The 72089-nt window shown below is 37.9% G+C and overlaps 3 protein-coding genes across 7 annotated transcripts; 2 read left to right on the top strand and 1 right to left on the bottom strand.

Moving 5' to 3' along the window:
* Positions 1-11154: 11154 nt before the first annotated feature.
* On the bottom strand, positions 11155-12597 carry LOC110733162. The gene is made up of 4 exons (XM_021913176.1): positions 12373-12597; positions 12144-12287; positions 11708-12004; positions 11155-11535 (listed from the first exon to the last, which is right to left on the bottom strand). Exons 1-4 carry the CDS (start codon positions 12595-12597, stop codon positions 11155-11157), a joined length of 1047 nt encoding a protein of 348 aa, XP_021768868.1.
* Positions 12598-34552: 21955 nt separating this feature from the next.
* Positions 34553-58825, top strand: LOC110733213 (NADH dehydrogenase [ubiquinone] 1 alpha subcomplex assembly factor 3-like). 2 transcript variants are annotated; one of them, XM_021913226.1, is made up of 7 exons: positions 34553-34700; positions 34990-35165; positions 35914-36137; positions 36512-36628; positions 55814-55848; positions 57749-57849; positions 58471-58825. In XM_021913226.1, the coding sequence occupies exons 3-7, from the start codon at positions 35953-35955 to the stop codon at positions 58561-58563; spliced, it is 531 nt and encodes a 176-aa protein (XP_021768918.1). In that variant the 5' UTR covers positions 34553-34700; positions 34990-35165; positions 35914-35952; the 3' UTR covers positions 58564-58825. The 2 variants fall into 2 exon arrangements, with proteins under 2 accessions (XP_021768918.1, XP_021768917.1); XM_021913225.1 differs by having other exon boundaries at positions 35869-36137.
* LOC110733212 lies at positions 42256-46126 on the top strand. Of its 4 annotated transcripts, XR_002513612.1 has the most exons (6): positions 42256-43464; positions 43568-43685; positions 43772-44081; positions 44224-44326; positions 44445-44499; positions 44641-46126. XR_002513612.1 is itself a non-coding variant. In XM_021913224.1 (3 exons), the coding sequence occupies exons 1-3, from the start codon at positions 43772-43774 to the stop codon at positions 44665-44667; spliced, it is 636 nt and encodes a 211-aa protein (XP_021768916.1). In that variant the 5' UTR covers positions 43694-43771; the 3' UTR covers positions 44668-46126. The 4 variants fall into 4 exon arrangements, 1 of the variants encoding a protein (XP_021768916.1); XR_002513611.1 differs by having other exon boundaries at positions 44224-44499; XR_002513610.1 differs by having other exon boundaries at positions 44224-46126.
* Positions 58826-72089: the final 13264 nt, after the last annotated feature.

Below are 72089 nucleotides of genomic sequence, written 5' to 3'. Positions count from 1 at the left end.
TATTCAGAGTTTCAATGTTCAAGCTTGATGTTTTGAGGTCTTAGATACAAAATCAATGAAGTGTTGCAATGATATCAAGCCAACAAGTCTCATCACCAAGCAAGCAGCCATTGATAGCCACGGACGCGGGTCTTCAAGCCGCGAGCGCGAGCTCGATTGTACCAAAACAGCAAAATTGATCAGGAAGTCACTGCGGTCCGGCCGCGGGCTCACCAGGGGTGCGGCCCCAAACCCACGGGCGCGGGCTCCAGCACCGCGGGCGCTGCTTTCGTGCCCTGTTCTGGCCAGCAGCTCCCCTGTTCCAGCTGCTCCTCCTCATGCACCTCCTTTTGCACCACCTTCCAGCCACTACCAGCCGCAATAACCTCCCTCCAATCACCACCAATATCCCGTAACAATCAGCCACAAGAACCAGCCGCAATAACCACCAGTTAATGCACCACCTTTTCACCTCCTCTTCACCACCAATTTCTGTAATCAACTAAAGCAACCAGCACCACCGATTTCATCAAACAACCACCACGCAACACTAACAGCAGCAGCTCCAATCACTCCTCACGCAGCCCTGCCTTCATTCGAACCTCAACAGACGCGGTCGCGCTCACATTCATCGCGGTCGCGCACTTATGGGTTTAATTTATGTGCGTGCAAAGCATGGTATTAATTCCCAATTCAAAGAGCAGCAAACCAAAATTTGTAGCCCCTGATTTCAATTTGGGGATTTTTCATTTATTTTATTTTCCTTTTAATTTTCTATTTTTGTATTTACTTTCTTTTTCTTTTGTTATTTATTTTATTTTCTTTTCTTTTCTTTTCCTTTTCTTTTATATTCTTTTCTCTTTTATTTTCTTTTACTCTTTTTATTTATAAATACCCATTTTTAGGTAGAGAGAGAAAGAATTAGAAAAACAAGTAGAATTAGAATTAGAATTAGACCTCATACTTCTTAGCTTAGTTGAGAGCTTCTCTCTCTAGATCTAGGGTTAGTTTTAGGAGTATATTTTAGAGAGAGAAAGTGAGGAATTTCAATGGTTATTTGAGAGGTTGAAGATTCAAGATGACAATTGTATTGAAGATCTCCATTATCAATCAATGAGTTTTCTCACTCTCTCTCCTCTTTATTTGCTTTGTTTAATTTCATATTGTTTGGTTGATTTTGTTGATTGATGTTAATATTGGTTTTGATTGATTTTGATGATTCTAATTGTTTGATTGTTCATTTGATCATGTTTCTTGAGTAGTTTACTTGCTAGGGTTTGGGTAAACATGTGTGATTGATGGATTGAGATTGATTTGGGAATTTGAGTAGTTCTTGTGTTGTGATTAAATTGATTCATAGAGGTTTGCATGTTGCATAAGTTTGATTGGAGTAGCTAACCATGATTGCTAGCATTGATTTCATGATTGAATTGATTGACATGACCACTTGATATTAATTTGATCATAATTGGTTGAGTATTTGATTGTGTTTCTTCATATTGTTTAGCAATAGAGAAATCTATGTTAGAGAGTATGAGGATGATTAGGTGAATGCTCCTAATTGCTCCTACTATTTGTCTTTGCATTGCTTGGATTGCTTGACTCCCTAATTAGCTTGGTTATCATGAATGCATTTTGATCCCCATTCCCTAATGTTTCATTTGTTTGTTTGGTTCTTGGTTTAGGAAGTAGAATAGTGTTACCTTTCACCTTAGACTTTGACCTAACTTAGGAGTTAATTAGAAATACTTGAACATAAGTGTTCCTAGTGGTTTGACCCTTGACTTACCTCTATACTTGTATTTAGGTTAGTTGAGTGATTATAAATTTGTTTGATCGTAGGGAGAATTAGTTCAACGACCTAGTTTTCCCCTCGTCAAAATGGCGCCGTTGCCGGTTCTTATTGCACGTTCTTATCCCGTCATTTTCCTACCTTCTATCGTATGAAATGTGTAGTAGTGCATTTGACAAGCTCTTGCGTGCGTTGAATTATTATTTTCTAGAGCGGTCAAGCTTGGACCTTAAGAAAGCCTTTCTCGGGAAGTAACCCGTTTTTTATTGCTTTCATTTTCTTTTCTTTTTAGAATAAATTTTCTCTCATGAAATGTTTATGTGCCTTTTGCTAGGTACATGACTTGATATACTTTGATGCTTATATTTGGATCAAGAATCAAGGAAGATTGGCACCACATTTGCTAGCATATAGAAGGCAAGATTCAATATTAGAGGTTGTTAGCTTTGAAAGGTTAAAATTGGGTCATTTGCGGGTATTTACACCCACCTAATATCCGGTAATATCCTTCCTTGCTCTTTCTCTAGTGGATGATGACTTGTTGGACATATGTTGGTTTGTTGGATTGATCTTCTTGTTTCCCCCTCCCATGGTTTCTATGCCTTATGATTGAGCATGTTGTCTCATTCAAGCTTGGGGGAAGGTATTCTATCATGTTTGGTGGGACGTTGATTCATATATGTCATGCACCTTTGTATATGCTTTTCCATGTTCTCATATTTGAAAAATCCCAAAAAGATTTTTGTTTCTATCAAGGAAAAATTGCATTGTGTTTTGTTTTGTTCTTGCTTTGGACATAATACTTTTGGACTTGTATAGTTGAATACTTTTCTTCTTAAATGGTAACGGTGTGCACGGTTTGAGAGTACGCTTAGTTGATTCTAGGATAAAGCATGCTAAGGTAGTTGGTTAGAACTAATGGGATCATGAAACCGGATTCTACTTGTTTATGGCATGTTGGTAGTTGCTTCCTAAAGTCGAATTGACACCAATAGTGAGTTTTTGCTACATCCATGTGAGGTTCATTATTTTTCAAGCCTTCAACATATAATTGCATGAGCGGCATGGACCCTTGACTATTGCGGACCTAATCTAGAATCTTGACTCATAATTCTCAAACTCGAGACCGAGCCATCTAGGGAGGACAAAGGCATCTTTTCGGGGTGGTAATTTATCTTTTCTAGGTTAATTTTCTTTCTTTTTAGTTCAATGGGTTTACATTTGCCTTCTTGCTGACATTTAAGCCTTTTTCCCTTCTTTTCAAGCCACATCTCTAGAATTTTGAGCCTTTTGTTTCATTTTCGTTTCCATTCTTGGTTTTGTGAAGCAATTGAACATAATTATTGGAGTTTGTGGTGGAGGAGTTTGGATACTTGGTTCTCTTGAAAGCAAGTTTTTGTTGTGATATTTGTGTGAATAATGGCAAATGAATAAATGTAAAAGTCGTCCAAAGTTAAAAAAGGCAAGGACTATGAAATGCAAAAATTGTAAAAGCCGTCCTAAGTTAAAGAGGCATGGACAATTGCTTTGAAAGAAATGAAAAAAAAAGTGAAAATGAGAAAATGAGAAAATGAGAAAATATTTCGGTGTAATTTCTTTTCTCTTTTCAAGCATTGAGGACAATGCTTCCTTTAAGCTTAGGGGAGAAGCGTTTACGCTTTTTGTATATATGATTGTGGTTTTAGCTTTGAATAAGCTTGGGGGAGTTAGCTTGTTTTTGTTTGGCGATTGCTTGGTTATGAGGATAAGGTTTGATCACCCTTTGCTTCACTAATTAGGATTACCGCCAAATTTTAAATTTTAGCCTACCTTAACCCTTTTTGCCTTACGTTACAACCTTTGGGAAGACCTTTTGACATAGGGGTTGAGTCATTCATCGGTGGAGGGAATTATGGGTTATAGCCTAAGGAAGAAGTCAAGATGTCGAGTAGCCCAAAAATTTAATCTTTTTTCGGTTCCTTCGCGGAATCTATGAGATGCTCACTAAGGGGAGATATGAGATTAGTAGGGGGAACGAGGTAAGACCGTTTGGGATGAAAGTGGAGTGTAATAACTAGTTCCTATGCTTAGCATACTTATGTTTCAATCAACCTTAGGTATCTTGGAGCGTGCGCTCCCTTGCTTGTTTTGAAAGATTTGCATTCATTTGTGCTTGTACATTTGCAAAAGTCCTTTCATGAACATTTGTTTTCTTTTCTTGTATTTTGGTTTCTTTTTCATGCTTTGCGTTGTTTGTATTATTATGAGAATCTCTTAGGAAACCTTTATGAGAGCATCACTCGTCCTCTAGGGAGATTTAGGGGTTTTAATGGCTTGTCTTTAGTTGCTAAAATTGACCGTGATTTCTACAAAAGTGAGTTAGTGTATATTCCCATCTTCTCTAGTTTTCTTGTTTCTTTCTTTACGTGAATAATGTCATCATTTTTCCCTAGGGTTGGATTTTGTTTTGCTCGAGGACGAGCCAAAGTTTAGCTTAGGGGAATTTGATGAGAGTCATTTATGGCCCTTAAAAGAATAAGATTTAGGTCCTTTTTCTATATTTTCTTTCTATATTTTCATATAATTTTCTTAGTTTTCCTTGGTTTTCCATTTTAATAACTCATTTTGGGTTTTGATTAGTTTTTCATGATTTTAGACCTTAATTCATAGTTTTAGTTTTATTTCTTTTATTTTTACTTTATTTATTTCCATTTTATTTATTTTATTTTATTTGTCTCCTTTTTTGGTTTTTCGTGTTGGTGATTTCTCGGGACAAGACACGATTCAAATTGTCATATTTGGAGTTTCAATGATTAAGCTTGGTGTTTCGAGGTCTTAGATTCAAAATCAATGAAGTGTTGAAAAGATATCAAGCCAACAAGTCTCATCACTAATCAAGCAGCCATTGACAGCCGCGGACGCGGGTCTTCAAGCCGCGGGCACGAGCTCAATTGCACTAAAATAGCAAAATTGACCAGGAAGTCACCGCAGTCAGGCCACGGGCTCACTTACGTGCAATAGTCCCTCTTCTTCTTTCTTTTGACATCTCCCTTATCACTTACGTGCAATAGTCTTGTTGCACGTTCTTATCCCGTCATTTGCCTACCATTTATCTTACGAAATGTGTAGTAGTGCATTTGACAAGCTCTTGCGTACGTTGAATTATTATTTTCTAGAGCGGTCAAGTTTAGACCTTAAGCAAGCCTTTCTCGAAGCAACCCGTGCTTTATTGCTTTCATTTCTTTTCTTTTTAGAATAGATTTTCTCTCATGGAAATTTTTGTGTGCCTTTTGCTAGGTACATGACTTGGTATACTTTGGTGCATTGTTTGAATCAAGAATCAAGGAAGTTTGACTCCTATTTTTGCTAACGTATGGAAGGCAAGGTTGAATTCTTGAGGTAATTAGCTTTGAAAGGTTTAATTGGGTTATTAGCGGGTATTTACACCCACCTCAAATCCGGTAATATCTTTCTTTGCTCTTTCTCCATTTGTTGATCACCTGCTGGACATATGTTGGTTTTATTAGATTGATTTCCTTGTTTTCCCCTCCCATGGATTATTTGATTTATGTTTGAGTGTAATGTCTCATTCAATCTTGGGGGACGGTATTCTATCATGTTTGATGGGATGATGATTCATATATGCTATGCACCTTTGTATATGCATTTCCATGTTCTTTATTTTGAAAAATCCCAAATAGATTTTTGTTTCTATCAAAGAGAATTTGCAATGTGTTTTGTTTTGTTCTTACTTTGGACATAATACTTTTGGACTTGTATAGTTGATTGCTTTTCTTCTTAAATGGTAACTGTGTGCACGGTTTGAGAGTACGCTTGGTTGATTCTAGGATAAAGCATGCTAAGGTAGTTGGTTAGAACTAGTGGGATCATGAAACCGGATTCTACTTGTTTGTGGCATGATGGTAGTTGCTTCCTATAGTCAATTTGACACCAATAGTGAGTTTTTTCTACATCCATGTGAGGTTCATTATTTTTCAAGCCTTCAACATATATTTGCATGAGCGGCATGGATCCTTGACTATTGTGGACCTAATCTAGTATATTGACTCATAATTCTCAAACACGAGACCAAGCCATCTAGAGAGGACAAAGGCATCTTTTCGGGGTGGTAATTTATCTTTTCTAGGTTAATTTTCATTCTTTTTAGTTCATTGGGTTTACATTTGCCTTCTTGCTAACCATTTGAGTCTTTTCCCTTCTTTTCAGGCCACATCTTTAGAATTTTGAGCCTTTTGTTTCTTTTTGTTCCATTTTTGGTTTTTGTGAAGCAAATGGTCATGTTATTGGAGTTTGTGGTATATAAGGGTGGATATTGGTTCTATTTGTAAGCAAGCTTGTCTTTTGTATTTATTATGAATAATGGCAAATGAATGATGGAAAAAGTCGTCCAAAGTCAAAAGAGGTAAGGACATAATAAATGCAAAATAGAAAAAAGTCGTCCAAAGTTATAAGAGGCGAGGACATTTGCTTTGAATACATGAAAAAAAAAGGTGAGAATGAGAAAATCACTCGTTCTCTTGGGCGATCAAGGGGTTTAAATTCCTTGTCTTTAGTTGCTAAAATTGATCGTGATTCCTACGAAAGTGATTTAGTGTATATTCCCATCCTCTCTAGTTTTCTTGTTTCTTTCTTTGCTTGAATAATGTCATCATTTTTCCCTTGGGTTAGATTTTATTTTGCTTAAGGACGAGCAAAAGTTTAGCTTAGGGGAATTTGATGCATGCCATTTATAGCACTCTTAGGCTAGGTTTTCTTCATATTTTTATGCTCGTTTTTAGTCGTTTATCGTCTTTTTAGGGAATAATGTTTGATTTGCGTGTTGGTGTGTAAGTTTAGAGAAATGCGTGCATTTAAGGTTTCCTTATTATTTTATTCATTTCTCGGCTATCTCTCTCGCTTCTCTGTTTATTTGACTTGTTTTTTAGGTATGTCGAGTTCCCCGAGATTTAATAATCAAGGAGGGAGCTCAAGTACATTCAAGGAATTTAACGGAGTCAAGTTAGGGAAGCTAAGCATGCAAGTCAAGCCAACCAAGGAAGCTCAGCAAACATTAGTGCCTTGACGCCGCCCCGAGCAACCGCACCAAAGCAGCGAAGCAGCAGCCGTCAAGCCCCGAGCAACAGCCACGCACCAAGGCCGCATCACCCAGCAGTCGCAGGCTGGCCGCGAACGCAAGTCCGCTGGTCGCGGTCGAGGGGGACTGTGCATCAAAAGCAGCCAAATCCGACCAGGAACTTTCCGAGGGCTGGCTGAGGGCCCCCAGCAGGCGCGGTCCCTAGCCCCGCGGGTGCAGCTTCCCTCGTGCTCTGTTCTCCTCCGCGGGTGCGGCCGATTTCTCTACAGGCGCGGGTTTCGTGGTTTTACTTGCGATTTAACTTCTTTTATTCATTTTGTTTATATATTGTACGACCTTCTTTATTCTTCGTACATGAAATTATTTAGATTAGAATAGTTTTCTCTCTCCTCTAAGGAGGATTAGGGTATATTAGTAGTTCCTCTCTCTAGATTAGGAGTAGTTTTAGAGAGAGAAAGTGAAGGATTTCAGTGGTGATTGAGAGATTGAAGATACAAGGGTGACAATTGTGTTGAATATCTTCTCTATTATCATTGAGCATTCTTAACTCTATCTCACCTTATTTCTTTGTTTAATTTCATGCTTGTTTGATTTGATTTTTATGTTTAATGGTTCATTAGTGCAATTGTTATCCATATTTTGTTGATTCTTAATTCCTTTAGTTGATTGTTGATTAATGATGATGTTTGAGTAGTTGTTTGGCTAGGAATTGGGTGAAATTTTTATGATTAATTTATTGTGATTAATTTGGGAATTGTGTTGATTGATTGTTGAGATTAAAGTGATTAATGAAGATTTGCATGTGTGTAATTCGATTCGGCCTTGAGAATTATGCTAGATTGCATTGTAATTGCTAATGACACGAACAATTGATTTAGGAATTGACATTATCGATTGGTTTTGATTGTGATTCTCTTAGTTTGTTATTCATAGTGAACCCTAGCTTAACAATTAGGAGGTAGCTCTTTGATTGCAATTGATTGCTCTTATCATTAGTCTTCACAACCTTTGATTGGCATGATCTTCCCAAGTTGTTGCTATTGACATGATTACTTGTTGATCCCCATTCCTAGTGTTTTTTTTTGTTTGGTTGCTTGTTTTGTTAGTTGTTATTGTTCATCTTACCTTCGATTTCGACCTAGCTTAGGCGCATAATTGAAAGCATTTTACTGTTCCTTTGGGTTCGACCCATGACTTGCCTCCATACTAGTATTTAGTTTTGTTAAGTGTTTATAAATTTAGTTTGACCGAGGGAAGATTAGATAACGACCTAGTTTTCCCCTCGTCAACATGAGCCATAATGATTGAGCAACAAAATGTCCTCGATCATGCATGTTGGCTCATGTATACATAGGTATTCTTTACGTTAAGGGCAATTACCAACACAGAAATTGGAAGAATCTGTATTTCACTTAAGAAATACAGATCTTACCTTTATTTACCTTAAATTGTGTATATATTATACATGACTCCCTTTTTTATTTTTTTATTTTTTTAATATATAGATGACTATGTTCTTAATTAATTGGATTCATCCAATAATTACAGTTATGGTCACTCGTTGTTATAAGAAATCCAAGGAGCAACTTCAATGACTTCATGCAAGGGTTTCAAAGTGAGTACCAAAATTCATTTGATACGTACACCGAAATCACTCAAGACCTCGGATTACATACAAAATAGTCAAGTCAATTTCTGGCATTTTGTATTAAGATGTAGCATTTTTTGGAACAGTAATGGGCTTGTTGCCATTTTTTATATCGGCAAATACTAGATTATCTGCTAGATAAACAGTTTTTTTTTTGTTAATCTGGGAGCATTTCAGTAAATATATTGAGAAAGCAGAATATTTAAAACTATAAATTGACATATTAAAAGAAAATTAAAAATTAAAATACAATGTTGGTAATAGTGAATTTAGTAACATATTTTCCTCAACAAAATAATTAACAGTTTAATAGAGTAAATTCAACTTAAATTACCAGCGTACGTAAATTTCCTCCACAATGTGATACTAGCTCATGATGTAGGCTTTTTTTACTTTACATGGTGGTGTATGTACAACAAGATTAGTTTACATTACCAACTATTACGGGTATCAAATATTTATATTCCATAAGTTAAGGGAAATTACCAAGTAAGAAATTGGTAGTATCCATGGTTAATATATGTAAAATACAAATCTTACATTATTTACCTTAAGTGATGGTTACATTACTGTAGGGAATATTTCAAACATTACCCCAAACTTGAACCCCACCTTGATCATACACTTAAGCATGATGGCGTCCAAATGGAAGAAAGCTAGAGCAAAAGAGTTGCCAAAAAGTTTTAAGAACTTGTAAACCATTCATAGGATGAAGGTTACACCCCTTAACTATCCAAAAGATCGTTAACTCCAATAGGTCTAGAACCAAGACTGGAAGTTCGGGGATGAAGGTACAAATCCAATCTAAAAGAGAAAGAACTCGCCCTAATAATAGGCCTCTACTTTATTCTTCTCGTATTCTTGTGCGCTTTCTGACTAACATGCAATTAATAGGTTAACCCTAAACCTGTTTAATCTACGTTAGTTGAATATTAATGCACAAATAAATCTATTATTGGCGATCACTTGAATTATAATCAAATTAACCTAAACAAGATTATTATTTATCTTATTAAGCGTGATTACAAGTACCAATTCCCTTTAAACGTGCATAAAAGGTGTGATCAAGCAATAACAATAAATATCAAGAAACATAATAGTAATATGAAAAATAATAATATTCATAACTAAAACAAGGAAATTTTGTCTAAAACCACCCGTCAAAAACTTGTTTTTGTCAAAAACCACCCGAAAAAAAATGTTGCCCAATGCCACCCCAATTCGAATTTATGTTGAAGAAGACCACCTGATCTCATACTCCGGCCTTGACTTGAATCTCCGGTGTTGACTCAGGTCACGTGACTGAACACGTGACTTTTAATGAGACCCCCCCTTTATTTTTTTTTACTCTTCGAATTTTTTGGCTTCCCTCTCTCTCCTCTCTTTATTCTCTCTCCTCTTGTTCCTCTCTCTTCTCTATGTTCTCTCTGTTATCATCAAACACCATTGTTGCTCTTTGAGTGCTCCAATTATCACCAGCCATTGTTGAATTCTGAATAACAACCTTCCAGAAACTTTAATTTTGAATTCATTATTGAGGTGGTTTCTGATTTTGTCATATTTTGCGAAAATTAGGGTTTACCTTTGCTAAATAATTGAAATGTTGAAAATTCAGGTGAAATGTCGCAATCTCCAGCAAACACTAAGTGCGGATGCGGTGTTCCAATTGCAAGGTTGAAGTCTTGGACTCATGAAAACCCTAGGAGAAGATTCGAAACCTGCAAGTTCTACAATCTAAGTACAAACCAGAGGGGTTGCAAATTTTTTCGTTGGGTTGATGAAGATATGACCAATTGGCAACGAGATGCACTAAACCTAATTTTATCTAACAAGCAGCTGCTAAAAGGGGAAGTCAGTGTTCTACAAACAAGGTTGTGTTGTGCATAGAATGAGAAAAGGATATTGAAGGAAGAACTTGACAAATTAAAGTTGAAGTTGAAGAAAAGAAGGAATGAATCTGGTGACAACATAAGAATGACTATGTCAGTTTGTGTTGTAATGTCTATGCTTCTTAGTTTTATTATGGTCAAATTAGTGGCCTAATCTAGTTGATGTGGGCAGTAGGTTGTATTAAGTTAGTTTGAGTACTGAAATTTATATCCCTAATCTAGTAGAACTTGTAGTAGTTTGTGTTTGTAGGATGTATTAAGAAAGTAATGAAATACCTTATGATTTGTCATAATATTTTGCAATTCTTACTTGCACTACATATAAGCAAATAATTACTTGTTACTTAGCATATAACTTGATTGTAATTGTTGTCATACATAACAAAAGTACCATGAAATTTGTTCAAAAGCTTATCCTAGCTCAAAAAACTTAGTACAATTAACAATTCAAACACATATTAGATCAAGAGTTAGAGGCTTGTGATGGTTGAATTGTGCAGCTTGCTTGAGAGCATTGAACTGAGGTTGATGTTTACCCATTGGTTTTCTGTCTTTTTTAGTAGCTTCTTTTAGGAACAGGTGCTGGAGTTACAGATTGCTGCTTTGTAGTGTTTGCAATCTTGGAAGAATTTGCAGGTGCTCTTTTCTTTGAACCTGTTGATGGGGCTGCTGTTGCTTGAGTTCTTGCTGCTGAAGATGGTTGCAGGGAAGTTGGAGTTAGTGTTGTTATTGTTGATACAGTTGTTGTTGCTGCTCTTGTGGTGCTTTTTGTTTAAGGGGCTCCCTTCTTTGGTCTACCACCCTTGTTGACAGGAGGTGGTGGTGGTGGTGGTGGTGGGACATGTGGATTTTTACATGTCTTTTGGTAATGCCCAAACTGACCACAGTTCTTACACATGATTTGCTTCTTCTGACTTTGAACATAGTTAGCTTCTTCTCCCTCCCCTGGCTCCTTTATTCTCTTCTTGCCCTTAGGTCTTCTTGGAAGCTTCTTAAAAGCAGGTGGGAGTGGCTCTGGGAAGGTGGTTTGTGGCCATTGATTTTTTTCCAGGCATGTGGTGAAAGGAGGGGGCATATGACTTAGCATATGTGGCAACATGATATGCTGGGTGCACATAGTCCTCCAAGTTGTATCTTCGCTTAGCAATGCAAGCTAGAGCATGATAGCATGGTATACCCATTAACTCCCACCTAAAGCACCCACATGTTCTGTTTTGCAAGTTTACCACATAGGTTTCCCCAGTGGACACATGGTCCACCTCAAATTCATGAACATCAACTTGTGTAACATCTCACTTGATGACTTGTTCACTAGCCCTTCCAACCATTTTGACCACTGAGGGCATGATCAAACTATCAAACTGCTTTAGCCCATCTCTCTTTGCACAACACCTTCTCATAAGCCACCTTCTTATCCACTCTAGCATTCCTAATATAGGCATGGACCTAGCTTCCCTTATGACATTGTTGAAGCTCTCACAGCAATTATTGGGCAACATTCCAGATTTGCATCTACTACTAAATGCATGTCTTGACCAATGGCAAGCTGGAATGTTGTTTAAATAATTAAAAGCATCTACTGACAACACTTTGATAGCTTCCATTTGTTGGTTGAAATGAAACTAAAATTAAAAAAAAGACACTAATCATTACCAAGTTCAAATTCAAACACATGATTCAAGTTAAAATAAGACACTAATCATTCCTAAGTTCAGATTCAGACACATGATTCAAGTTACTGAATAATAATCAACTTTGTACCTTTGTTGTGGATCTTGCAGCCATGTAAAAATATTGCTTATATAGCTGACTAGGGAACTTCAATTTGAACTTGGCCCAAATATGTCTGCAGGAAAACCTTATTTCATCCCTGGGAATGACCTTGTTGAATGCTTCTAATAGCCCCTGCAATCACATCACAACTTAATCACACAGTATACTAAAAAACAGACAGTTGAACTTGAAATAGGAAAGGGTTATGTACACTAACCTTTTGTCTGTCAGACATAAATGTCACAGGCTCCACTCCTTGTCTTTTCCATGTCACATCTTGACCCACATTTCCCAGGTAAGTGACAAGTAGCTCTATAAACCACTCCCAAGTCTCTGCATTTTCAGTTTCCACAATAGCCCAAGCTACAGGAAACAAGTTGTTGTTACCATCTTTTGCCACTGCTGTCAAGCAAATCCAGGGACAAGTTCCCTCAAATGGCATCCATCCACACCCAAAATTGGCCTACACCCAGCCATGAATCCTTCCTTACATGGCTAAAAACATATATACATTCTCTGAAATATGGGAGGTGGATTCTCTATTCCAACACACTTCACTACAGCTGTACTACATGGATTAAACTATTTAATGGCTTCAGCATAATCCCAAACCCTCCAATACTGATGTGCAGCATCACCATGGATCATATTCATTGCAATTTGCCTTGCATTATAGCATATGTAGTATCCTAGACTTACACCAGTCACTCTCCTAGCTCTGACTATGAAGTCTCTAAGCTTCCAACTGGGTGTATTTCTCCACTCCTCTAAGAATCTCTCTACCAAATACAGAGCACTCACCTTGTTGTTTTCAGGCTGCCTCCCACACTCATGATTCAAGTTCAGAGTCCTTATTTGAATTGTAGCCTCACCTTTTATCTTCTTACAGTGCACCTTAAATCTGCACTTTCTCTTGCTATCACATTTGCATCTCACAATCCTTGAATGCTTCCAATTACACTCACATTTATGCACACAAAACACATTTACCTTGTTATTGTCATTATGTAGGAAATAGTAGTTGTACCCATTCTCCACTGCATGATACCTCAGAGCCTTCCTACATATATCTACTTATGGGAATTTTAACCCCAAGCTCAACTTTATTTTGTCCTTAAAGTCAACTTCTGGGTTAAAAGCATGATAGTGAATCCCCTTCTCATCATCTGAGTCAGCCAAACTCTCAACATTATCATTAGATTCACCTAAATCTACCTCATCTTCTACCCCCAAGTCTATTAAACCATTTTCATCCTCTACTACCTGCTCCTTATTTTGAGGTTGGTAGATTTGTAGTGACTGACTACCACCCAAAATCGTTGTTATTCTCTCAGTTATGGTTTCATCTATATTAGCTGCAAACAAATCATCATCTTCTTGATCCTCCCAGTCTTCTTCACTGAAATCCACATCACTCCCCTCATCTAAACCAGATTCATAGCCATTCTAGTTACTACCAGCCTCCTTCTCAACCAATGATTCTGCATTACAAAAGTCCTCACTAGCCTTCCATTTCTTAGATCTCACATTTGGTTTCCCTTTTCTAGTTGAGGAAGGGTTTTTAATTGGCTGTTTTTGGTTAATGGATGAGGTACAAGGGTGGTTAGGAGCTGAAGATATGAGTGAATCTGTGTTACCAGATCTAAGGTTATCAAGTGCACAAAGTGGGCCCCTCTCACTTGATGACTCACTAAGTTTACCCTTTCTCTTTTTATCCAAACCCACCAGCTGTTGTAAATCAAACCAGTCCTCAACATTGTCAAGATTCTCATATTCCTGAAAGTCATCATCATAGTCATCTTCACATGGCCCCTCCTCTTGGCTTTTCCCTTCCCCACCCTCAATTCCTCTCTCATGATGTACAACATACAAGTTGTACCACCCATCACTCTCAGGAGATTCCAGCAGGTTAGGAATATCTTTATCATTCTTTATCTGCTCCCTCCCAGTAAATAAGGTACAATTCTTCCTCCTAAACCAAATCTCACCAACATCCTCATACTTCAACTCATGCCTAATCCAGTAAGCAAACTCAAAGTAACAAACCTCCTCTACATTTGGGTGTAAACTAAGGCCATGATAACCAGTGGGTCCAGTTCATAAGTGGTTTGCTTTTTCTTCTTATTTGTCACAAAAACTCCACCATAATACAACCTAAAATTCATTTGTCCTATTTTAAATCTATACCTAGGCACACCTACGAATTTTATGCCATTGAACCTGATACACAACAACACACAAGAGCAACAACTAATTAAATTATCACACTTCTAATTAAATAATCAACATGCATTAAGTACTAACACATTTAGGAATCCAAACTAAAGCTTAAAAAATCAACAAAACAAATGATAAAACACACAATTTTCACAATATACAATTACCTTAAACAATGAACCAATTACCACATTTTACTTTGCATAATTGTTACTTATTCAACTAATTAATGGCACATGGGTATAATTAGTGGAGCAGGACTGTAATTAACTATTTAATTCAACAAAAAAAATGATAAAACACACCATTAACAGATTATTATACTAAAAAAAAGTACCTTGCTTTCTGCACTATCTCCCATTTGGTCCCCTCCCTCTCAAATTCCTTCTTGCCTTTGCCATTTGTATCTTTACCCATTTATTATGACTCAACTTGATCAGAAAATTGCCCACAAACGTACAAACCCAAAACAGGAAAGAAAAGGGGTGTAAAATTAGGTCAAAAGTAGAAAAAAATTTACCTTTTAAGTGTTAATTACACTATTACAACTCCCAGCAATTAATCGATTCACCTTCCGCAATTAAGAAGCATGCCCAATCGTCATTGTAATTTGCAGAAGATTCAATTAAGAGAACAGAGAGAATAGAGAGGAACGAGAGGAGAGAAAATAAAAAGAGGAGAGAGAGGGAAGCCAAAAAAATTCGAAGAGTAACAAAAAAGAAGGGGGGTCTCATTAAAAGTCACGTGTTCATTCACGTGACCTGAGTCGACGCTGGAGATTCAATTCAAGGCCAGAATATCAGATCAGGTGCTCTTCTGCAACATAAATTCGAATTTGGGTGGTTTTTGACAAAAATAAGTTTTAGACGGGTGGTTTTAGACAAAATTTCCTTAAAATAATAATGTTCATGTTTAAATAAAACATAATAATAGCAAGATCCTAGACATGATACTAACAAGATTAATAACAAACCCTAGCATGTCACTAAACAATAAAGATCAAAGCTTTACCCCTAACATGATACTAACATGATATTAGGAAAGAAAATAGGAAGCATCATCATAATCATACATGATATTAGAATTTTAGTTATTACCCTAAACATGATACTAAGAAAAGAATCCTAACATGATACTAGGAAAAGCATCCTAATATGATACTAGGAATCAAAATAACAACCTAAACATGATTTCTATATCATAATATCAATTAAACAATTAAATTACTTACTAGGATGCCTCGTACCTCTTTCTAATAACAAAATACACACATTAGTAACTTCAAGGAAAATATAAAATCAAACAATTAAATTAAATAATTGAAATAGAGATTTGAGACCAAACCCTCAGAAATATCAAACCTTTCACGTCTAGGGCGAAGGCAACTTCGAACTTGGCTAGGTGTGTCTAGTGCTAATGAGTGAGGAATTGTGTTTGTAAAAAGCTAGGCTAGAAAGAGGGAGAGAGAGAATAAGCTTTAGCTTAGAGAGAGAGAAGAGAATTAGAGAATTCTGGTTAAGATTTGATGATTGAAAACGGAGGTCCAGGGTCCATATTTATAAGAAAATAGTCTGGAATCGATAGAAACGAATCAGAGTTCGAAAAGGAATCAAACACGCCTCTGTCGCCAACGATAGCACTTGTTTCCAGGCGACAATTTTGTCGCCAGGTGACAGGCTTTGTCGCTAGGCGACAAACCTGTTGTTTGGCGATGTAGGACAGTTTTTGCGGATTTTGTTTTTATCATAGCTTTTGATCCAGAAGTCCAAATAAGTCATATAATATTTCATTGGAAATTTTTGGCGTCTACTTTCTAATCCAATTTGAATCAGATTAGAATATTTTGTAGATTAAAAGATATGGCTGAAATAGTGTCAGGGTGTCAGTTTTGGATAGAGTTTCGTATCTCATTCATATCTTTTTCGTTATAGCTCGAAATTAATATTATAATATATAATTAGAAAGATAATTTTAAGATCTATCCAAACATTTAAGATTTAGATAAAGATTATGAGGCACAAAAATAATATCTGAATATATTCCATTTCATACAAAACAAGGATTCTCAAAAGGAGTAGTTTTATTACATTTCAAACTCTTTGAAACGTAATTATCAATCTTAATTCCATTAGGATTTAAGAGAACCTTCTAGATTATTTTAGAAGACTATAATCAATCCTAATAGATTTAGGAATGATAATTTATAATAGGCCCTCCTCTAGATCATTGGGCCGCATATAAGAACCAAATCGAGCCCAGTTTATTATTTTGGTCATAAATTCCTCATTATTCATCGAAATTGGGCTTATAATATATCGTTGAAAATATCTTTTCGAGCCCTATCCAATTACACTATTATTGGACCCTTTTTATGGACCAAAATAAACTAGAATTCACGTTTTTCATATATAGGGTAAGAAAAGAAATATTTTCAAAAACAGAAAGAAGAGATATTTTAATAAAAACATCCTCATCACTAGACTTTTAACACTTTCACCTTGTTCAATAATCAAATGACATGAAAGGTATTCATCACTGGGTTTTGTTTTGGAGAGACACATTTGGGTCTCTACAGAAGCCCCCACTTTGATTGAGTTTGGAGAAACGCAAGTTTCGAAAACAAAAGTCAAAGTAACGATAGGGATGGAGAATGATTCATAATGTTTTGCGATCCCAAATCATTCTTGTAACGTCGATACTCTGGTTTCAGTGTAAGCAGGATTCCCACGAAAAAGGGCTGCGGTTCCATCCCGCCTTGAGAGGAATGAATTAAAGGTTCAATCCACCACCAACGCCTAACGATTCTGCTATTTTGGTGGCCGCTGATTCGCACGAAGCTGGTCCCTCTGGAATGGCCATGACCGGCTAAAGATCACTGCCATCTCACGAATTGGATTCGAACCAATCAATCTCCGATACCTTTAGTAGATCGTGAGTGGGTCTATCGTCCTCTTCATTATAGTCCTTCTAGAATCAATAGCATTTCGTCGGAATACATCCTGTCTTTTCACCTTAGTAGTCCTATGCATAGTCAGTACTATAGCCCCAATCATGGCTACTAATAAAATAAGACTAGAAACCAAAAACCAGACAAAATAGTAAGTATAAAGTAAATTTCCCAATGTTTCCAAATTAGTCCAGCCCAGTCGACCCCTTACTGGAGGGAAACCAAGGAGCTTTTGCCGCAAGCGGTTCGCCTTGATCCTTGTGATTGCCAGAGAAAGCTTTCGACTACATCAATGCTCCTTGATAAATGTGATCTCTCTTTTGTCCCTCCTGACCAAACCCGAAAAATAGAATTCAGACTTATAATAAAGAAGGAGAACTTGGAAATCGCGAACCTGCTGCTCGCTCGTGGCTTGTGCTAATGCGACTCGGGAATGAGGGAAGACCACGACCTAACCAAAGCTCCATTGACTAGCGTTAGTTAAAATAGATAAGAGAGTTATGAAACGTGTATCTTGCACCGTCGAGCACACGTCTCTAGGGTAACTGATTTTTTGCAGCATTTTGTGGTGACGGCCTTCCACAAGCTAGGGAACGCCATCTCGCTGTTGTTGATGTTCACTCGTCTCTGAACAAAATAGCTTCTTTTTTAGGATTGTTCACTCATCTCTGAACAACAGAGCTTGTTCACGAGCTATCCAGGCGTCTCTGAAAAAGAAGAGCTTTAATAGGATGCCCACATGTCACTAAGCAGGAGAGCTTGAAAGACATGTCCACGCATCTCTGAACAAGGAGCTTTGAATAATATGCCCACGCGTCTCTTTCCAAAAGAGCTTTTTAATATGTCCACGCATCTCTGAACAAAGAGCTTTGAATGATATGCCCACGCGTCTTTGAGCAAAAGATCTTTTTGATATATTCACCCATCTCTGAACAAAGAGCTTTGAATGATTTGCCCACGCGTCTCTGAGCAAAAGATCTTTTTTATATGTCCACGCGTTTCTGAACAAAAGAGCTTTTTGATATGTCCACGCGTCTCTGAACAAAAGAGCTTTGATGTATGTCCACGCGTCTCTGAACAAAAGAGCATTGATACTTGAATGTTTGTTGTGATTGTTCGGTTGCCTGCAAATAGGAGCTTTGCTAAATAGTCGTATCCTGTAAAAATCAAAAGATTGCCAAAAGACTTTGCTGGTTCTTTTCTTAGGGTTAACCTAAGTCTTGATGCCTTTTCTTAAGGTTGACCTAAGACTTATTGACTGACTTGAGGTTGACTCTATGTGAATTGATAAGTGTGATTGTATTGTGATGTGCTTAACTCAAAATGCGAAAATTCAAAAATTCAAAAATTTTCCGTCATTTTTGTGGAGGGTACCGACTTTCTCCCAAAAGAGAAGGACGCGAAAAAAGTGTGCTGAGGTTGCCCAGAGGAAAAGCAAGGGTAAGGAACCTAAACTTGGAAGGAACTTTGATACTCCTATTGAAGTTGATAGTGACACTGATGAAGAACCAGTGAGAATGAGAAGAATTGTAGGCTTTAAAGGTGAGTCACCTAAAATCAGGGGTCAATATAGTGGTGCTCATGAGGTTTTTGGTGTTGGTGTTGAAGGAGGGGAGGCTGATATGGAGATCAGCGATGATAAAGGTCAAGTGAACATGTCATTGATTCAATAGTAGTTGTTCCGGCTGAAGGAGTGCAGAAGCAACCTGCAGTTGAGGTAGATGATGCTGGTTTGGTGCAGCAGGGACAACAACAGCCGCAAATGAATCAAGGGAGGGACTCAGAGGAGAAGGAAGAAGATGAAGAAGAGGAAACTCAGAATCAAGACGATTTATGGTATGATAATTCGTAGAGGATATTGGTTATCCATATCATTATCACACTCTTGAAGATTCTGGTGATGATGAAAGAGCTTATGATTTTGATTCTGATTAATCAAATTAAGTAGGGTTTTTTTTTTTAAAAAAAAAAGTACATATGAATTTAGGGCCAATTAGTTGTTTAAAGTATTGGCCTTTATCTATTTTGATGTAATCTTTTGTGATTAAAGTAGGGAAATTTATAAATATGTAGGATGTTATAATCTTGGTGGAGCATATAAGTACTTTGTTTCGTCTGATTATGGAAGGTAATATAAGTATGTTGGCTTTAATTGTGAGTTTATTTATTTATCTATAGTCTAATTGATTAATGAATGAAATTGATTGTTTATTGGGGTTTTTTTTTATATGCTTCAACCTGTCTATTACTTCATTAAAAATTGATTGTTTGGTAAGATGTTTGCGCATCATTGTTGCTGCTGATGTAGCTTTTAAGGAGCAACAACAATAGTAAAAGTAGAGTTGTTGAAATGGTTAATTAGTGAACGGGAAAGAAGTTTAGGCATAATAATAAGGAAAAATTGCGGAAAATAATACAACCTTTGGCCCGTTATTTTTTAATAATACAACCTTTTGATTAATTCTTAATAATATAACCTTTGGGGGGTGTCAATTTTAAACAAGACGTTACCTGTTGGTAACCTGTTTTTGAAGGTAACCGTGACACATGTCATTGTTCTATTGGTTTTTCAATATAATTAATAAATCAAAATTATTATTATTATTACAGAAATAAATTTTTTAAAAAAAAAACCACCCAGCCACCACCACCTAGCCACCTCCTCTCCCCTCCCCCAAACTTACATGGCACCCTCGGGCCTCGACAGTGACGGTACATCCGGTTACCAACATCCTCACCGTTGCCCGACCACTTCCCCCTTAACCCCGACCTTCCCCTTTCCTCCATCGCGACATCAGCCAAGTGTAGGTGTCGCTCGAAGTGCGCCTACGTTAAAAGCATGTTGTGAATATGCTTGGCACTCTTAGGAAGTAGGAATTGACATTACGATTAGGGACAACGATTAGGGACAAATAAAGTAGGGAGCCGCCAACAAGTTTTTAAGGAACTTGTAAACCGTTCACGGATCATAAAAAGGCAACCACGATAAGGGACAACGAAGGCAACAACGATTGACCCGTGAAGGTTACACCCCATTCATAATCCATGAGCTTACTAATTCCATATGGTTCGGAACCACGAAAGGAGGATCGGGGATGATGGTACGAAGTGATTCATTGAGTCACATTCGCCCGTATTGGCCTCTACTCAATTCTTATAGTGAAAAATGATTCCTGCGATCTCAAAGACATACAAACAAAGATTCAATTTGCTCCAAAGTATTATTAGGCTAAATTGGTTAAATATTAATGCAACACATAATTCTAAAATATCGTGATCACTTGATTAAACAACAAGATTAAAAAGGAACCTAAACCGGTTGTCCAAATTATCTTATTAGGCATGATTTTCAATTACATATTCCCTTTAACATGCAATATGGTGATCATAATAACAATAGAATAAACATTAATATTGGAAGCAATTCAACAATAATAACATTAGTCAAATCAAATATAAAATAACCTAATCATGATGCTAGCAATATTAAAATAAAATAAGAGTAATTAAATTAATTAATTACTCACATTCCGCACGTTCCTTTAAATTGCTACATCATGAATAAACTGTTAGTAACTTCAATAAAAATAAATCAAATGGAAATTAAATTAAATTAAATTAACTAAAAAGTAGAGTTAATTTGGTCCAAACTCTCAGTTCATTCTACCTATCACGCCTTGGTTAAAGTATAGTACTTCGGATATTGTATGAACTCCTTGGAGTGCTTAATTAGGGAAAGTATTTTGAGAAAATAGGATGGCTAGTATTTAGGCTAAAGAGGGGGAAGAGAATTATTTGATGATCAACCTTGTTTATGTTTTAAAAAAGGGGAGATATGACCTCTATTTATAGAGAAAAAAGAAGGGTCGAAAAATTAAGATAAGATCCGAATTAAATCGGAATAAAACTCGATAGACAGCAGTTTTTGCGGTTTTTGTTTTTATCATATCTTTTGATCCAGAAACCGGAATAAGATGAATAAGATATGGTTGGAAAGATCTTGAAGTCTACTTTCTAACCCAATCAGAATTAGATTAAAATATTTTTAAAATAAAAGATATGGACGAAATAGTGAGACGGTGTCAGTTTTGGATAGAGTTTTTTATTTAATTCATATGTTTTTCGTTATAGCTCGAAATTGACATTATAATATATCATTGGAAAGATAATTTCAAGGGCTATCCAAACATATAAAATTTGGATAAAAACTAAGATGCACGAAAATAATATCTGTCTATCTTTGAACGTCCTTCAATTTGGATATAAATAGGATTTTCAAAAAAAGGAGTTTTATTCAATTTCAAACTATTTAATCTTATCTTTTCAAAAAGGATAATTAAGATCTTTTAGAAACTTATAGAAGCTTCCAATTAATCCTAATTGGTTTAGGAAAGGGATTAAATAATTTGGACCCTCCACATGATCATTGGGTCGTAGGTAAGGTGGGCTTAGGTTCGGTTTGGGCTCGATTTAATATTTTGGCCATAACTTATTCGTTATATCTCGGATTTGGGCTTATAATATATCGTTGGAAAGCTCTTTTCACGCCCCATCCAACTATTTAATCATGAACCCAGATAATGGACCAAAATAAACTGTATCAAATGTTTTTATAAAAAGGACACGAAATGAATGATTTTAAAGGACACAAAATGAATGATTTTAAAGGACACAAAATGAATTATTTTGGGTTTATAGGCACGAAAAGAGGAAAATAAGTTATGGTTTGGGGAAATGGGCTAGGATTTGGGTTGGTTTATGAAATGGAAATATGGATTTAAGCACTCCAAAAATTAAATACACAACCCGACCAATAATGGCGGTGAAAGGTTGTTCATCATCGGGTTTGGTTTTGGGGAGACATTTTTAGGTGTCTACAGAAGCCCCCACTTTGACTGAGTTTGTAGAAACACCAGTTTTGAAAACGATAGTCAAATTAGTCGATAGGGACGGAGAATGATTTAAGACGTTTTGCGATCCTAAATCATTCTGTATACGCCGATACCTACAGAAAAATGTTAGTTCTACAGATAAAAGAGTAAAGGGATAGAATGCGTATCTGACACCAGTGTATCGGTGACAAATGAGTTTGGTAGCTTCCTATGCTTGAAGGAATCCACCGGATGACGTTTGTTGAAATGATTTACATGCTTGAGGAAAGCCGATAGATGAGTTTGGTAGCTTTCTAAGCCTGAAGAAACCTACTGGATGACACTTTCCATGCTTGAGGAAAGTCGACATATGATTTTGGCATTTTTCTATGCTTGAAGAAATCCACCGATAATACTTTCCATGCTTGAGGAAAGCCGAAAAAGGAATTTGGCGGTTTTCTATGCTTGAAGAAATCCACCGGATAATACTTTCCATACTTGAGGAAAGTCGACAGATGATGAGATTGCAAGTCTCTGTGTATCGAGAACCTTGCGTCATGAAATGATGGTGGTTCGATTATCCCCGAACGTGGGCTGTAGATGGTCCGCTTGTCCCCGGACGTGGGATGTAGTTGGTTCGCTTGTCCCCGAACATGGGCTGTAGATGGTCCGCTTGTCCCCGAACATGGGCTGTACATGGTCCGCTTGTCCCCGGACGTGGGCTGTAGATGGTCCGATTTTCCCCGGACGTGGGCTATAGATGGTCTGCTTGTCCCCGGACGTGGGTTGTAGATGGTCCGCTTGTCCCCGGACGTGGGTTGTAGTTGAGACCTAGAAAAATAAATTTGCCAATGGACTCGTATATATTGTGATTAACTTGACCACTTACTTGACCAAGTTTGACTTGACATTACATGTGTATGACTTGTGACTGTGTGTGTCTTGAGTGAGTGTGTGCACTGACACAAGCAATTAAAAATGCAAAAGCAAAAATTTTCCGTCATTTTTGTCATGAGTGGAGGGTACCGACTTTCTCCCGAAAAAGAAAGACATGAAAAATGAAGATTTGTTTTCGAACTTCCCTCGATGAGAAAATTTTGAAAAAGTTTTTTAAACTTCCTTACAAGGAAAAAACATGAAAAAGGGAAGAAGTTTTGAACTTCCTCGTTGGGCAAGACAAAATGAATCATATGGATTGAATTGCTTGTCTTGAATATAATGTATGCATGATGCATGTCCTTAGGCCAGGAGGCTAAGGGCAATTACGTCATGTGACAGATAGATGAATGAACTTAGGTCATGGAGCTAAGCATCACATACGGTGTAAAGAAACGATCTTGAACGTTACTTAGGTCTGGAAGCTAAGCACGTATACAGATGAAGTGATTATTGCATAATGAACGTTGCTTAGGTCAAGGAGCTAAGCACGATATGCTTTGTATGATTAAAAATTATTGATATATAAATGTTTCTCAGCACATTATGCGATGCATGAAACAATGAATATTGCTTAGGTCAGGAAGCTAAGCAAGTATACAACGTTTCTTGTAATGAATGTTATCTTGAAAGATGATGAAGCATGTGCGGTAGGTAAATAAGATTTCATGATAAAGGGTTCCTAAAGGGAAGGATGATATGGATATGGATGTGTGAGTGAAGTGTGTGAATGTGATACTAAGGCTGGCTGCAAGGGTTATGGCAATGGAAAGAGATGTGAGAAGAGTCAAAGATGATGACTCTTTAGGCTAGGTAGGCTAAATGATGTGGGTTCAAGCCCCCAAGTCTAGCTCTAAATGGGTAGGGGTAAGCATTGGATATTCTTTGACTCGATTATGCATGGATATGAATATGAATGTGAATGTGGCCGCACCTCGATGTGAGGATGCCTACGTATCCGTTAGGAATCAGGCCAACGTAGCTCTAGCCGAACTTTGCAGAAGTGTATGTACACCTCAAAGAGGTCTTTCAAGGGTAGTAATATGGTTAAGTTGATGGTTTAAAGAAGAAAAGGGTACAAGGCTCAAGACCCGAGAGAATCCCCAAGATGTGTAATTGTGAATTTGAAAATTTTGAATTTTGCAAGTTTATTTTCATTTTTTTTTATTTTTTTTTAATCAATGTGGGCAATCTCAGATCATGCGGTCCATCACTCACTTAACATTCATGTTTATCAGGCATGGTACCAAGCACTCGATGAGAGACGCAATTTGAGACGTGTTCATATCAAAGACATTGGAACACTTGCCCTTAGACATTGTTTTATTGTTGCTTTGCTACTTTTTTTTTTACTTGCTTTTTGAATGTTATACAATTACACACCTTCCCATCCTAGGGTTAAGTGAATGTGGGTTGAATAAAAAAGGTCAACCGTTAGACGAGGCTCAAAGTGGTTGATGAAGAAATGGATATGTGATTGAATGGTTAATAGGGAATGACTGGGTTCCAAAGGTGCCTCAAGTCATTGGTGTACCTTGTGTTCGATGCAGCAATTTTTTTTTTTTTTTTGCTAATCACATGATCGAATGTAATAAAAAGATGCTCGTTTATGAAGAAGGTAAGAAATATGACACATGGATAAGGAGAACCTATGCTAGACTTTTTAGGGGGAAGGGTTTGAAACAAAAGAAGAAGAAAACATGAAATCTTGGTGAGAAGCTTGCATCGTGCTTTGTCTTCATGGCTGTTTATGAGTTACTTCTTGCCGCCTGCTGAGGAAAAAAGTTTCTTGTTGTTGATGCTTTGATTGGAAGAAAAGAAGGAAGGGGTGACGTTCCCCTTATTCTTCCAACTATTGCCTAGTGATTTTAGACTCAAGTACTATGTAAGGAAGAACTCACTTAATGCATTCACTCAATACTCGGATTGAAAAGGAAGAGTGTATGAAACGATTTTGAAAAATGATGGGAAATACTCCACTCATTCTTATTACGACGGAAAACGATACATGCATGGTCCTAGTATATGATCATAATCAATATAGTGCATTACTCGAAGACAAAGTGTGTGCAACGACTCAACATGTGTGATTAGGTGAGTTTATTAAGACTGGTGGTGTGATCGCATGGCTAGACATGAGGACGTTATGAAAAACAAAGGACCCAATGACCAAATAGCACGAAAGACTAAAAGACAAACTAACTTGATTAATTTTGTCCAATTTTAATGTTTATGCTATTTACTAGGTGAATACGGTCCATTGGCAATCGTTAGTCATAAATAAGATCAACCAAAATCAAAGACAAAGAACACATGTTAAGGTTAGCACAAAAAATCACGAGAAACTAGGAAAAGGACTAGAATTCTAGAAGAGTGATGACTCATGGGTATAAAATAAATAAATAAATAAATAAATAAATAAAAATAAAAATCTATAATCCTATGTTATATGAGTTGACAAGGATTAAAGGACTTGGCTAAGACTAGCTTGACACGAATATGTTTTTTTAAATAAAATAAAAAAGGTAACGCTAAAAAGACACCTAAACTGGACATGTTGTAGTATATCAGTTATAACTTTTGATCTGTGAATCTGATTAGGACAAAACCAGCTCCAAATGAAAGATAAAACTCGGGGCTACAGATCCATAGGTTGCACGACACGTAACTCTTTCTAGAACTCCGGCTATGACCAAAACAAGTTTACACTTGTGCAGTATACGAGAATATAAATCCGGGTGACTAAAAAATTAAAAAAAAATCTATGGCTCGACTCTAATAATAAAAAAAAGGGGTTTGATAAGAGAAAAAAAAATAAAAAAAAGGTCAATAAAAAAATGCACACATAAGCATATAGTCACGCATGATGCAATGAAGTTCGCAACCTAAAGTCAAGTTCTATGTTCGACTATGGTCAAGCTTTTGGGTGTCAAAGGGTACCATGGTTAAGAGTTTGGACGCGTTAGCAAGGAAGCCTCCCTTGAGGGTGTATGCCAACGGGCGGCTCCGCGAGTTTGTGATGAAATCGAACTCGACTCCATGGTTTGGGTGGATTTAAAAACTCGGATGAACCCTTATTGCCATGAGTGTTTTCGGGTTGATAGAGCATAAATCCCCCGGGCTAACCACATACATAGAACACGTACTATTGTGGCAAAATAGGTAACCTAAAAAAAATATACATATGTGACAATGCCATTAAATCGCAGGCATACAATTCAAGAATCTTTCAAGTCTCATCCACTCATCTTAATTAAATACCGATCACTCAAATCGATAAATAACCAAGAATCCTCCCCAGTGGAGTCGCCAAATTGTAGGCGTCGCTCGAAGTGCGCCTACGTTAAAAGCATGTTGTGAATATGCTTGGCACTATCCTCCCCAGTGGAGTCGCCAAATTGTAGGTGTCGCTCGAAGTGCGCCTACGTTAAAAGCATGTTGTGAATATGCTTGGCACTCTTAGGAAGTAGGAATTGACATTACGATTAGGGACAACGATTAGGGACAAATAAAGTAGGGAGCCGCCAACAAGTTTTTAAGGAACTTGTAAACCGTTCACGGATCATAAAAAGGCAACCACGATAAGGGACAACGAAGGCAACAACGATTGACCCGTGAAGGTTACACCCCATTCATAATCCATGAGCTTACTAATTCCATATGGTTCGGAACCACGAAAGGAGGATCGGGGATGATGGTACGAAGTGATTCATTGAGTCACATTCGCCCGTATTGGCCTCTACTCAATTCTTATAGTGAAAAATGATTCCTGCGATCTCAAAGACATACAAACAAAGATTCAATTTGCTCCAAAGTATTATTAGGCTAAATTGGTTAAATATTAATGCAACACATAATTCTAAAATATCGTGATCACTTGATTAAACAACAAGATTAAAAAGGAACCTAAACCGGTTGTCCAAATTATCTTATTAGGCGTGATTTTCAATTACATATTCCCTTTAACATGCAATATGGTGATCATAATAACAATAGAATAAACATTAATATTGGAAGCAATTCAACAATAATAACATTAGTCAAATCAAATATAAAATAACCTAATCATGATGCTAGCAATATTAAAATAAAATAAGAGTAATTAAATTAATTAATTACTCACATTCCGCACGTTCCTTTAAATTGCTACATCATGAATAAACTGTTAGTAACTTCAATAAAAATAAATCAAATGGAAATTAAATTAAATTAAATTAACTAAAAAGTAGAGTTAATTTGGTCCAAACTCTCAGTTCATTCTACCTATCACGCCTTGGTTAAAGTATAGTACTTCGGATATTGTATGAACTCCTTGGAGTGCTTAATTAGGGAAAGTATTTTGAGAAAATAGGATGGCTAGTATTTAGGCTAAAGAGGGGGAAGAGAATTATTTGATGATCAACCTTGTTTATGTTTTAAAAAAGGGGAGATATGACCTCTATTTATAGAGAAAAAAGAAGGGTCGAAAAATTAAGATAAGATCCGAATTAAATCGGAATAAAACTCGATAGACAGCAGTTTTTGCGGTTTTTGTTTTTATCATATCTTTTGATCCAGAAACCGGAATAAGATGAATAAGATATGGTTGGAAAGATCTTGAAGTCTACTTTCTAACCCAATCAGAATTAGATTAAAATATTTTTAAAATAAAAGATATGGACGAAATAGTGAGACGGTGTCAGTTTTGGATAGAGTTTTTTATTTAATTCATATGTTTTTCGTTATAGCTCAAAATTGACATTATAATATATCATTGGAAAGATAATTTCAAGGGCTATCCAAACATATAAAATTTGGATAAAAACTAAGATGCACGAAAATAATATCTGTCTATCTTTGAACGTCCTTCAATTTGGATATAAATAGGATTTTCAAAAAAAGGAGTTTTATTCAATTTCAAACTATTTAATCTTATCTTTTCAAAAAGGATAATTAAGATCTTTTAGAAACTTATAGAAGCTTCCAATTAATCCTAATTGGTTTAGGAAAGGGATTAAATAATTTGGACCCTCCACATGATCATTGGGTCGTAGGTAAGGTGGGCTTAGGTTCGGTTTGGGCTCGATTTAATATTTTGGCCATAACTTATTCGTTATATCTCGGATTTGGGCTTATAATATATCGTTGGAAAGCTCTTTTCACGCCCCATCCAACTATTTAATCATGAACCCAGATAATGGACCAAAATAAACTGTATCAAATGTTTTTATAAAAGGACACGAAATGAATGATTTTAAAGGACACAAAATGAATGATTTTAAAGGACACAAAATGAATTATTTTGGGTTTATAGGCACGAAAAGAGGAAAATAAGTTATGGTTTGGGGAAATGGGCTAGGATTTGGGTTGGTTTATGAAATGGAAATATGGATTTAAGCACTCCAAAAATTAAATACACAACCCGACCAATAATGGCGGTGAAAGGTTGTTCATCATCGGGTTTGGTTTTGGGGAGACATTTTTAGGTGTCTACACCAGGCCAAACTCTAACCCCCTTTCCTTCCCAACCACCACAAAAACCACCCTAATCCACGCAGCTGCCACCACAAAACCCTCGAAACACCACAAAAATCTCCCATTCCCTTTCCCAGATCCCGATAACCATCTCCATCCCCTTTCGTTGCTAAAAAACCGCCCCCTCCACTTTCCCTGTATCGAAAAAAAATCCCCACTGAGCCTTGCATTAGTGTGTCGTTCGCGTCGCGATGAGGCTTGTGTGTCTGGGAAGGGATGAGAATCGGTGATTGCGGGTTGTAAAGGTGCGAATTGGTGGATGTTGTTTCGTGTGCTGCTGAAGGTGCGGTACGATGTTGGTCGCGGTAAGTCAGGGAAAGGGGAAAGGGGAAAGGGGAAAGGGAAAGAAGTGGTACGACATGCGGTGGTGGAGCTGGGTGCCAGCCGTACCAGGGGGAGAGGAGGTAGCTCGAAGGTGGGAGATATGGTGGCTGGCTGGGTCGGGGAAAGGAGGGGGATGGGTGGGGTTTTTTTTTCATTTGCTAAAATAATATAAATTACAATTAATGTCTTAAGTAGGAATTAATTTAATTTTAAACACTTGTTAAAAACTAAAAATTAATTATTATTTTCGAATTAATATTCAGACCAATTACATGACAACACGTGTCATGAGTAACCGGTTTTAAAGGTTACAAGTTTTTTGTCTTGTTTAAATTTGACATCCCCCAAAGGTTATATTATTAAGAATTAATCAAAAGGTTGTATTATTAAAAAGGAACGGGCCAAAGGTTGTATTATTTTCCACAATTTTTCTTAATAATAATTATAATAATAATAAATAAATAAATAATACATAAAAATTGTTGGTTTCTTTCATTCCTATAAAACAAAATGATCAGTATTTAAGAGAAGAAAAAGGGAAATTGGTCTTTCATTTGTATGAGTGCTGTAGACACTGTACATGTAACATCTTCATAGTGATGGCTAAATATAAGTAATTTATTAATCTAAAATCTCATCCATTTATTCCTAATATTGTCTTAGTTGAGTTTACCATGTAATTACCCCAAGCTCTTGTGTATAGAGTAGTAAACTTATTCTAATTGAAAAGAAAGCAGCTAAGTAATGATAGGTTGAAAAGTTATATATATGTCCAAATGACACTCAAATTCATATATAGCAGGATGCATGCACTGATTGTGAAATTACAAGAATTTGTTGAATTCATGCATTAGTTAAGCATGCAAAAGAGACATTGTTTGTAAGCCTAAGTCAAAGTGCATGCAAGGCAGAAATACTAAGTTGTTCATATCAGCTATAGCAACAAAAGCAAGGCTTAAATGCTAATCACAAGAAACAATGTTTGGCAAGTAGTCAGAGAATAGCCAACATGTTAAGAGCAATCAAGAAGGTCTGAAACAAGAACACAACTCTAATGATAAGCAAAGCTTACCAGGAACGATATTGCTCTATTAGATGATAAATTGGTGTTCCATGGCTATGTAGTTAGTTACGGGTATTGTAGGGAATATTTCAAGCATTACCCCAAACTTGAACCCCACTGTGATCATACACTTAAGCATGGTGGAGTCCAAAGGGAAGGAAGCTAGAGCAAAAGAGTCGCCAACAAGTTTTAGGAACTTGTAAACCGTTCACAGGGTGAAGGTTACACCCCTTAACGATCCATGAGATCGTCAACTCCAATAGGTCTGGAACCAAGACTGGAAGTTCAGGGATGAAGGTAAAAATCCAATCTAAAAGAGAAAGAACCTGCCCTAATAATAGGCCTCTACTTTATTCTTTTCGAATTCATGTGCGCTTTCTTACTAACATGCAATCATTAGATTAACCCTTAACCTGTTTAATCTATGTTGGTTGAATATTAATGCACAAATAAAACTATTATTGGCGATCACTTGAATTATAATCATATTATCCTAAACAAGATTATTAATTATCATATTAAGCGTGATTACATGTACCAATTCCGTTTAAACATGCATAAAAGGTGTGATCAAGCAATAACAATAAATATAAATCAAGCAACTTAATAATAATCATCATAATAATAAAAATAACAATCATAATTATCATAACAATAATTATAACAATCATAATCATGTTAAAGCATAATAAGAGCAAGATCCTAGGCATGATACTAACAAGATTAATAACAAACCCTAGCATGTCACTAAACAACAAAGATCAAAGCTTTAACCCTAACGTGATACTAACATGATATTAAGAAAGACAATAAGAAGCATCATAGAAATTATAATTGATATAAGCAAACACCCTAAACATGATACTAGGAAGCAATAAAACATCCTAACATGATACTGGAAAGGCATCCTAACATGATACTAGGAAAGACATCCTAACATGATATTAGGAATCAAAATAACAACCTAAACATGATTTTTATATCATAATATCAAATAAACAATTAAAGCACTTATTTGGATGCCTCATACCTCTTTCTAATAACAAAATACACTCGTCAGTAACTTCAAGGAAAATAATAAAATCAAACAATTAAATTAGATGATTGAAATAGAGATTAAAAAGTTTAGACTAGATTTGGGACTAAACCCTCAGAAATATCAAACGTTTCACGTCTAGGGAGAAGGTAACTTCGAACTTGGCTAGGTGTGTCTAGATCTTGTGAATGCGGAATTTTGTTTGTAAAAAGCTAGTTTAGAATAAGAGAGAGAGAATATCAAGAATTTCTTGATGAGATTTGGTAATTAAAAACGGAGATTTAAGGACTCTATTTAAAACGAAAATAAGCCGGAATATGATAAAAAAGAATCAGAGCTTCAAGAAGAATAAAACATGACTTCGGCGCCGCAAATGCCTTTGTCGCTGCGTGACAGGGCCTGTCGCACGCCAGGAGACATCTTGTTGTGCGGCGCTGCAGGCAATTTTCCACACGTTTTCATATTTTTGATAAAATTAAGCGTATGAAGGGTAAAATTGTAATTTCATTTAAAACACTTCTTTTATTCCAAATAAAACTCATAAAACTCAATTATCAATGCTAATCACATTAGGATTCAAAAGAACCTTCTAAAAGATTCTAGAAGACTATAATCGGTCCTAATCGCATTAGGAATGATAAATCATAATAGGCCCTCCTCTAGATCATTGGGCCGCATATAAGGATCAAGTCGGGCCTAGTTTAGTAATTTGGCCATAACTTCCTCATTATTCATCGGAATTGGACTTATAATATATCGTTGGAAAGGTCTTTTCGAACCTGATCCAACTACACCATTATTGGAACCTTGCCATGGACCAAAATAAACTGGATTGACTATTTTCATAAAATAGGTTTTCGAAAAACAGAGAGAAAGAAGAGAATTTTAATAAAAACTAACCGCAACACTAAACTTTCCACACTTTCATTTCATTCGATTATGATTTGACGTGAAAGGTATTCATCACCGGGCTTGGTGTTGGGGAGACACAAATGAGTGTCTACAGATATTTATAGGTTGACGGTCTTCTGCTGACCGAATTCCAATGAGAAGGTGAAAAGGCTGAACCTCATTGTTTGGGATGATGGTCTTAGTAGTTGTAATGTTGACAAGCTTGCGCTTCATAGTACGGTTGATGCAACAGTTGAGTTCAAGGCTTGAGAGAGACCTTAATTACTGGGAGGATGTCCTCTGCTTCTTATGGTATGATAATTTAAATTTTGTTTAGCTTTTAACACACGAGACTTCATTTTTTTATGTTGTGTTTGCTTTTGGATTAAGTCTGTGGTGCCTTTGGTTATTACCTGTACAATGCAGGCACTAACCCCTTTAGTTTATTATCCAATAGGTATGGACCTGTATAGCCTTTGCAGATTACCTATGTGGTTCAGATAATATATATAATGTATCGTGTGCGTATTTTGGTTTTGAATACGTCGGTTTATAATCATTGACTGTGCAACGTAGGGGACTAGTTTATACATTCTGCTTGCTTTGGTTTGTGGTGAACAGATATGTTATGATCTAAGACTTTGAAACTGGTAAATCGTATTGCAGCCGTCCATTTTTTTGTGAATACCATCTTGTAGATTTGTTTGTGTTTCGTTTTATTAATTTTATTTTAAAATACAAACTGAGATGGGTATGTGATTGCAGTTACTAGAGGCTATCAAAAGAAAAAGAAAAGGCTCGTATTGTGGAAAGATCCCCCCACCAGACTCTGGTTATTCCCCTTATCCCAGCAACATGAGTCATCACATTTTAGGTTCGCAGGTTTCCATACCCTGTAGTATTTTTCTTTAGTTTGTGCTTCGTTTTGGCTTGTTGTCTCAGATGGGAACAAATTACAAGGTACGCAACATTTATTCCTCGTTAGATTTAGGGAGACTCTTCATGCTATGGTATGCTTCCAAGAGAAACAAGGGGCTCGGTATGTTTGGACTGTGCCATAATACGTACTCCTGCTATTACAAATGGCAGTTTGGACATGATTATTGCTTTATAAGTAACCATGCATTGTCCTGTCTACTTGCTGCATTTAATTTACTAGGGTATATATGTTTAGTTATTCACTTGTAATTTCACTACATGAAGATGGCAGTCACATGCTTCACAACTCTGTTTCTAGGGCTGCTACACAAACATACAAGAGTTTACCATGAACTCTTCACTGACATATTCACTTAACTTAATTGATTAAACAACATTATAATCCTGTTTCAATTCCCTGTAGCTCTTTTTTGTGTGATTATCTGCTTGTATGTAGATTTATTGTGATTGCTGTTTTTTTTTTTTTTTTTTTTTTTTTTTTTTGTTCCTCTTAGGGGTGGGGTTGTTTTTCTGGTTGTGGACAAACCACCTACTTTGATAATTGTGATCTCTGGAAGTAATATATAGTAAGGTAATTACTACGTAGTAATATAGATAGATCCTACGTAATGTTTGTTTAGAAAATACCTTGTACAAAGTTGGACATGTCCGAATAATTTAAAATATTTTTTACTATACCCTAAATTGTAGGGTGTTGGTATTGTCCTAGTCCGGAGGTGGAAGTTTCCGTTAACTATATGCCTCGCTCCAACTGAAAAACTGTTACTGTTCATCATCTCCCTCTTGTCATTCGACCACCATTAATGAAATTTCTAAAATTGCACATAAAACGCCATAAGTACTGTAATTCACTATTCGAAAAAGACTAATTTGATAGAATAACATATGAAATCGTGATGTAAAAGTCCGTTTGTCGAGATTTATCATACCCAAAACACAAGGAATACGATGAACTCCATCGGGCTATCCATTTCCAGAAATCGATTTGCGGTAATTTAAAGAGGTTTCCGCCTACGCCGGACGCCGGAAATTGATTTTCAGTATTTTTGAAAATTACAAAAATGAATTTTTGAAAATAAAAAATAAAGGAGGTTTTTTTTTTTTTTTTTTTTTAGGGTGACACTTCATTGGGCCCACTTTGGCCTTATGGTGATCATATTTTCTATGATCACTACATAATCATCCATTTGATCGCCTTAGAATTCTTACCAAATTGGTATAAAGGTGAGATTATTTGAAAATATCTCAAAGGTAAGACTATTTTTTTTGAACGCCCAAAAGATTTATTCCCAACAATTTTTCTTTGGCCTTGTTTGGTAGTAAGCTTTTGGGGGTATATTAGCTTATTTGACTAACTTTAGCTGATTAACTAGTCAAACAAGCTAATACAAGTGTTTGGTAGTAAGCTTATTGAAAGAGCTTATTCCACTAAATAAGCTCTTTTTGAAAAAGCTCATTTTACGAGCTTTTTCAATTAGCTTATTCATTAATTATTGTGATATGACACTTATAACCTCATTTAATTTAAAATCCTTTCTAAACTACCTATCCCACTATTAGCTTTTGATCATTTCACATACTCAATCACTTTTAAACTATCAGCTATTTACCAAACACTTTTATATAATCAGTTAATATAATAAATTAGTCAAATCAGTTAATAAAATCAAGTAACTCGATGAGTTTCAGCTTTCTCCCAAAACCTTTGTAAAAAAATTCTTTTTCTTTTGTTGCTCTACCCCTCCCTCTCTCTCCTCTCTTGAAGCGGCATCTGAGCTTTTCGTCCTCCATTGAAGAATCTTCTGAGGTAAGATGCTTATTTGTTTGGTCACCGAATATCAATTTATCAATTAGGGTTTTGTTTCACAATATCATTAATTTAATATCAGTATGGTCAATTTAGGAATTAGGATTCTTCTAAGCTATATTAATTATATTGAACTATTGTTGAGTATTACTGAATTGTGAAATGTTATAACTTATAACAGCGATTTCGCTGCTACGATTTTGCTATTCGTATTCTTGATTGTAAACAATTTATGCGAATGTTGTAAAAAATTCTAAACGATTTTGCTACGTTCGCACGGCTGCTTCAGTGCTTCACTCTTTCCCTTCATTCCGATTTCCTTCACAATTCTGCAATATCCCGCCTTCCACCGCACGCCGCCTTCTGCCTGCCTCCACCGGCCATTTACCACCGACCAGACGAGCACCGGAGTGACCAGAATCTGTGACCGTCAATTGAAGGCATAAGTCAGAGCAATTGAGCAAGGTATTAAACTTTAAATTATTAAGTAATTAATTTGTTATTTGCTATTTATTTTAATTATTTATTATATCAGTCATTTGCATTATCGAATTGAACTTTTGTTGATGCAATTTGGTTGTTCATCGTTGTGTTTCATTGATTTTTTTTTGTAGCATTGGTTATTTGGTTATTAAGTAATTGCTATTTGATTGTGGTAATGTCTTCAATTGAATTGCCGAATTCTATGAATGTGTTCAATTGCTGAATTTTTGTTAATTCTTTAAATTTTTTTTTGTTAATTATTAGCTTAATCTTTTCAATTTTTTTCCTGCTAAAAATTTCCAGTAATCTTCTAAAATTATTGTTTTTGTTATGATAAAAACGATAGAAGCAGTCCATCTTGGCAAAGCTAGTCGGCCTTTGGCGATGACTAATTTTGAATGCTAATGGACTTACATTAACATCTCATATTTTACATCTCCTCCCTTTTCTGTTCTTGTAATTATCAAATGTGGTTTCCGATCATTGGAGATGATACATAAGTTTTTTTTTAATTTCTTCTTCAAATTAAAATTATTTGTTGGGAAATGATGATAAATCATCATATTTAATCTTTTCCATCTTAGATTACTGTAAAATTTTTGTACTTTCTCATGGTGACTTACAAGTACGGAAATCCTGGATCCGCCGTTGTCAGTCAAATTTAGTTTCTAATAATGTGTTGCAGACTTTTGTTTATATAACCCTTTAATGGGACTCTGGTGAACCTTAGCTGAGACACCCTTCCGAAGCTCAAAGTGAGAAGACGGAAATGGCTCTGAGGCAGCTAGCAGTAGGGGGGAAGACGCTGCCATCTCTGTTGAACGTCTTGAGAAAGGATATCTCAAAACCCCATCGTGTCACTGTACCTTTGCCTTCACTCCGTCGCACTTTCTCTCTATATGATCAGATCAATCTAATTGATAATATTCCTGAGGACCAACTCCGCTTTCAAGGGTAAATTTTTCCTTTATACATTTGTTAAATCTTGAATTTGATATATTGTTTATTGTGTTCTCTTTTATATAAAAATATTGAATTTGAATATGTTGGACTTACCGGTTATAATTCGAATATTTTGGTTTGTTGTGTTTGCTGCCACTTGTTTAACTTAAGGTCAGCAATTTGAGTAAAAGGGTTGTGTGCGTTTTGGGTTATCTATATCAAAATTCAAATGGATAATTGCATTATCAAGTAATCTACCCAACTGAGTGATGTTTGGATTGATTATACATTAATGCTTTGTATAGTTTGGATTTCATTCATGGTTTTTTGGACATCAATTTTCATTTAGCTCATGGCTTTTGGTATTCATTGCAACAATTTGATAGGTTTGACGAAACTGGATTCAATGTAAATGGGGTCAAGTATGAAGGTAGCTTACTTTGTGCTGGCAATTTGCTAATGTCATGGACCCCTAAGAACTTTGCAGATATTACCCCTGAAAGGTACTTGCTTTTTTGGTTGCACTCTATGATAATACAATTTTCACTTATTTGACGCGTAAAGTAGAGATTTATGATATCATTTTCATTCAAATAGATGCATAAGCTAGGATTGTTTATTTGCCAAGTTGTTTTGATATTGAACACTTAGAATCAAGTATTAGGTCCTAAGTGCTACTTGACGCTACTGGTTTTGTACACAAACTGCTCCCAATACAATTAGGTGAGCGTGGGGTAATTAGGTCGTTGACTAACCTCCTCACGATCAAACAAAATTTATTATAATCCTAAACTAACCCCTAAACAAGTCTAGTGGTAAGTTCGGAGTCGAACCACAAGGAACGGTGTTGTTAGATTGTTCTCGATCTAATGCTTAAGCTACGCCGAATTCGGTTTATGGATATTGGACACTACAACTACACTAACACACATATAAAGACCAAGATATTATAAAGTCTACTAGGGGCAAAGATCCACTTTGAACAATTAACAAGTTAATGCGAATCCAATTGATAATGAATTATGCAAAGAAAGAATTAAAATGAGAATTAATTACACTCAAGAGCAATATTTCAAATTCCTAGCCCAGATCCCTCATTGACTAGGTGCATAGAAGAAATTTACCCAAAATGCAATCAAATATATAAATTCTAATTCACAATCCCTTGTCAAACTAGAACTAATATGCAATCAAGTTTGCTATCATGGGAGATCAAACCAATCTTAAACAAACAACATGCCATCATCAATTCAATCAATTTAATCACACAATTATCATCAAATTTATCTCAAATAACTCAATTAACCATTACAAAGTTTCACTCAACACCTAGTAGAAGGAAATCTACTCAAACATGATTAACAAAGCAATTAAAGAAATCATAAAGAGAAAAGAGAGTAAGAATGCTCATTGATATAAGATGGAGATCTTCAAATCATCAAATTCCTCATTTGATTATCCAAAATCTATGAAAACCATTGTGTTTCTCACTTTCTCTCTCCAAAATTTGAGAGTTTCTCTCTCTAAAAACCTAAAACTAACCTAAAAACTACTGAAAAAATGAATTCCTCCTTCTAAAATGAGAAAAAAAATCTATTTATAGCCATTACTAAATTGCCTAGGAAGCTCCGCAACAAGTCGAGCAGCGCGTAGAGGAGCGGGCGCTCCAATTTCGTGCACGGGCGCTCTTAGCTGCAGCAAAATATGACAGAATCGTTCCAGAAAGTTTGGAGCGGGCGCTCCTCAAAGGTGCGCACCCGCTCCTCTCGGACTGGGCAAACTGCTCAGCTTCAAATGAGCATATCTCTCACGTTTTACATCCGAATTGGGCATATGACCTGTCGTTGAAAAGCTCTCGAGATAAGCTTTCATCTCCAATTGGAATCGCCCCAAAATGTTTTGTAGATCAAAAGATATAGGCATTTGAAGTATGATCTTTGCAAATTAAGTGCACATTTCTTCATTATGTGTTCTTTTATGTTTTATATTTCTTCAATCTTGAGCAATGAACTTATCCAAGTGTTCCTAAACATAAGAGTAAACCAATAAAGTTTAATCTAATGTCATAAGCCACCAAAATATGCAAGAAAAGCCAAAATTGAGCAATAACGACATTTCACACATAAACATGACAAATGTAGTAAAACGTTATTAAAACCAAGTAAAAAGATAAAAAATAACTAGAAAACTCCTAAACATAGCGACATAAATGAAACTTATCATTAGGTGTTTTTTTTTTAAAAAAAAAAAAAAATCAAACTGACTTGATTTCTATGATATAGAGGTGTTAGTAGTTTAGTATAGTGGTGGCATAGCTCTGCTGCAGTTTGCCACTTGTTGGGTGTTGGTGGTGCTGCAGTTTGTTAATGTGCGGAGGTGGTGGTGTTTTGGGTATTTTTGTTCCTCGGGAGAGTTACGTCACAAAGATTGGTCTGGCTCGAGAGCTGCACTTGCAAAACAACGGAGACTCCGGTTGTTGGAGCTCCGCCTCCGACGATATAGATCACAAAAACTGTACAAATGTACAATCAAGCAGGGACCCAAACTACACAAGCCAAAAAAAGGCAAACAACTCCCAAGGTTCACAGTTCAACTTTACCACCTTCTAGGAAGGGTGCAAAGCAGAACTATGAATCAAAAAACCAAGTCAAAAGAGATCCCCGGAAACAGACCTGCACAAAGATCAAACACCCAACACCCAATACAACCAGCAGATTGACAAAAAAACACCTAAATGCTAGTCTTGAGTTGCTGCAGCCATTTACAATCTTCAATCTTCCACGTATGATTAGGCACCTAGTCACAACTTCTCTCTTCACTGCTTTTGAAAGAAGATCAGGCCTAAGAACATCTTTATGCTAGAAAGCATGGTTTCTAGCCATCCAAATGTTATACACTACTGCAGATAGGTATGCCATAATCACTTTCTGTTGAATACAGTTTTTACCATTTTTCTTCAAATCTTTCCGGCTATGAGAGAGTTTGGGGAAGCCAAGCCAAAGAGTCACCTCCTCAATAACCTTGGTGCTGTAACTGCAGGCAAAGAAAAGGTGAGCACAAGTTTCCATATTATCCCCACAAAGAAGGCAGTCACTAGAATCACAAGCCCTAAACTGAACAAGCCTATCTTTTGTTCTAAGTCTACCCAAAGCTGATAGCCAATTGATAAAAGTGTGTTTAGGAATGTTGAATTGGTTCCAAACCCAGTCAAACCAATTGACCTTTTCCATGTTACCCTAAAGCCACTTATAGCCATCCTTGATTCTGTATATTTTATTCAACCAACCCTCAGTCATGAAACCCTCTTTAAGCTCATCTTTGACATTACACAATAGTTTCCAAGCCCATCCAGCATCTTTCTTTGGATTATAATCCCACCAATCTTCATCCTTAATGTAAACAACATGAACCTTTATGAACCATAAAGAATCAGATTTCTTTGCTATTTTCCAAACATAACTTCTTAGGGCAGCCTTGTTCCAGTTTCTACAATTTCTAATACCTAAACCACCAAACTTCTTATGTGTGCAGGCCCAAGGCAATTAGAGGAGATTTAGAGAGCACAACATTACCACTTGGTTAATTCTGTCCACAATTGTCTTAGGTAAGAGAACACACTGAGCCCAGTATGTATGCAAACTCATCAAAACAGAGTTAATGAGAGTAACTCTAGCAGTATAAGACAGATTTTTATTGCTCCAGCAATCTCACCAACATTGTATCAATAAGTCTATCATAATCAGTCACTTTCAAAGTTTCAAATACTTGGCATTTAAAGGAATACCAAGATACTTAAAAGGCATATCACCTAGGACAAACCCAGAATTCTCCAAAATACTATTCTGAACCTGCTGCTGAACATTGCCAAAATATATTGCTGTTTTATCCAAATTTGCTTGAAGCCCTGATCTTGCCTCAAAAGTTTTCAAAGCTCTAATGAGGAGCTTGACAGTCTCAGCATTGCCATATGAAAAGAGCATCAAATCATCAGCAAAAAATCAAATGATTGAGAGCCTACTGAGCACATCTTTGATGAAACTTGAACTCTTTCTTCTTGCCTATTTTTTTGAGGATTCTAGTCAAATATTCCATCACAATGATAAACAAGAGAGGAGACATAGGATCACCTTGCCTCACACCCTTTTTCCCTTTAAAAAAACCATATGAGCCACCATTAAGCAACAAGGAATATGATGGAGTAGTCACACACTGCATAATCCAGGAAATGAATTTGATGGGAAAATTAAGAGCAATCAGCATCTCATGAATGAAACTCCAATTGATAGAATCATAAGCTTTCCTCAAATCCACCTTAATAGTACACCTAGGGGATTTTCTCTTATTATTGTAAGCTTTGAGCATATCTTGGCAAATCAAAATATTATCTAAGATAGACATCCCAGTCACAAAAGCACAAAAGCACCTTGACAGCCATCAATTAAGTCAGGCAAAACTTCTTTCAATCTTTCACAAATCATCTTAGAAATGATCTTGTATACCACATTGCAGCCAACAATTAGCCTAAACTGAGTGACCATATTAGCATGCTCCACCTTAGGAATCAAAGTAAGGGTAGTGGCATTAATCTGCTTAAGCAACTTACCTGACTTTAAAAGTCCAGACCAACTTTAGTAATGTCCGGATTAACCAAGCTCCAAATTTGCTAGAGAACCCATCAGGTTGCTTTATCATCCTCAATGCTCCACAAAGCTCTCTTAACATCTTGCTCACAAAAATCTCTACAAATACCAATGTCTGGGTCCTCAGAAAGCACTTTCCCTTCAAAAATAACCCCTTGATGAATATTCCCCTTCATTTGAACATCAGTAAAGCCAAGAAAACCTTGATAATAGTGGAGAAAAGCCTCACACACTTGCGGTAACCACCCCCTCATTATTCACAATAGAGTAAATATTATTCTGTAACCTTCTCCATGAAAGAAAGCTGTGTTCATATCACCATCCTTGAGCCAATGAACTTTAGCTTTTTGTTTCAGAAAGTTAAATCTCTTAGTGTGAGTTTTGGCAAACTGCAGCCTAGCCATTCTTTCTCGGCTAATTAAAACTTCATTACCAGGATCACCCTGCAGCTTGATTTGAAAGTCCTCAAGATGTTTCTCAGCAATTGCATCATCAACTTCAACACAAGAAAATCTACCCATCTTAGACTCTTTCAAGAATTTCTTCACCTCTTTCTAACTTTCTTACACACTGAAACATAGGAGTACCAGAAACCATTATTTCCCAGAAAGTCAGGAGAATCCACCCAAATATTAACAAATCTGAAAGGTTTCTTAGTGTGAGCACCAAGTCAAAGATATTAATCACACAAGGGCTGGATCCATTAACCCCTCAGGGAAAAGTAGCTTGCATATCAGCAAACATCTCCATCCATTTATTATTGACAACATCCCTATCAATCCTTGAACAAACTCTATCTTTGCCCTCTTGTTTATTGTTCCATGTATAAAACATACCCCCAGTAGCCCAATCAGTAAGACCAGAAAGCCTTAAACAAGAAAGTAGGTGTAATAAAATGATTGATTGTGTCCCCAAAATGGGGAAATATCTCCCTATTTATAGGGTCGTTGGTAGGTGTGCCCCAATCTAGGTCACTTGACCAAGATTTTATTGGGCTGCGCCGAATTACCGCGCTTCTTGGGATTTGGGCCCTCGAAGGCAGCAATTTCAGAAGTTATCTAAGGGGGATACGTGTCAGGTGGCTATTGGGCCAGCCTGAGCTTGACACGTGGCCTTCTCTTATTGGTCCACACGTCTAGGGTATTTTTACCCTAAACATTTGCCCCTCATAGGGGTCACGTGGCTGCCACGTGACGCCTGTGACACGTGTCAACCTATGAAAGGTGAACAGTAAAAAAACGGCTAGTAAATTTAGGGTGTGACGGGGATGCCCCTGTTTCACCCCTCTATAAATAGAAGTTTACCCCCCCTCCCTTCTCTCACTATTTCATTTTCTTTGACTTTATAGAGAGAGAAAGAGAGATTTTTAGAGAGAGATTCTCTAGTTCTGTCTGCGTCAAATTCTCAAGATTTCCATGTGCTAACTTTGCAACACCTGGTCACCCGTCTGTAGCAGTTTTCAGAGTTTCCAGAGTTAACGTAAGGTAACCGCCTGTATCATTTTTAGCTTTTCCTTCTTTTCAAGTTGTATACATTCTTTTTTCCGTCTGTATATATAGTCTTTAAAAAATAAAATGAGCTCTCAATCCACACACTCGGCACTGCCTAGGACATTCAGCCGGTGTCCCGGAACGGCTGAATCTAGAACAGGGGTGCCTTTTCTGGACTGTCGGAACTGCTGTGCTCATCCCCGAATTCCTCCTTCTCTGTGTGTGCAGGACACAATGGCTAGAGTAAAACAGACGGCTAGAAAGTCTAAGAGTTGGCGCGCTAATGAAGTGCCCGCCGACGAGATTGTTCTGGATGGGGAACAAGGGAATTCGGAGGAGAGGAGTAGTTCTGATGATGAGGCTCCCTCTTCCTCCGAGAGCTCAAGTGTTAGAGAGGTAGACGGTGAAGAGGCCGCCTCCTCTAATGGGTCTGAGAAGAGACAAGCGGCAATGAGGTCGTTTAAAGATCGGGAGCCGAGGCATCTGGCTCCAATCAAGATAATTTTGCGGCTGACTATCAGCAGCCGGCGAAAGCTTCAGCCACACCTGACCCAATTAGAATGCTTCCGGGTGACATAGCTGTTAGGGCCTTAAAAAAAAACACCCCTTTGGAAAGGGGTGGGATATTATAGTTCCGCCTGGGGACGCGGTTATGGCCTCGGAGGATAACATAGAAAATGCAGACAACTACTTTGTCTACCATGAGGCGGTAATAGAAGCTGGCCTCCGGTTCCCCCTCCATACTGCGATTAGGAAAAGCCTGAAGGTGTTTGGCAGCTCACCCCAAATTCATGGGTGAATATTTTGAGCTACATTGCCGCCTGCGAGCTCTAGAATATTGCCCCCAACTTTTCCACCTTTGCTCATATGCACTATTTGAGCAGGCGACCATGTGACGACTTTGGACAAAGTGTTCAAATTGTCGGGTGGAAGGAGAAGTTTTATTTGGTCTCCTCCCCCACTCTGAGACACAACCGGACGCTGCGCCGGTACAATAAGGAACCGGTTCTCTTGGCAGGAAATGTCCTCTCGGCATTCTCTTCTAGGGCGCGGGAGCAAATAATAGATCCGGGTTTCTTTGAAACCACAACCGAGCCCTTGGGGGATGGGACTCATATTATTGTGCCTAAAAACTAGATCCCTCATCCGGACTTCTTCAAGGACGAAAGATTCCTGTCTGCCTGCGGGTTAAGCACCATGTTTCCCAAGGTTAGACCCACTTAGCATCCGGCTTTTCTGTTTTTTTTTTTTTTTTTTTTTTGTACTTAAACTTTTTATAATTTTTCACTAACTTTTTATTTTGTCCTTGCAGTTGACACCTACCTTGAAGATGGTTGATCTGGGAAAAATCCTGGCTAAGTCTGCTGCGCGAAGAAAGCGCGCTCTCTAAGAGAGCAGCCATCGAGGCCAAGGAGGCCAAGAAAGGCGGGGTAAGACCGCCTGACTGTCTTGTTTCCTTTAAATTTCTTCCAAGGGTTTTTTGCCGGCTGGTAACATTTGATTCTTTATTTGCAAGATGCCACTAAAAGCGTTCCACGCTCCATCTCTAAGCTTTTCAAAAGGCAAGGGGAGGAGCTGGACAAAACTCCGGCTGCCAAGGCCGCAAAGAAGAACCCCTCCCAATCAACTTCTACTGCCAATCCGAATCGTCCTAGGTGGCAAATCTCCTTCTGCCATGAAGATTATGAGTGAAAGCTCAGAACGTTCAGGGAAGAAAGCGCCGGATGCCTCTACGACATCGAAGAAGGGTGGCCAGCCACCCAATGTTGCAGCCGGTGCAACGACTGGGGAGGAGGACGCCTCTAAGCCCCATCCTCAAACCCAAGGTAAGAACAAGATTGAACTTGGCTGCTTGACTATATGCGAGTCAAGACTAAGGTTGACCCTTCGGGGGGTTCAGTTAGCAGCCGGCAACGAATGAATGCCAACTACGCTGCATCCTTTCACCAAGTACTTCATTTGGTGCAGATCTTACATTCGACGAGCCGGATCTTCCTGGGTTTGCTAAACGGATGGTGAGGACCCTCACCCGGTCTGAGAAAAACTCCAAAACTCCATACCTGATATGCAGGTAGTGGACTTTGACCGGATAATAGGCCAACTGGCGGAAGTAAACTATTCTTCAACTTGATTCTGATATTTTTCTTTTATTTTACCAAGTGTTTTATATTCCGGCTACCCTTTCTCAGGTTAATAATGTTGAGGGTGGATGGGCTCCGGGGCCCCTTCAGGAAACAAGAAAAGGTAAATGACGCCAAACAGAGGGCCACTGAAAACCTCAACTCTGCCGAATATGCTAATTATGTGTGTGAATTAAAGATTAAAGCAGTGGGGCTAACAATGAAGCCAACAGCCGGGCTAATGACCTTGATAAAAAATTGGCAGATGCTAAGCTATGCTCTAAGGCATTAGAGGACGCTGATAAGGAGAACACGAAGCTCCGGGCAGACGTCGCCCGGTTGGGGGTGGAGATTGTCAACCTGGGAACCAGCAGGCTGATGAGATCGCCAAGGAGCATACTCGACTGAAGGAGGAGAATGAGTGGGACAATGCAGCCCGCCAGAAGATAACCTTGGGGCTCCTCTATCCGGATATAGACTTTGAAGTCTACAAACTTAGGTATGACTACGCCACTGCGGTGTATGATGCCCAATGGGAGAGGCAACTCCGCCTCGCTTCAAAGACTGGGCTGCAGAGCTGGAATATGAAGTCTCAGACAACGAAGAGGAGCCGACAGAGGACGAGCAGAACCAAGACAGCCAGGCGGCCGATAATCAATCTGAAGTCCTCCCTACCGGTCCAAACCAGCCGGGTCAGCAGCCTCCACCTTAGCCTTGAACCAGCCTCCCCAAATTCTGCGGCTGTATGCTAATTATTTTTCTTTTCCGGCTTGTAAGCCGTGTATGTTGTAATTTTACCAATTGTGGAGTTGGGTTGACAATTTGTTTCTTTTGTTTCTGCACCGGATGTGATTCCGGATAACAATTATTCTGGCCTTTGTGCCATTTTTAATTTTATGAAGTATTTTGACTCAGTCGCTTTTTTATACATGTTTGCGTTTGAATTTTTTGAATTGAATTTTGCGTATATACTGCAATTCTTTGATATTTTGCCTAACTTATAAAAAGCATGTGGCGGACGGCTGTGTGGTTGGTTTCATTTCAAATTGATTAATTGGCTTGAAAACATTTGATACTTGGAGAAGTATGAGATGTTTTTAGGCCAATCAATCACAATGGTGATTGCCCCAAACCAAGTGCACAACCGGCCATTAAAACGGGTGCTTCAAGCCTCTTACCCAAGCGGTAATATTCCGTTACACAAAACTCTTTTGCCCCAATTGGGAGAGAGTGCAATTTTGGAATAAATAATCTAAGTAAGAATTTCAGTTGAAAACCGACTCTCCGGTATTTCGAAAACTAAATCGTTCTGTAGACTATTAGACGGTTATGAGTAGACCAATTTGGTCGTTCAATCGTTGCCGTCTGCATAGATACGTAGAGCTGACATAGTCTGCTCTCTGCGACGATTGCACCCGGAGGGGTGTCGCTGGACGCCGTTGTCCATAACGAGATAGGCGGTTTTGTAATATAAGCAACCATCCGGCCATTGGCCTTTGGTCTTGTTCGAGACTGATTGTATAGTTGCTAAGCGTTTTTGTGCCTAGTTTATGAATCTGGCCATTGCCGCAAGTTATTTGGACGTTAAGTTCGCCACTAAGTTTCGGACTTAGTTGGCTTAGTAAATAATCTGTCATTATAAAGATAACAACACAATTGAAAACAAAGCGTGATTTCTCATTAATAGACTTTTTGTTTACAAAAAATTTACAATTCTCAGAAGTAGTACTTTTTAAAGTTATCTACATTCCAAGTTCTAGGCAGACATTGCCGTCTGGGGTTTCAGGCGGTAGGTGCCATCCCTAACTTCTTCATGGATTTGGTAGGGGCCTTCCCAATTGGGGGTTAGCTTTCCAAGCTCATTGGCCCTACCGGTTGCTTCCATTTTTCGTAACGCAAAGTCACCTACTTTCAAAGGGTGCTTGTGTACTTTCTTGTTGTAGGCTCTCGTCATTCTTAGACGGTATATCTCATGACGCATGGCAGCATTGCCCCTGCGTTCCGGGAGGGAGTCCAATGCAAGCCGCATGACCTCCCAATTTGCCTCTTCATCATAAAGGATGACTCTGAGAGTCGCCTCGTAATGTTCAATGGGCAAGATGGCCCATAGGACATGAATCAATTCTTCTGCCGATAAGCCACCGACCCTTTCAATTTTCTTTTTGATGCTGTCTGAGATGAGTTTGTTGAACAACTTGGCCGTTTGCTTGGGGTCGGCCGACTGATGCAAAACAATGTGAGATCCCTTGATCTCCCAACCAAGTCTTAAGGTGAAGCGTTTCAAACTGAGGGCCATTATCAAACATCATAGACATAGGTACCCCAAACCGGGTGATGACGTTCTTCCAAATGAAAGAGATGGCATCCTTAGTCTTGATGTTCTTAACCGCCTTCGCCTCCGCCTCCACCCACTTGGTGAAGTAATCTACAACCACCAGAATATAACTCCGCTTGGTGCAGGCGTATAAGGACCCAAGATGTCCATGCCCCATTTAGCAAACGGGACTAGGCTGTGGATTGCCGTCAGAGTATCCGGGCAGTGAATAAGCTTGCCAAACCTTTAACATTTGTCACATTTCTTCACCAGTTCTTTAGCACCTGCCTCAAGAGTAGGGGTGTTCAAATCCGGGTACCCAGGTTTTCGGGTACCCGAAAACCCGGGTACCCGGAGTTTCGGGTAGTTGTTCATTTGTCCCATGCCCCGACCCGAATATCTCGGGTACCTGGGGTTCCGGGTACCCGAATTATTCGGGTCGGGACATAGGGTACCTGGTTTTTTATTTTTTTATTTTTTTTAAAATAACTGTTTACTTAATTTTATGTATTTATCCTACTGTAATCTAATTGAGAAAAAAACAACTAGGCAAACAAATAAATACACTACGGATACCTTGAATTCCTTGAACAATGAAGAATATAGTCATGGACAAACACAATACCACGAATTCAACGAAATACACTACGGATTTAGTCCAATTACCACAATAATACTAACAATTGGGTTACATAAATTCAAATCTACCACAAAATACAACGAAATTTAAAATACCCCTAAAAATACCATAGATTGAAGGCTAAAGTCGCTTGAAATCGTGTGAACTCAAGATTGAGTCGCTTGAAGCCTTGAACTCGCGTGAACTCGTGAAGGCTTGAATAAAGGCTAATCCGTGAAGGGTTGAACTCGCATGAACCCTAATTTGCAATCTTTCGAAGCAGAGAGGATACCTAATTATTTCGAAGCAGAGAGGAAGAGAGGGCGGCAGTCGGCAGATCGAGGAAGAGAGGAAGAGAGAGAGAAGAAGAAGAAGAATGAAGAGAGAGAGAGAGAGGAAGAGAGGAGGAGAGATAGGGAAGAGAGAGAGGACGGCGAGAGAGGAGAGAGGGGAAGAGGAAGAGAGGAGGAGAGAAAGGGGAAGAGAGAGAGAACGGCGAGAGAGGAGAGAGTGGGAAAAGAGAGAACCCTAATTTGCACTACACTGAAATATTGAATGGGCTGGGCTAAATTTTGAGGTTTTTTTTTTTTTTTTTGTTTTTAATTTTCGGGAAATCCGGGTACCCGAGTATTAAAATATGCGGCCCATGTCCCGACCCGGATTACAAGTAATTTTCCCGGGTTGGGAACCCGACCCGAAAATTTTTTTTTTTTTAAAAAATTCCCATCGGGTAGTTATTGGGTCATCGGGAAATCGGGTCGGGACAATCGGGTCGGGTTTTTTTGAACACCCCTACTCAAGAGTAGGCCAAAAATAATGCCGCCTCGCTCTGACGGCTAGGGACCTGCCGCCTACATGGGAGGCGCAGTATCCCGCATGCAATTCTTCGAGAACTTCTTTCCCCTTTTCTGGGGTAACACGGTTAAATAAAGGTTTAAGAAAACCCGTCTTGAATTCTTGAAGAGCTCTCCATTTCTGATCTTGAAGTTTGCTGCTCGTTTCTTCATGACGGTTGCCTCCTGCGGTGAATCAGGAAGCATGCCGCCTGTTAAATATACCCGGATGCCATCCATCCAGGTATAGCTTCGGTCCAGGATTCCAATGAGTTCTTCATATATACTTATTTTTTCCTAGAACTTCCCAAAAGACTGACCGAGGCGTATCACAGGAGGTGGAAGATACTAGTTTGGACAATGCATTCGCCTGGTTGTTATCTGACTTGGGCACTTGACTCATACAGAATATTTCAAGTGCCCTAGCCTCCTCTTTGACTGCCTGAAGATATTTGATCATAGCCGGGTGAGTTCCCTCATATATTCCCTCATACTGGCTTACGACCAAAAGTGAATCTGAGCAGGCGTCAATTTTTGTTGCCTCTGCAGCCTTACACATGCAGATTCCGGCTAGCAGGGCTTCGTATTCCGTCTCGTTATTCGAGGCCTGAAACTTAAACGGAAGTGCTCGAATCTTTCCCCATGAGGGGACTCATATATAATCCCTGCACCACAGCCTTTCTTTGTCGAGCTCCCGTCTACATACACTTTCCAAAACTGATCAATGTTATTCGGAGGAACCGGTCATGTCATTTCAACAATGAAGTCGGCAAACGCCTGACCTGTCACTGCCTTTCTGGGTTCAAATGTGATTTCAAGACTTTGCATTTCAATAGCCCATTTCAACATTCTGCCGGATGACTCCAAGGTAGACATTGACCGCTTGAGGGGATGATTGCGTAAATTACAACCGGATGTGCCAGAAAATAAGCTTCTTGAATGCCATATACAAAGCAAGGCCAAATTTTTCAACCATGGGGTACCAGAGTTCAGCATTTTTTAGCACATGGCTAATGAAATAGACCGGGAGCTGGATGCCGTCTTGAGGGCATGGTCTGAGACGGCTAGGTACATGTACAACATCTCTTTGGGCAGAGGGCTAACAAGGCTTTGCAAAGAGTGCAAGTGTTCTTTCAGCTTTTGAGAGGCCGTCTCAGCATCATCCCCCCATTCAAATCTAGTCTTCTTCCTGATTGCTTAGAAAAAATAAAGGCATTTGTCACCTCAGGAACCTCCCCAATGCCGCCAGGCAACCGGTTAGTCTCTGTACTTCCTTAACAGTGCGGGGTGACTTCATGTCAATCACCGCCTGTATCTTCTCAGGATTCCTGTATCAATCAGGAATCCGAGAAACTTCCAAGACTCAACACCAAAGACGCATTTCTTGGGATTTAACATAACCTTATGCCGCCTGAGGGTGGTGAAGGTTTCTCGGAGATCAGCAAGGTGATCCGTCTGTTGCTTGGATTTGACTATCATGTCATTAATGTACGCCTCCACATTCCTCCCAATTTGATTAATGAAGACTGTATTAATCATCCGTTGGAATGCGCATTCTTTAAGCCAAACGACATCACAGTATAACAAAATAACTCCTGATTAGTGACGAATGCCGTCTTCTCTTGATCTTTTTTCCACAAGGGTATCTAATGGAAGCCGGAGTAGGCATCTATAAAACTCATCAAGGCATGTCCGGCTGTAGAATCGACCAAACTGTCGATCTTTGGGAGCGGATAACTGTCCTTTGGGCATTCCTTGTTGAGGTCTGTGTAATCACACACATATGGCATAATCTAACCCCTGTAAATACATGAGGTTGGTATAAGCCATGAGGTGATCTTCAGGGAGGTACCATCATAAGTACCTGCCAACACATTTTTAACCTTGGCCGGCTGTGCCGCCTCGGTTATTTCCCGGGTGAACGCAGAAGGTTGTTCACCCAGGCGGAGCAGACGAAGCTGCCAGTGGCTTGACCTTCGAAGAAGGCCGGTTGCATGAAATGAGGAGAGTACGGGCTGTAGACCATAGGCAGTACATACGGTGCATTCCCAATCATCTGAGGGCCTGAATGGACAGTATTACCGCTTGTATGGCTCTCATGCAAGGATTGTAAATTCCCTGCATATGTATTCTTAAAGCTGTCTGGGAAGCTTAAAGTGGAAGCTGACTCAGACAACTGTTGATTCCTCTTGCGGGTGATGATCTCCCGGGCATCAAGAGTTGATTTCTTGTTTCCCACCAGTTGTTCACTCCGGCGGGTATTGTTGGTATTCCTCTTAGGCAGAAGAATCTTGGACCAGTCAATGGTCCTGCCTTCTCCTTTGGATGCGGAGTTGGCTGCCCATCTCTGACTGACTTCCTCTTCTCCAGAGGAGTCTTCCTTGCCGACTGACCCTTGCTTGGGCCAGCCCGGCTCTTGGTGATCAGATCCTTGATTTCACCCTTGAAAGTAGTCATGAACTTCATGAGTTCGTCTCGAGTGACTGGAACATATCCACCGGCCGTATGGGTTTCCCCTTTCGGCTGATGGGAGGTCGACTTGTACCCGCCTGGCGTGCACCCCGCTTCGCCGGATGCGCTTGGTTATCAGAGAGGCATCATTGGCTTGGTTATCAGAGAGGCATCATTGGCTATATATGATTCGACTTGAGGATCATCGTCCTCTTGGTAGTAAAGACCTCCGGTTGGTCTACTGGACGCTCAGGAGGTGGTACAAACTCTTGAACCATCCTTGAGGTACTCTCCCATCAAACGGCGCCAAATGTTTTGGGTATTTTTGTCCCTCGGGAGATTTACGTCACAAAGATTGGTCCGGCTCGAGCTGCACCTGCAAAAAAACGGAGACTCTGGTTGTTGGAACTCCGCCTCTGACGATCAAGTTAGTAACTTGAAAGAGAATAAGAGTGTGGAAATTTAGGTGGGTATCTGCTTGGATTCCAAGCTCAGGTGTTTTCTCTGATGAGAGAGAAAGTAGGTGTAATAAAATGATTGATTGTGTCCAAAATGGGGAAATATCTCCCTATTTATAGGGTTGTTGGTAGGTGTGCCCCAATCTAGGTCACTTGACCTAGATTTTAGTGGGCTGCACCGAATTACGTCGCTTCTTGGGATTTGGGCCCTTGAAGGCCGTAATTTCAGAAGTTATCTGAAGGGGACACGTGTCAGGTGGCTATTAGGCCAGCCTAAGCTTGACTCGTGGCCTCCTCTTATTGGTCCACACGTCTAGGGTATTTTTACCCTAAACAGGTGGCACGGTTTTCCAACTTATCCTCTGGTAGTTGATCACCAGCCAACAATTTAATTTGAAGTTGAAGAACAAAGCGAGTTGGTCTGGGAGGTCTTTTAGAGTTAGGTTTCTTTCCTTTTAAGTTAAGAGTCCATCACAAGGAGCATGGATAGACAAGGTTGTTGATATTGCTGACAAGGTTTTTGATATTGCTTCTATTGATAGACCGGGTTTTTCCAGACAAGGTTGTTGATATTGCCTCTATGTTAACCTTTATTTATTTATTTATTTTTCATTTGTTTGTCATGTACATACTCATTATTGTTGTGCCTAAGCGTCTTGATTGATCTTCTTTTGTCTCTTAAGGGTGTCTCTTTATAAATAAATAGCTTTTCTTATGCTCATATTCATGCACAAGCCTCTTCCACTGTTTTTGGATTCTTGCCATTGAAATCCAAAGCTTTGCTAAGGTCAATACGCTTGCACAAGCCTTGCTCACCCTTGGCTTGCTTTTGTGTCGTCTCGTAAGAGAGTATCGCACAATTCAATGTCAAAATAATATCAAAATTTACACATAGTATGTAACTAATGAGTGAGGACCGGTGAACTCTTTATGCGCGAGGTAGGTGATGATCTCATCGGTGTCATTGATCCGATGAAGATAAAATCTATGATTATAGTTGCGCTACAAATTCATAGATGATATATTTCTATTTGACATCGAGCAGTACTTTAGGATATGATAACTAAGTGATAACCTAAAGGTGGTCATTTCTTTAGTCCTGTACTTGTCATGGGATGCTGAGCTATGGTGACCCAAACTGATATTGAAATTAGTAATTCTTTTGCCTTTGGAATGAAGGCACATGATATTGGGCATAAGAATTCTATTTGCGACTACGTGAATGAATACATAGCTTGCATGTTGGAAATTCAAGGCATGAATGAAAAGGAATGAAGGATTTGTTTTCTGAATTGTAAGATTGCTCTCAATGTGAGATTATGAGAGAAAAGATAAATACAATCTCAGGCGCATAAACTCATGTAGTACTCCTTTGGGAAAGACGATTACCATGGAGTTATGTCTCCAAGCTCACCCAAGAGTACGGTAAATTGCTCACGTGTATTGTCTAATGATGTGGGAGAAATGATGCTTAAAGATTCTGGTTATTCCCTTTTTACAACACAAAAGAACCGATGGCAAGCATCTCCTTTGGAAATGATAGTATACAGAAGTGTGTACTATGTTGAAACCCGCACAAATGCTAGTGCACGAACAAAAAGGAGATATCAAGAGCTATAAGAATGGGTTTCTTCTACGTGATCTACACAATGGGCGAAGAATCCCCCCTAGGCAGTAGTGCTTTACCAAGCTGTGATGCGTGGACATCTAGGTGTATGGGCAGAAGACACCATTGTAGAACGAACTGATGCCACTCTAAACATTGTCATCAGAAGTGGTAACATATGTTAGGCTGTCACTGATGCAGAAGCTTCATCTCCTTTAACACTTTCCTTTATGTTTTTTATGTTAGATGTTTCCCATCTGTTGACCCTTGGGTGTGACCTATAGCTAGTTTAGAGTCATTACTATTACACTTAAAAAAAAATTGTTAAATAAAAAATAAAGGTTTTTGATGGAGTGATTATTAATGAATGAGAACCAATGCTTCTGTTCTAAGCATATGGGTTGTTGTGCAAGGAATCAATATTTGGGAGAAGGGCATATTAATCATAGTCTATTATTAGTGACTTGGGGAATAAGCTAGAGTTTGTTAGGAGAGTCTTTCTATATATAGACCTCATTAGGAAGAATAATCATCATGTTGAATATTGTTGAGAAGTCTGTTATTGACTTGTTGGAGAGCACCTTCCTCTCGAAAGAAGGCATTGTATTGTTGAACAATCAGTTTGATAATACAACTTATCCCTCTTAGCTATCCTTTTCTATCTAATTAGCTTGCCTAACTTCTGTTTGGAAGCTAATTCCTAGCAAATGGTATCAGAGCAGTTATGGTAGATTCAACCTTTGAAATTCTGTTTTCAGCCATTTAAAAAAAAAAAATTGAAAATGAAGGTCGCCGGAGCTCCGATTTGGTCACAATCACTTGAGCAATTCTCCGAAAGGATGGAGGAATCCACGAAGGAGAATTGTTGATAACCTTCAACGAAATCTGGAGAAATATCTTGATGATGTTTTTTCTCCGATTTTCTCTTCCATGAAATTTGAGTTGAAGGAAATGGAAGACGAGCTTGAGGAAGAAGAGATCCAGGCAGATTTAATGGAGGAGGAGGAAGTACTAGAGGACATCCATGCCGGCGAGGAGTTGCAGCCATCATTAGCAGCTTCTCTGGTGGCGCGATGGTGGAGAAACGTGGTGGAGGATCTCGTGGAGGTGGACTGTGCTATTTCACCGGCAGTGGAAGCCGTAGTGAGTTTGCATGTGGATTTACCAGTGGTGGTGTGCCTTTTGTGAGTGGTGTTAGCAGTGATTTTGAGAGCAATGGGTTGATAAATAAGGCAGGTGGTTTTGTTGGTGGTTTGTATGGTGGAATATTTGAGAGAGGTGGCGCCGGATGCTGTGGTTCGGGTGGTGGTCAGGAGGTTGTATCAAAATCTGTGGTGGTGGTGGGATATTTGGTTTCCGATCGGAGAAGAGCTGAAATCAGGGGCCGAAATTGACGGTGAGTGGTTGTAGAGGCAACGACAGATCTGGTGGCAGTGGTAACATCGAGTTTACTGGCGGAGGAGGTTTTACCATCGGCGCATCTGGTGGCCAGGACAGCAGTGGTCAAGGTGTTGCCGGCGAGAAACCGAGTACTGGTTGTAATGGTCTCGCAAGAAAATTGCCAGGGGGTGTGTTCGAGCGTGGTGGTGCCGGAGGAGTGGATCTGGTGGTGGCCCGGGTGTGCGCGCTGGTGGTGAGGATTTTTTGGGTGGCGAGGCACCATGGAACGTGTTGCAGAAATTTCCAGTAACAATGGAGTATGAGAGAAGCTTGGGGTCTTTTGTTGGCTTGAAGAGGAAGTCTGAAATGATTTATGCTAGTAAGGGTAATTCTGTCAATTACCAAACTCATAATATCATGGCTGAGGAAAGTCCTTGGGGGTCCTTTTCATACCAAAACGTTGAATGGGTTTTTGAAAAGGGTAAAAGGGAGGAAATGGGATTACCTTTCACAAGGCCCATTGCTAAAACCTTTAGCTCACAACCCATTCTCTCACAACAAGATTTACTTATCCCACTCCTCTCATTTAATTTTTCAGCCCACTCCTATTGCTATCAATCCACCCACTCAAACGTTTTCCAACCAGATCCAAGGACCAAGCTGTACTTTATTTCTCTTCAACTTGCACACAAGTTATCTCACAGCAACCACCACTTACTTCACCCAAAAGCCAATTACCCTTCATAACAAATTGCTGAGTTTTTCTATTACAATTAAGCCACTGAATGGAATGCCAATTCTTATCACTGAGCAACAACTCTCATGGCAGCACATTCTCTGTAGGGGCCCGTTCAAAAGTCGGATTACAGATCAATTTTACCAAGGCCAAGATTCAAGTGCTGATTATAAACCACCTTGAGGACAAGGTGAAAGTTTGGGCGGCGGGTATTGCAAGGAATTAATATTTGGGAGAAGGGCATATTAGTCATAGTCTATTATTAGTGACTTGGGGAATAAGCTAGAGTTTGTTAGGAAAGTCTTTCTATATATAGACCTCATTAGGAGGAATAATCATCATGTTGAATATTGTTGAGAAGTCTGTTATTGACTTGTTGGAGAGCACCTTCCTCTCCTAAGAAGGCATTGTATTGTTGAACAATCAGTTTGATAATACAACTTATCCCTCTTAGCTATCCTTTTCTATCTAATTAGCTTGCCTACTTTCTGTTTGGGAGCTAATTCCTAGCATGTTGATATTGCTTTCGTGCTAATATTCCTTTTGTCACTTCTATAAATACTCATTTTCGTTGTCAACGTCGCAATGCCTCCCGCTTAATGTGCCTTAGTGCTGACAATCAGGATCCTTTCTCGAATTGAAAGCTTTGCTTCTGTTCCTTGGCTTTCCTTGCCTTGTACCTTATTGAGCACAAACCAATGTCAAGATACTTGGACCATGACCCTTACGACTTTGGTATGTCTTGCTGGAATTTTTTGTGTTTGGGTAGAATATCATATCCATGTGGGAGTGCTGAGAATTTGACATAGGTACTTAAAAAGAAGGCTTCTTGCATAATGCATAAAGCTGATCTGATCTAAATATACAAGGCTGTATTTTTCCTCGGTTATTGTAAACATTGAATGATATGCAGTTTTGAATTTTGATTGCCCAAATTGTACTTCCTTGGTGCATATTTTGTCTGATACTATGTAGCATAATATTTTACGTTACTGACCTATCTCTCAGAAAATTAACATGTCATTTTTCTTTCTGCTATAGTTTGTCCATCTTCCAGATTCTTCGGCCTATTCCAGGTAATGAAGGCATATTGTCAATAAATATAACTTATAGATGCTGTATGAAGCTTATTGACAAAATTGCTGTGCTGAAACTGCTAATGTGTTATACTCCATTTCTTATGATATCTTGAGAAAAGTCAAACTATAAGTGGCATGGTGTTCTAAATGCTTTTGAATGTTGGTGAAAGGAAGATAAAAAATAGTATTTTATGAGTAGTGGTCGCCTTTTCATCTATAGATCTAATTGTACTTATTCGTATGTTGATTTTTTGAACACATGAAGTTTCTTGTCTTAAGAATAAAGTGCTCCTCATGAAGTTGCTTGATTGCATTGAAGGATACTGTGTAATATAAGCCCTGCTTCCTTGCTTTCTGTTCCTTTATTCTGGAAGCTGCAACTTTAGTATAACTAAGGCGCCTAACGCCTGATGCGCGTATCATAGCTAGCCATGCCCGAGAAGTTCTTTTGATTTGATGTTATGTTATAACTTTAGTTGTTAGTAGCATTTATGAGGGAAAGTATATAACAAATATTTTTAGGGGTATAAATGTCCATGCACTCTTAATAGTTTTAAAAGAAACAATAAACATTAACGAGGGCAGGTATGTAAATATACATTTAAGGGACATAATCGTCTTAACACTATTTACTTCCTCCGTTAACTATTATTTGCAACAAAGGGGGTGTTTGCAGACTTCTAGGAAAAATTTGTTTGTGAGTGTAAAATGGAGAGAGAAAAAGTTGGGTGTATGTGATGAGGAGAGAGATAGAGAGAAATGATAACCTAAAAAGGAAAGAAAACATTTGTTGCACATAATAGTTAGCATCCATTTATAATATATGTTGCAAATAATAGTTAACGGAGGAAGTATAAAAGTGTGGTCATACTTTTAAAAGGGGTAAATATGTAAATAAACATTTTTAGGGGCATAATCATCTTCAATACTATTCATAAGAGTTTATTCAATACTTTTTAAAGGTAGGGAAATAGTGTGTGACTTTTGTGGTATTCTCACAGAGTCACAGATACGCATCAGGATTATTGTCTATAATTGTGGTAGCTGAATCTGAATCTATGGTTTGACTACCAATTAAGGTCATTTTAGGGCTTTAAAAGCCCCATAATTTTTATATTTGGTGATTGTTTAATTTTTTCCATGCTCATTACAATTCGTCTCACGTCATGGAATTAGACCAAGGGTTTCCTTATCAAGCATGGCTTCTTAACCAGTCTTATTTATTTCGATTTCGCTATCTGATGAATTTCTAAAAATAGTGTAAGTGGCTTAAGGTTTCTTTCCATGTGGCTATAGGCCTATAGCTGCTGTTCCTTTCTTTGTTAGAAAAGTTTCAGGTAGTCAAGTTTAATAATATTAAAACTTAATACGAAGTATATAGTTTAAAGAATTAGAACTATAATAATATTCTAAATTTTCTACTTCACTCCATGTTATGACATTAAAACTTAAGTTTATACGAGAACCATTATGCTATGAAATGGTGGATATTTCACTCTTGCTAGAAAATATACATCGATTTCTTACCTGTGAATCAAGTTTGCATGAATGTCCAAAAAATTTCAACCTCCTAAAGCCTCAAATGATACTGTCAAAAGTCTCGGTGGAAACATAATAATACGGAGATGACTTACATTGATCTTCCCCCTGAAGGTAGGTAACCCTTAAAGAAGATGTTTTAACTCATTTCCTGCAATGGATTCCATGTCTACTGTTGCCTGTTACTGCCTATAGACTGTACATATTAGTTGTTTTTGCCTACATGGGCTAATCTATTTATGTGCTACATTGCTGTCACATTGATGTTTAGCTTGTATTCAGCTTCCCCAACAATATGACAGGAAGTGGAGAAGAGGGAAGATGTATGCTGAATATTCCATTTTGTGATGTGTTGCAGAAATTTTAATTCTTGGATGTGGAAGACACATTGAACCAGTAAATTCTGAACTCCGGAGCTATTTGCGCTCTGCAGGCATAAGATTGGAAGCAGTTGACTCGGTAATTGTGCTTTAAGGATTTGCTTTAGTGTTTTAATTCTATTTTAACTACTTTGTTTGAACATTGGTTAGTTATTAGCATAATTCAAATGAATCGCTTATGTTTAGGAATTTCTGAATAAAAGTCTTTTGAAGAGGTTTACTGGATACATTGAGCGGAAATATCCTCGGGGTTATCACTTGTCAAAGAAGTTGAAGACCAAAACTATGCATTTTAACTGATGCTATGGATAAATGTTTAGCACTATTTTTTTTTATAATGCCTATGAATATTATGAACCTTTTGAATGTTAAGAATCCTGCGCTATATAGCACTCTATTTTTTTGCTCCTTTGTACCTTGATTTTGTAAACTGAACACTCCTGGTAATTAGTTGTCTATAGTACTCTAGTCATGCTATCAATGAAATGCATCCATTCTACCATATTTCATGTGCTGCTTTAAACAAATTTGTTTGTTAAATGTGTGGAAAATTGTGATGCTGAAACTTTCTGACACTTGAGCCTTCATTCCACTGTGCCAAACTGCAGTGGTATCAATATGTATTTGTCCAAGTTCTGCTAAAGTTCAAATAATTGTATACTAAACTTTTGTCACTCATGCTTCATCTGTTTTGTTTCAGCGAAATGCTGCCTCTACATACAACATTTTGAATGAGGAAGGTAGAATAGTTGCGGCAGCTCTCCTCCCATATGGAGCATCAGCGTCTTCATAATATTTGGTCAGATGACCAATAGCAAAACGTTTCAGCAAATTCTTGCTCCGTTTTTGATGCTTCTGTTGACTAGTTGCGGAAGTTTGGCGATATGTAGTCATTTAATTTGACACTATGTAATTTTGAGTACGATTGCTTCAGTTCTCCAAATAAAGCTTTCTCAGAACTTTTTTTTTTTTTTGACGAGATTCTCAGAACATTTTTCATGGTTGTATCTTTATGATATGTGGGATGCACATCAATAATATGGTCTGTTGAGTAATTGTATACATGTTTAAAATTTTGATATTGAAATATCAGTTCAGTACAAACTATGAAATAAAGCTAAATTACTTTTGCTGACAAGCCAATGGTTTATACTTATACAGAAAATCCCGAAATAATTTAATTAGTTGAAATGGATAAAAGAGGAAGTGCTACTACCTCATTAATATACGCACAAATCCTGGCAAATTTTTTATCATTGCCAACTTTTTTGTGAGTGATTTCCAACATTTTTTTTATTTTTTTTTACAGGATTTCCAACAATTTTCTTGAAACAAAAATAAATTCTCATTATGCACCGTGTTAGATTGTGACTCGAAATCTAGTAGGATAGACTTTGAACACTAATATCGGTCAAACTACAAGTGATTTTGAGGTGATTCAAGTTAGAGGTGATAGCTTGGTTCAAGAGCTTTCCAACAATAGGTCATATGCCCAATTCTAATAAATATGACCGTTTTACAAAAATCTGACGAAGCTGGAAATTTGCGACGAGCAGATGAGCTATAGCTCTATGCTAGTGAGCTATACCTCGACCTTATGAGGACTTGTCGCATGCATGAGCTAGCTGCCAAGCTATAGCTCGCTAGTTCGGTTCTTCTAGGATAATTTATGGATTATTACCTAAAATTATATCTTTTCTATGACGGCTATTTTAATATACTTGGGGGAACAATTTAGGGTTTTTATTAGGGTTTCCTTGTGTTATAAAAGGACCTTTTAGTTGATCAATTAGATCATACCTTTTGAGCCATTAGATTTAGGACTCCTTGTATTATTCTCTCGTTCATTCTTCATTATAGTGAAGAAGCTCTCGAATCCCTCACTCGTGGATGTAGGTCTAAATTTAGTTGAACCACATAAATCCTTGTGTTCTTTGTTTATCTTCTTTATTGTTTTTCTCGTTCTTATTTTCATTGATTTGTTCTGCATTAATCAAACACAATTACACCCTAATTTCCTAACACACCGATATAAAAATAAATTCTCATTATACATCGATTTAAAAATAAATTTTCAAAGTACCGTTCACATAGAATTGGTGTTTGGTTCAACTTATAACCGCTAATGTCATCAACGGTTTTATATTAAAATCACTAGCAATATTAGTGGTTATGTATTTTTTTTTTGTAAATAAAGTCAAATAGACATGTTATTGAAATGTTGTATCTTTGAACTTGTTAATGAATATTGGCGAAGGAGGCAAAATCCGGTCATTAGTAAAATGAGGTTTATTTCTAGAACCGCTAATTGTAGAAGCGGTTCACTAGTAGAAAAATAGAAATTGGCACCGGTTCAAACCCCCACAAACCGAACAGGTGGAAATACCCATCCCACAAAATCCCGCCCATTTTTTCCTATTTTTTTCCCCACTGGTTCAAACCAAACCGGTGGCCATTTGGCGGTGCCAATTTTTAATTTTCTACTAGTGGTTGTAAAACTACAACCGCTATTGCTGTTTACAATTTAAGCTGAACCAACATCTATAAATTAACGCGCAACATCGATCCTATGTAGACAATATTTGGGAATTTTTTTTTAACACCGATGCACAAAGGGAAATTATTTTTGTTGTAACAATATTGTGGGAAATCGCTCTTTTTTTGTTTTGTGATAAAAAAAAATTATCAATCTGACTTTTTGTCTTATAAATTGTGGCATCGCACGCAAGGTAGTGAAATTTCTTTGAATAATTAATTATCTCATGTTTAATTATTACTCTTTGCATCAAGATCCTAAACCCTTTCGATAATCTTGTTGTGCACAACCAATCCCAACCAATTAAGTGTGTAAAATAGTATTTTTTCCGCAAAGTGCTTAAAATTTGAAATGAAACCTTGCTTTGGCACGACCCATCACTTAAAATTGAAGGGTTTTTAGGTACTTAGATTGAAAAAACAATCTCAATATAAGCGGAAGCTAGGTTTATTATGTTGTGATTATTTAGTGAAATATAGCACAACATCATCTATATACATAAAATAAACTAGCATGCATAATCTACTAATGCAATAAATAACTATGATCTATTATGGCCCCTAATCTTAAGAAAACTATTCTAGAAATGCTCTTAGATGATGCTTCAATGGATTGATTTGTCCTTTAGGCCTTCACATCATATCATGGTTTTCATGGATTATAACTAACTTTTACATTCTATTTTATCTACTAATTAAATAAAGGAAAAATTACTTTAAATAATCCAACATTTGCCCCAATCTCCCAAAATAAACGAACTTTTGGATTATTCAAGAATAATCAAACCTTTGAACCCCATCTTCCTTTATTGAACCAAGTAGATCGCCAAGCCGGTATAATCGGTTACCTTGCCTACGTGTTATTTTCTTATTGATTTATTTTTTAATTTACAAATCTTTTTTATAAAAATAAAATAAAAACCTATCCCTCTTCTTTCCCTCGATCTCCTCTCTTTTTCTCCATGACCACCTCCTTCATCCTTCCTCCTTTACTACCACCTTACCTTCCCTCCCACTTACCCACCAACAACATCAATACAACCCACAACAAACAACACAAATCTGGCCCCAAATCCCCACCCACCTCCATTTCTACGTCACCCACCACAAATTAAACACGCCGGTCAAATCCCTTTCAACCATTGATTTTTTTCTTTCCTTTAACCACCGCGTCTTTCTTTTAAACACCGCATCTTTCTCTCTCCTCCCCCACCACCACTGTTGTCAAAATTGCTTTCTTACTCTCTTATTTCTCATCCTACTACTTCCAAATTACAACTACCACCTCTTACTGTAATGCCCCGTATTTTTAACATATTTAATAATTATTTATTTACTTATAAAATATATTTTGGGCCAAAATAATTTTAAATATGGGTTTTAAGTAATGAGTTTTAAATTTGATCAATACTTACTCTACCAATTACAAATTATGTTTACAAAAGCCTAATCATCCTTTTTATTTATTTGGCCAATTATTCCTCCCTTATATCATCTCTTGAGCCCAAATAATTCTAACCTACTTAACACTATAAATATCCTTTTGATCCCAAAAATTTTGTCACTCAAGAATCAAAGGGTAAGTTTTATTTTATTTTTCTTTTCTTTTATTTTCTTCTTTCCCTTTTATTTTTCTTTTTCCCCTTTATGTTTTTTCCTCTTTGTTTCACGTAGGAACTCAGCCACTTGGGTTCGCTGCCACTGACCCACCGTTGTCCTGCCGCCGTCCAGCCGGAACTCCGGTGCCGCCTTCCAGCCGCCACCATCGTGGCTACTCCTTCTCTCCCGTCTTTTTATTTTAATTGGTATTGATAATTATTTTTATGATTTTGGTTTTATTGTTTAAAATTTGTTTAATTAGTATCAAAATCATATTTTAAATGTTTTATTTTATATTTTCATATTATTATTATGAGTGTTATTTTCAGATTTTGATATGATTAAAGTAAGGGTTTCTAATTTATAAAAGATTTTTATACAAACTGATTTGGGGCTTTTGTATACCTAATGATTTTATTGATTAATTGTGCAAAAAAGTATGTTTTAATATAGTTTTAAGGGAGTTTTAATCAAATAATGTTGCTGGAATTTTATTTAAAGTAGTAGAATTGTGAATTTAATGAAAGGGTTTAATTACCCATTAAAGAGGGGATTATTTAGGGGTTTTAAAATAATATTCAGATTATTATAAGTTGTTTAAAGTGAGTTTAATTTGCTGGAAATTATGTATTAAAGGGTAATTAATATCGTATTACGATCCCTTTATGTAGGACACTTGGTTCGAGAATCGTTGTAGTGTACTAAGCTATTTTAAGAGCTTATTTGATGTAAGTTCGCATACTTAGTATTTATTTGGTGATGTAGTGTAGGGAATATTTCAAGCATCCCACACTTGAGCCCCACTGTGATCATACACTTAAGTATGGTGGCGTCCAAAGGGAAGGAAGCTAGAGTAAAAGAGTCGCCAACAAGTTTTAGGAACTTGTAAACCGTTCATAGGATGAAGGTTACACCCCTTCACGATCTACGAGATCGCTAACTCCATAGTGGTCTAGAACCATGACTGGATATTCGGGGATGAAGGAACAAATCCAACCTGAAAGAGATTGAACATACCCTAAAATATGCGTCTACTTTATTCTTCTCGTATTCATGTGCGCTTTTTGACTAACAAGCAATCAATAGGTTAACCCTAAACCTGTTTAATCTATGTTGGTTTAATATTAATGCACAAACAAAACTATTATTGACGATCACTTGAATTGTAATCATATTAGCCCTAACAAGATTATTAATTATCTTATTAAGCGTGATTACAAGTACAAATTCCCTTAAACATGCATAAAAGGCGTGATCAAGCAATAACAATAACAATATATATCAAGCAACAATAATAACAATCATCATCAAAATAATGATATTCTTAATAAATCATAAAAATAATAGCAAGATCCTAGGCATAATACTAACAAGATTAATAACAAACCCTAGTATGTCACTAAACATTAAAGATCAATTATTTAGTCCTAACAAGATACTAACATGATATAAGGAAAGAAATAAGAAGCATCATACATGATATTAGAAATATTAGATATTACCCTAAACATGATACTAGGAATCATAATACATCCTAACATGATACTAGGAATCAAAATAATCAAAGCATGATTTCTATATCAAAATAATAACAATCAAATTACTTACTTGGATGCCTCGTGTCTCTCTCTAATAACAAAATACACGCATTAGTAACTTCAAGGAAAATAATAAACAAACAAATTAAATTAGATAATTGAATACAGTTTTGGGACCAAACCCTCAGAAATTATAAACCTTTCATGTCTAGAGAGAAGGAAACTTCGAACTTTTCTAGGTGTGTGTAGAACTAATGTATATGGAATTTTGTGAGAGGGAAGGTTTAGAAAAAGAATAGAGAAAGAGAATAAGCTTCTAGCTTTTAGAGAGAGAATAGAGATTGATGGTTGTGAATGAATAAAAACGGGGAGATATGACCCCTATTTATAGAAAAAAATAGTTCGGAAACAAATCAAGTCCTATTCGGAATAAAATACATCCTGTCGCCAACGACAGGTTTTAGCACCAGACGACAAGTTTAGCGCCAGGTGACAGCTGTTAGCGCCAGACAACAGCTATTAGCGCTAAGCGATAGACTTGTCATCTTGCGCTAATTAAGAAATCAAACGCGCTTTCTACGCGGAATCCTCTTCTTAATACGATTAAGCAGCTAATTTTGCGTTAATCAAATTAAAATCGGGTTTGTGATAAATCACTTATTTTATTCCAAATAAAACTCTTTAAAATATAATTATTAATCCTAATTCCATTAGAATTTAAAAGAACGTTCTAAATTAATCTAGAAGATTAAAATCAATCCTAATAACATTAATAATTAAAAGGTCCTCCTCTAGATCATGGGCCACAAATTCATTTCGGGCCAAATTTAGTTTAGGCCATAACTTCCTCATTATTCATCGGAATTGGGCTTATAATATATCGTTGGAAAGATCTTTTCGAGCCCAAGCCAACTACACTATTATTGGACCCTTATCATGGAAAAATTGATCACTATATTTCATGTTTAAAGGGAATATGTAATTGAAAGTCACGCCTAATAAGAGAATTTGGACAACCGGTTTAGAATCCTTTTTAATCTTATTTTTTAATCAAGTGGTTACAAATATTTTAGAATTACGTGTTGCATTAATATTCAACCAATTTAGCTTAATAATAGTTTGGAGCGAATTGAATATTTTGTTTGCATGCCTTTGAGACTGCAAGAATCACTTTTCACTATAAGAATCGAGTAGAGGCTAATACGGGCGAATGTGACTCCATGACTCACTTCGTACCATTATCCCCGATCCTCCTTTCGTGGTTTTGAACCATATGGAGTTAAAAATCACATGGATTATGAATGGGGTGTAACCTTCACGGGTCAATCGTTGTTGCCTATCGTTGTCCCTTATCGTGGTTGCCTTTTTATGATCGGTGAACGGTTTACAAGTTCCTTATAAACTTGTTGGCGACTCCCTACTTTATTTGTCCCTAATCGTATATGTCAATTCCCACTTCCTATGAGTGCCAAGCATATTCACACATGCTTTAACGTAAGTTCACTTCGAACGACGCCTACACATGTGCTAGAGCTGCTGTTGGCTGTTAGGATCATTGACTTGAAGAGCAAGAGTCTTTATCATCTCAGTCAGGTTATTTATGTTTTTCCTTAGCTCACCAAGTTCTTGTTAGGAAGCCATTATTACAAACTTTTTTCTATGTCGAATGGGCTTATCAAAGAGTAGAACTTGAACGAAATTGTTGCCCTTGATTACTATCCCTTCTCTCCTTCACCAAATGCTGCAGAAAGGGAAGTGTAAGAAATATTTCAAGCGTTAATCCCTAGCTTGAACCCCACTGTGATCATACACTAAAATCCGGTGGCGTCCAAAGGGAAAGAAAATAGAGCAAAAGAGTCGGCAACAAGTTTTTTTAGAAACTTGTAAACAGTTCACGAGGTGAAGGTTACATCCCTTAACGATCCATGACTGGTAGTTCGGGGATGAAGGTACAAATCCAACCTAAAAGAGATTGAACCTGCCCTAATAATAGGCCTCTACTTTATTCTGATCGTATTCATGTGTGCTTTCTGACTAACATACAATCAATAGGTTAACCTAAACCTGTTTATCTACGTTGGTTGAATATTAATGCACAAATAAAACTATTATTGGCGATCACGTGTATTATAATCGAATTAACCCTAAACAAGATTAATAATTATCTTTTTAAGTGTGATTACAAGTACAAATTCCCTTTAAACATACATAAAAGGTGTGATCAAGCAATAACAATAAATATCAAGCAACATAATAAATCATAATAATAATTATAATAATAATTATAATTATAATAACAATAATTATAATCATAATAATGTTAAAGCATAATAATAGCAAGATCCTAGGCATGATACTAACAAGATTAATAACAAAACCTAGCATGTCACTAAACATATAAAAATCAAAGCTTTAGCCCTAACATGATACTAACAATCATAAATATTAGGAAGAACATAAAAGGCAACATACTTTTAATCATACTTGATGTTAAAGTTACCCTAGACATGATACTAGGAATTAAAATAACAATCTAAGCATGATTTCTACATAATAACATCAATAAAAACCATTAAAATACTAACTAGGATGCCTCATACCTCTTTCTAATAACAAAATACACACATTAGCTTAGTAACTCAAAGAAAATAATAAACAAAAATAAAATTAAATAATTTAAAGAGAGGTTTTGGACCAAACCCTCAAATATTAAACCTTTCACGTCTAGGGCGAAGTTAACTTCGAATATGGCTTGGCGTATCTAAGTTTTGCGAATGCGGAATTTTGTATTTGAGCGAAGGCTAGTTTAGAAAAGAGATAGAGAGAATAATCAGGAAAATCTTGATGAGAGTTGGTGAATGAAAACGGAGTTTTTAGAAGGCTATTTATATAGAAAATCAGCCGAAAAGATAAAAAATCAAAACAGAGTTCTGACGCGTAAAACAAGGTTAGCGCCAGAAGCTGACATTAGCGCCAGGTGCTAGTGTTAGCGTGTGGCGCTAACTTAGTTATTGACGCGTTTTCTAAAATCTGATAGAAATTGCCGTACAGGAGGATAAAATCGTATTTTCCTCAAAACATTATTTTATTATGATAAAAACTTTAAAAAGTAGACAAAAGTCAACTTATCAATGCTAATTGAATTAGGAATGAAAAGAACATTCTAGAAGAATCTAGAAGACTAAAACCATTCCTAATTCCATTAGGAATGATAAATCTATATTAGGCCCTCCTCTAGATCATTGGGCCGCATATAAGGCTCAAACCGGGCCTAGTTTAGTAATTTGGCCATAACTTCCTCAATATTCATCGGAATTGGGCTTATAATATATAGTTGGAAAGCTCTTTTCAAAGCCCTATCCAACTACACTACTATTGGACCCATATCATGGACTAACCAAACTGGATTGACTGTTTTCTTAAAAAAGGTTTTCAAAAACAAAGAGTGGAAAAAGAAATTAAAACTATCCGCAACACTAAACTTTCCACACTTTCACTTCATTCGATTATTATTCGACGTGAAAGGTACTCATCACTGGATTTGTTTTTGGGGAGACAAAAATGGGTGTCTACAGAATCCCCCACTGTGACTGAGTTTGGAGAAACGCACGTTTCGAAAACGAAAGTCAAAGTATCGATGGAGACGGAGAATGATTCAAAACGGTCTGCGATTCTAAATCATTCTTGTAACGCTGATACCTGCAAACTAGAGTGAGTTAAAATAGATAAAAGAGTTAAGAAACGCGTATCTTGCACCGTCGAGCACACGTCTCTGAAGTAACTGATTTGCTGCTGTATTTTCTGTATTGATGACCTCCTGCAAGCTAGAGAATGCCATCCCGTTTGAAGACTGCTACTCTTGTAACTGCCTCCAATTCTGCCATGATAATCTTCCACAAGCCAGGGAACACTATCGAAGATTGCTTCACTTAAAACGATCCTCTTCCGCTTTGTGACCATCTTCCACATATTAGGGAACACGATCAAAGACAACTTCGCTTGAAATCACCTTCAGTTGTTTGTGACAACTCTCCGCAAGCTAGGGAACGCTGCCAAAGATATCCTCGCTTGAAGCTACCCTCATTTAATGCGATAATTTTTCAAAGAAAATTACTAAAGACCTCCGCATGACAATCTTTTAAAAAAAAGCTCGCTTGAACTTTGCTTCTGCTATGCTTGTACGGCGGCGCTTTTGCTGCTTGTGAACTTGTATGTTGGTGCCTTTTGCTGAATCAACCAGTATGTTGGTGCCTTTCTGAATGAACCAGTATGTCGGTGCTTTTTGCGATGAGCCAATGCTTAGGTGCTTTAAGCTAAGTGAGACGATCTTTCATCAAGTCGATCACTTTATGAAATCAAGCCGATTACTAAAAATCGTGTCAAATTTATCAGAGGGGCTAACTGGCGTACAAGGGAACACAAAACATACTGCATAAGGTTGGAACAACCGTACTGAGTGGCTGAATGTTCCGGCGCCGCTGAAATGACATCAACGCCACTTATCTAACTGTAGCGCCAAACGCTGAAGCTAACGCCAGACGCTGGAGCTAGCGCCAGATGCTGGAGCTAGCGCCAGACGCTGGAGCTAGCGCCAGACGCTGGAACTAGCGCCAGGCGCTACAGCCTATCGACTGAGGCCAAGGTCTGACACTTGGTGCTAGAGTCCGATTTTCCTTAAATACCCTTCTCTTCCTCATTTCCGCTACTATTGCTCGTGTTTCTTGCTCGAGAATTTCCAGAACTTCAATTCACTCGTTCTTGCTCGTTTCTCAACTAAATTCGCTCAAATTTGTTGCAAATCAAAGCTTATTCCATTCATTTTCCCTATCTATGTAAGTTTCCTTCAAACTCATGCCGGTTTTAATGATCTTTGCATGTACTTATCCACGAATTTCTTGAAAATTCAAAATTACAATTGCTTAATTCTCTTTGTTTATAAAATTTTATGCCATGAAATTTTTTAATTATGTTTATATATTGCCTTGGGAGTAATTTGAGACTTGTTTAACTTCATTTGGTGAAGAAATGAACAAATCACCATTGTTGAACCTCTTAAGGTCGGGAAAACAATGTGGCTTGTTCTTGATGTTTTTGCTAGTAATTCTTGTCCAATTTGTCACAATAATTACTATAGTATTTCAAGAAATTGTTTGGTTGCTTGAAAAATGCCGTTATGCTCAATTTAAATGTGTGCTATGTTTTAGTATTATGTACTCTGTTTTCTGCGAACATAGTATCATGCGGCTAGGCGAACTTTAGATACCATAGAACCTTAATTTATGATAATTCTGCACAATGTAGCATTGCAAGACAGCGAGGCTCTGGTTCACGGTCCCGAGACGTTCGACGGGAGCACGAGCCCGTAGAGGACGATGTCGAACCCTCCACTTCTCTTAGCCGACTCCCTAAGTGGGATGAGCGGACCTTGTACTTTCCTCCGTCCACCATATCTTTAAGAGAGTGATACGGGGCATCACAGTTGGGAGAACACGCTGTCATGGTTTCGGTTGTGACAGCTTGGGCGATCTGTACAAGATGTACATCGCCAGAGATGATCAGATGAGACTTCTATGGGAGTCTTACGGGCTTACTACACTGTTCGAGACCTCCGAGGCCATGCTTACCTCTAGAGAGGTCATTATCTAGTTCGTGCTCTGGTGGAGTTCTTTTGGGACACCACCAACACTTTCCACTTCCCCTGGGGTGAGATGATGGTCACTCCTACCGACTTCAGTCTCATTACAGGACTAGAGTTTAGCTCCGTGGAACTACCGTTCGATAGCGGGATCGACGTCTTCTCTCCTGAGGTCGAGGAGCTATTGGGTCCGATTGTTATTCAGGCTCGAGCTGAGGTAAAGTCGACTCAGTTCAATGCTAGGGGATTCGCCGCTGGACTCTAGCAGTGGCTTTTGACGATGGTGCGACTACCCGAGAGCAGCGGGTACGCATCTTTGCACTTATCTTGCTGTCAGGGACGTTCTCCCCTGACAAGGGTAGTAGGGCACTGCTTTACTACCTTCCTGCCGTCTGCAATCTACACCGGATCGGGACTTACGACTGGGCTAGCTTAGCCTATGCTGATTTCATCCGAGCGCTGCGGGACTCGTGTCGACATCGGTCCTTCGCGGAGAATGTTGCTGTGTCCGGCTTTTAGAGAGTAGTAGAGGTAAACTTTATTCCCTATAAAGTTTAGCTCTAGATTTTTGTTAGCACTTGTTGATAACTTTTCTTGTAGATCTGGTTCTACGAGTACTTCCCCTCAGCTGCGCCGGCGAGACCATCGCCGCGCAGGCTTCCAGTTAGCGCTTCTTAGGTCAGCCGCTGTGTGGGGATGTCCACTGCCTATGTCCGAGATTGGATCATCTCGGTATGATTTTTTTTTTATTTGACATTTTGTAATTGGTTTAGATAGATTCTTGCGTGATTGACGCTCTTTGCAGGAGCCTAAGGTGTTGTACTAACCGTGGGACGACTTAGCAGTCCCTGGGTTAGCCGCGCAGTATTCTACTGAGCGTCGCTATTTCTTCGGGACTTATGGAGCGGCTGCGTATCTTGGAGAGAGGGTTGCTATTCAGCATTCCTTAGATACCTTTGTCGTTCCTGCTCCTCCACCACGTCACATGTTTAACACCACGAGGTTGGTGAGCATGTCAGAGGGAGCCGGTACCCCTTGGCGATCTTACACGATCCCTAGAAGGTGCTATGGGGAGGAGCTACTACCGATGTTAGCTCCAGTTCCTATACCTGCTGAGGATGTGGCGGTATGATTTTCAGCTTTTACCTTAAATTAAGTAGCCCCCATGTGATGTTTTACTGATTTTGTTTTCCCTTGTCAGGACGATGCTGCTGAGTTCATGCCACACCGTATGTCTATCAATTATTAGGGGACATATGGGCCGATTGAGAACATGATTCCTCTGGCTCCTGAGGGCGAGTGCTTTGTGGAGCGGTCGATTCCTTGCCACCAGGTTCGGGTAAGCTTGTTTATTCGCAACTTTTTGTCCATATATGTTATGCATGTTTACTGAATTATTTCTTTGACAGTTCTCACGCGAGGTGGTTTCGGCGATGGCACGATGCATAGATACCTTCCGAAGCAAGCTTGTCCTGATGAGGAACGTGGCTACCTGCCGTCGAGACGACGCAGTTCAGGAGGTAGTCTTCCCTTCATATGTTTTTGTATTACCGCTTCCATTTTGCTTATTTCTGATATTAATTTCTTTTGCAGGGTCAGCCTATTCCTTCTCGTACCCGCACGAGCCGCACTGGTTCGGGAGGTCGGGGCGGTCGTTCGGAGGCTGCTCGTGCCGAGGCGGCAAAGGGCTAAAGCTCATCCTCTGAGGGTGCACATGCTGCGCCTGTAGGCCAGGGAGAGGCTACCTCGGCTCTTAGAGGTGGTGGGATGTACGAGGTTGGCTCATCATCGCAACAGTCTCTGCAGCCTCAGCCTTAGGTTGATCTTGGGTGGATGGGTCCTGTGTTGAGTTTTCCTCCTCCCGAGGAGACTGGAGCTGGAGCCGGAGCCGGAGCTGGTGGAGAGGTTACTCCTCGTACATCGCAGTTTTATGAGATGATGGGTGTACGTCCCCCGGCGTCGTAGTTTGTTCCTGTGCTTTTTATTATTTTATTTTGACTTTGTATAGAACTTTGTCTTTTAATTAGACTCATCATTTAGATATGTTTGTATATACATATTATTATGAGTTTATTCTTTATTTGTCATGTTTTTTTCATTTTTATTATTATTATTATTATTATTATTATTATTATTATTATTATTATTATTATTATTATTATTATTATTATTATTATTATTATTATTATAATGTTCATGTTTGTGTGTGCAAGGAAATGTGAAAAATAATTTTGCGCAAAAATTCCGTCATTTTTATTATTGATGGAGGGTATCCGACTTTCTCCCCCAAAAGAGAAAAAATGAAAAAAGGAAAAGTCAAATAAAATATTGGATTTATAAAAACTTGGAAGTTAGTCTAAATAAAATCAGAAAAATAATATAATTAATATAATAGCTATATTAATTAAAATGGAGGAATAAATGAATATTTAGAAAAAGATAAGGAAACCGTAAAGTCATTAGCAGACTCGAATCAAGTCAAAAAATGCGGTCTTTTAGAAAGCGCGTACGATGAGGCATATTGGCGCCAGCTGGCGCCACACATTTTAGTGTAGCGCCGGCGCTACACTTAGCGTTTGGCGCCAGTCTCTGGCGTCCGGCGCCAATAGTTGGCGTCTGGCGCTAATGAGCGCTGACTCCGAATCCTTCCTAGATTAAAACTGCTCCGATTTTGTGCATAAATATCCCCCTGCCCAGCCGATTTTCTACATAATTTCAGCAGATAAAATATTTCTTTGCTTTTAGAAAAATAACATCATGTCTCTACTCAGCAAAAGTTTCACCAACTACACCCATGAATGGTGTCGGTCTCATAATCCCAAAGAGAGAAAATAATTAGATGTGTTTCACTTGGGGGGTATTTATGGTATCTAAGGGGTAGATCTTGATTCAGATTTTATTCATATTGCTCTAGAATATTGGGATGTAGATACTCATTGCTTTAGAATAGGGTATGATGAAATTAGCCCTTTTCCGGAAGAATTTGGTGCTATTTTAGGTTTCCCTACACTA

The sequence above is a fragment of the Chenopodium quinoa genome, unplaced genomic scaffold, assembly GCF_001683475.1.
Source record: "Chenopodium quinoa cultivar QQ74 unplaced genomic scaffold, ASM168347v1, whole genome shotgun sequence".
Lineage (NCBI taxonomy): Eukaryota > Viridiplantae > Streptophyta > Magnoliopsida > Caryophyllales > Amaranthaceae > Chenopodium > Chenopodium quinoa.
Note: the sequence above shows the minus strand (reverse complement) of the source record. Positions and strands in the feature narration are given on the sequence as shown.

Coding starts and splice junctions, on each gene's coding strand:
- LOC110733213 (XM_021913226.1), top strand. CDS start 35,953: ATGGCTCTGAGGCAGCTAGCAGTAGGGGGGAAGACGCTGCCATCTCTG. Junction 36,138..36,511: donor GACCAACTCCGCTTTCAAGG/GTAAATTTTTCC, acceptor ACAATTTGATAG/GTTTGACGAAACTGGATTCA. Junction 55,849..57,748: donor GATTCTTCGGCCTATTCCAG/GTAATGAAGGCA, acceptor GATGTGTTGCAG/AAATTTTAATTCTTGGATGT.
- LOC110733212 (XM_021913224.1), top strand. CDS start 43,772: ATGCCACTAAAAGCGTTCCACGCTCCATCTCTAAGCTTTTCAAAAGGC. Junction 44,082..44,223: donor GCCCCATCCTCAAACCCAAG/GTAAGAACAAGA, acceptor CATTTGGTGCAG/ATCTTACATTCGACGAGCCG. Junction 44,327..44,444: donor ACTCCATACCTGATATGCAG/GTAGTGGACTTT, acceptor ACCCTTTCTCAG/GTTAATAATGTTGAGGGTGG.
- LOC110733162 (XM_021913176.1), bottom strand. CDS start 12,597: ATGCCATTTGAGGGAACTTGTCCCTGGATTTGCTTGACAGCAGTGGCA. Junction 12,005..12,143: donor CTGCAAGATCCACAACAAAG/GTACAAAGTTGA, acceptor TTTTAATTTTAG/TTTCATTTCAACCAACAAAT. Junction 11,536..11,707: donor TGCCCTCAGTGGTCAAAATG/GTTGGAAGGGCT, acceptor ATCATGCTCTAG/CTTGCATTGCTAAGCGAAGA.